Source organism: Ranitomeya imitator, chromosome 8 (assembly GCF_032444005.1).
Source record: "Ranitomeya imitator isolate aRanImi1 chromosome 8, aRanImi1.pri, whole genome shotgun sequence".
Lineage (NCBI taxonomy): Eukaryota > Metazoa > Chordata > Amphibia > Anura > Dendrobatidae > Ranitomeya > Ranitomeya imitator.
Window position 1 is genome coordinate 14642937 of NC_091289.1, and position 72089 is coordinate 14715025.

The following is a 72089-nucleotide window of genomic DNA, read 5'->3' on the forward strand; positions in this document are numbered from 1 at the left end:
GCAGGGAATAGAGCTGGAGTGACACAGGCTTCAGATCCACTAATCACTCTTCAGCTTCATTTGCTTATCAATTCAAATGCAGATTTCTCAGTAAAGGAGAAGCGGACCGGCCGTGTAAAGGAAAGGGCCAATAGTGCACGTTTAGATAGTTTGGAGGTTAAAATATTGGGGACATAATTCCCTTTAAGTGTATGGCTAGCTTTATAACCCCCTCCACAATACCAAAAAGTGCAGCCCTGAGAATAAAACACATGGCTCGGTTGCATGTTAAAAAGACATGCTTCTCATTCTTAATAAAACAAAGAAGATTAGGAACAAATGAGAAATCTGGATATATCTGGAGCAGATACACAATATTATATTACAAGAAATGTACAGGAGGCTCATATGCCAGCAGTTTAAGGCCAAGATACCTGGGCCAGAGGAGAAGAAGTCGATATATGTAGGCTTATGTGGATTTTTTTTTGTATACATTACACAATATAAAATTGTTAAACATTTTGCTTTTCTTCCGAATACAAGTCCTTATAGGCAACAAAATAGCCGACTGCTTCCACAAAAGTCCATCATGTAAACCCTTGTAAAGCAGGAAGACAAAAATGTATCTGTCTACAAGTTTGTGTGTCACCTCCATTCGTCTAGAATTTGGTACTCGTAGATTTAACAATTGTGTATAGTTTGCTACAGTGCAGGGGGTTTCTTATACTTTATTTTAAACATGAGAAGCCTAAAAGGGCTTCATTACTACACCAATAGAAAAAAAAGTAGGCATTGTCTTTAGTGTAAAAGTCTGTACATTTTATTTCACCATCACATTCCCTCCGCGGCTGGAACCAGTTGTTGTTTAGTGCATGTTGGTGGCGCCAGCGACCACAATGGCTTCCTGGATTTCACGGACAATAAGGATTCGGGTCAACATCTGCTCCATCTGCTCTCGACTGATCGGCTGGGTGGAGTACCAGATTGGACTGTTTGGAGCCACCACCGGCTCTGGCGTCAAGTAAAACGTGTCATTTCGACCTTTCACGCTCTGTGGGCTGGAAATGAAATAAGATTGAGTATTAGAGAGGATGCTGGATGAGATTTAGGGTACGTCCCAGCATAGGAAATTAAGGTACTTGGTGCACAAACTGGCTGCATGAAGCCATCACGCTCAGGTGGGGAGAGTCGCTGTCCAGTCCATGCATTGTGGTCTGATTTATACATCCGTCTGACTGCGCTCTAATGCAGTCTTTAATTGATGCTGGATAATACCGGCCTTTTAAACTTGTAGGCTTTTAACCTGGGAGAGGCATGTCTGACATATTAGGTTTAGGGTGCCATCAGAAAGAGGTCGCCTTATCCTGGCTGGTGGGCTCCCATGCATTGGCCAATTTGTGCATCAAGAACCTTCATTTTCAAAATCTATAGGAGTTAGAGCGAAGACATAAAGCGGAGTACGGATTTAACAGAAAGACCATGCTTTTCATCAAATCTGTACTCAGCTTGTTGTGGTCGCTCAGGTATGAGCTGTACGATCTCGTGCCTTTAGCTGCACGCCACTTAGTGTTGTGTGGGGGTCTCAGGACGCACATCCCCACTAATCTGCCAACATTTATTCCCAATGAACACTGCCAATATCAAACATGTATAGGAGATATATATATATATATATATATTTTTTTTTTTTTTTTTTTTAAGTGGTTACATTTTTTTTTTTAACATTTGTGGGGAAAAAAATTAGTTTTGGGTCACAATTTTTCGAAATGCGCTACTTTATTTTTCAGTTTATAGATCTTCGAGATGGTTTGTTTTTTCAAGTTGAGCTGACATTCTGATTGATAGCTTGGGGCACATACAATTGATTATTTTTCATCACATATTCTTGGGAAAATGGCAACTGAAAATTGTCAACTCTGGAGTTTCAATTTTTGGGGGAAATCCACAATACGGGATAAATATTTTATTAACTCAGGCAATAACACATGCAGCAATACCAAATATTTATTTTTTATTTTGCACATTTCACCATTTACAATTTAAACTTTTATATGTTTCTAAAGCTCCAAAAAGGGGGAAAAAATATTGGGCAGCCAAATATATGGAAATGAGTCCTTAATCTCTCAATTTCTATTTAGAAGGAAAATAGACAAACTGCAACTAAATTTCTTTGTTTCCCTTTGCATTTTATTGTAGTTGGTTTCTCCACAATTAAACCCCCAAATTGAGAATCCAATTATGTTTTCCATACCATTTGAAGAGGTAGAAATCATAAAGTTTAATGGGGCATCGCAGAGGATTTTCAGGATTTTCTATTTGCTCGGCGTACATGTCATCTGAAACTGGAAAACCTGAAACGAGAGCGAGTCCTGTATAATCGATAATGGACGTAAGACACAGACAACTCGTAGTCACAAGCTAAGAGATTTACCCTTCTGTTGCCCTGTCTGGTGGATTCCAAAGGCCTTAAGGTATCGGATGCTGGTGCTTTTATCTTTTGGGTTTGATGGATTCTTTTTAGTTTGTCTCAGGACCTTGGAGAAAGCCAATCTCATGTGCTGGTCAACAGTTTTCAACAAAAAATACCTGATAAGGGAGAGAAAACAAATTAATAGTAGCATAAATTATACCAGAAATGTAATCTAGTCCAGGACACAGGCAGCTGGAAGATGCAGCAAAATTTATTGAGACATGCACACATTAAGTCTTGATAAATTTCCCCCTCAGTGGACAGGTCTCCACCAATCCATTAACTAGATCAACTGCCAACGTCCTAAATCAAAGGTCCTCTTCAGTCATGCCAGTTTGTCTTGACAGCAGTGATGAAAGGGTTAAAGGGAACCAGTTGGCTGATTCATACTGTCCAAGCCATATACAGCATGAATAAGATACTGACTTCATTACTGCAGACATGTATGCTTTACTTTTATATGCTGTCACAGCTCAGAGAAAAAAAAGACTTCAAAGCGACGGTCGGGACTGAGGTGACTAGTATGAGGAATCACAGATGTTGCCATTAGCTTCTCCCTGTCCCAATCACTGAAATGTACAGTTCCCTCCATATTTGTGTGTAATGTTCCAGTTCCAGCTGTTAGAGCAGGGGCTAATCGGTCACACAGCTGGACACTGGCCAGTGAGTAATACCCATGTAAAAGCATGGCGTTGTAGAAAGGGACCCTAAAGAGCAGTGACTAAGGGTAAATGTCAGAGCTTCCCACAGACCAATGGCCTTGTAGTAGTCTCACTGCCCAGACATCTGCTGTGTGTTGTATGGACACCTCTACTAGATAGTAGAATATACAGCAGGCATCTACTGATGCCACATTACAGTGCTGTGAATACCGGTCTCCCACAACGGCGCCACCCTTATACGCATACGTGGCACTCCCTGTATGGATTACTTACTTTGTATTAAAAAACATAAGTGTAGTTAGTAATGTAGAAGGAGAGTGGGCACCCAGCTGCTTGCACTCCCACAGCATTTCCTCTGTCACATGGCTGGGAATGACGAAACCTAGAATAAAGAGAAATAAAATTAAGAATTAGTCAAAATTAAATCACACAAAATAAATATGCAAAAATAATGAACTAATGCAGAGATTAAAGAAGTCACAAATTCTTCACTGACATTTTACAAAATACAGGCAAGACATCCAGATGATCAAGATAATTTAACACAGCAGACAACGTCACACCAATACACACACGCACCTTACCACTTGACCATTTGCAGTTTTCCATTTTCCCTCCCCCTCCTTTATTTATTTTGATAACATAAGGTCTTTTTTTTTGGAGGACGAATTATAGTTTTGAATGACAATTAACTTTACCATACTACCATTCAATGTACCTACTCACAAAAAAATTCCAAGTAAGGTAAAAAAAAAAAAATATATATATAAGAGCAGTGTGAGGACTTATTTTGCAAGTGACGAGCTAATGTTTTTACTGATCAGCTAATGTTTTTACTGATCATTTTGGGGTACATACACTGAAACTGCATTTGATCATGTACATTTTAAAATGATGTATAAATATTGGTGCCCCTCGGATGTGACAGAAAAGACAGATGACAATATGGGTGAAAATGTCCAAGTTTTCATAAGTTCATCTGACCCCTGTTTTACGGACACTAACAGCAATTTTTTTTTATTTTTCAACTTAAAAAAGGGGTGGGGGTGGGAAAGAGGGGCAAATTAAGCTTTAAAAACATTTTTATTTTTTCCTTCATCTTCACTTTTTTAGTCTTTTCAACTTGCAATTGTTTGATAGCTTGTACAATATGCTGTGATACTGCAGAATAAAATTACAACCTCCTATGAAGCTCAGCCTGTGGCTGGGCTTCATGGAAATACAATACAAAGACAGTGGTTATGGGGGACGGGTGTCTTCAGTTCTATGGCTGCATAGAGTTTTATGAAAAGATTAAGCAGTCATAAAAGATGTGACACTTCAAAAGGATCTGGGAAGAGCAATGTCAATCAGGGAGAAGAGGGCGGCGGGTACATGATGCTGGAGTGGCCCCACAAGTAAGCAGCTGTGGTTCTAGATTCATGCACAAAATCCTATGTGGAATACTAACCAATTACAGAATATGGAATAGCTTACCAAGGGTTGTAATTCTTGGCTGAAATGTTTTCAGAACTTGGTGAAGCCATTCTGTAAACTTTATATAGTAAGGATCTGAAAATATATCATCTACTCTTCCATTTTCACAAAGGTACTGGAAAGAAAGATTACAAACATGTTAAAAAACACACACACACACAACAAGGTACTGAATTTGCACCATACTCCCCTTAGGTTGTGCCACAAAACAGACCGTAACCAACAAGTAAGATTTTACCCACCTTCTGAATACAAAGGAAAATATAGTAGAGCACGTCAGGGTCATAGGGTTCATCTTCGCCGTTGCGAGATTCCTTTGTCATGAGACATAATCCATAATTCAGCTCTGCAACTGCTGAAGATATGAGATCCTCCTGAAACCTCAAGAGCTGGCGTCCTGGAAGGAGACATATAATGAGACCATTGTATTGTCGTACCTGGTCAGGCAGCGAGACCAGAACTCGTCTTACTACTTGGCACTATTTCATTACATCGGAGCTTGTCTGATCTTGTAATTCCTGGGGGGGGGGGGGGTCACTCATGATTTTGGCTACTGCACCTAATCCTTCCCCTCTCCCAAACATATGGTCTGTAATTACACATGTCCACACCACTTACACTTAGCTAGCCCTAGAATACATAAAGGAAACTGAAGCAAAAAACATGCATTCTGTAACATGCTGAGATATTTTCCACAAAGTCACATTTTATGGCCACAGTCTGATTTTAAAGGTCTATGCTGCGAGTTGTAAGCCCAAGATGAATGGAACATAATATTTCACCTAACCATATTTCTTATTTCAAGGCAAAACTAGGGTTTAAGGACAATTTGTACATACGTCCTATGGGTGCCAGTCTGTTTTGGGAGTCTTTTTCCAGTTCGGCGTTCTTTGTCTGAGCCCAGTTCCTCCATACTTCTAATCCTTCTTCTGGTTTCAGTATATTTGGCAGCATCATTTCAGGGGAGGGCTGTGGGGGTGGCTCAACCTCCGCGACTTGAATTGTTTGGGACTGAGGGGAAAAAAAAAATACACACAATTACATTTGTGTAATACACAGCAAGCATCTGCCCATTAACAGCAGCGATTAGAGTATAATACACAGCAATCATCTGCTCGTAACAGCAGCTATCAGAGTATTACACAACCAGCATCTGCCCGAAACAGCAGCGATTAGAGCATAATACACAGCCAGTGTCTGCACGTAAGAAAAAAAATTGAAGAGAAATACACAACCAGCATCTGCCCAAAACAGCAGCGATCGACACAGACCACAATCGTACTCAGACCACCATACTGTTTAACTATTTGTATGCTCATGTCAATCTAACAGCAGCTTTAAAATATTGAAATAAACGATATCACGCTCCCTAGCAATGTGACTAATGGGATACCATTCAGCTCAAAAAATAAATAAAAAATAAAACCCATAGGACAGAAAAACAAAATAAAATTACCCAGTCCCAAAGAGGTCACCAGTACAACTATATGGGATCCTGTTTTTTTGCAGGACATGTTGTAGTTTCTACATGTCACAGTTTGGGTGCTATTTCAGTGAATACTTTTTTGTCACACAAAAGAAGCCTGATACCAAATACATTGGTGGTGTTAGGTTACTGGATATCAGTCTTTTTCAAGTGCGTTTTGTTTGAGGCCAAGTGCACACGTTGCAGAATTTCCGCGGCAATTCCACAACTTCTGCCGCGGGTATATCGCATGCGGAATTGGCATGCGTATTCCCACTAAACACTAGCATTTTACAAGCGTAATTAGCTTGCAGAATGCTTAGCGTTTTCCAAGCGATCGGTAGCATCGCTTGGAAAACTGATTGACAGGTTGGTCACACTTGTCAAACATAGTGTTTGACAAGTGTGACCAACTTTTTACTATTGATGCTGCCTATGCAGCATCAATAGTAAAAAGATCTAATATTAAAAATAATAAAAAAAATGGTTATTCTCACCTTCCGACGGCCCCCGATCTCCTCAGCGGTGCACACGGTGGCTGGGATGCTGTGTGCGAAGGACCTGGGATGACATCACGGTCACATGACTGTGACATCATCCCAGGTCCTTCGCACACAGCATCCCTGGGAACGGAAGCCGCCGCATGCACAGCTGAGAGGCGGGAGGACTCTGGGGGCCATCAGAAGGTGAGTATATCACTATTTTTTATTTTAATTAACAATTATATGGTTCCCAGGGCCTGGAGGAGAGTCTCCTCTCCTCCACCCTGGGTACCATCCGCACACGATCCATTTACTTCCCGCATGGTGGGCATAGCCCCATGCGGGAAGTAAGCGGATCAATGCATTCTTATGTGTGCGGAATCTCTGCGATTTTGCAAATAAATGAACATACTACGTTTTTTTCTGGAATGTGTTTCCGCTCAGGAAAAAAATGCAGCATGTGCATACAAAATGCGGATTGCATTCTTTTAACCCCTTCATGACCCAGCCTATTTTGACCTTAAAGACCTTGCCATTTTTTGCAATTCTGACCAGTGTCCCTTTATGAGGTAATAACTCAGGAACGCTTCAACGGATCCTAGCGGTTCTGAGATTGTTTTTTCGTGACATATTGGGCTTCATGTTAGTGGTAAATTTAGGTCAATAAATTCTGCGTTTATTTGTGATAAAAACGGAAATTTGGCGAAAATTTTGAAAATTTCGCAATTTTCACATTTTGAATTTTTATTCTGTTAAACCAGAGAGATATGTGACACAAAATAGTTAATAAATAACATTTCCCACATGTTTACTTTACATCAGCACAATTTTGGAAACAAAATTTTTTTTTGTTAGGACGTTATAAGGGTTAAAATTTGACCAGCGATTTCTCATTTTTACAACGAAATTTACAAAACCATTTTTTTTAGGGACCACCTCACATTTAAAGTCAGTTTGAGGGGTCTATATGGCTGAAAATACCCAAAAGTGACACCATTCTAAAAACTGCACCCCTCAAGGTACTCAAAACCACATTCAAGAAGTTTATTAACCCTTCAGGTGCTTCACAGCAGCAGAAGCAACATGGAAGGAAAAAATGAACATTTAACTTTTTAGTCACAAAAATTATCTTTTAGCAACAATTTTTTTTATTTTCCCAATGGTAAAAGGAGAAACTGAACCACGAAAGTTGTTGTCCAATTTGTCCTGAGTACGCTGATACCTCATATGTGGGGGTAAACCACTGTTTGGGCGCACGGCAGGGCTTGGAAGGGAAGGAGCGCCATTTGACTTTTTGAATCAAAAATTGGCTCCACTCTTTAGCGGACACCATGTCACGTTTGGAGAGCCCCCGTGTGCCTAAAAATTGGAGCTCCCCCACAAGTGACCCCATTTTGGAAACTAGACGCCCCAAGGAACTTATCTAGATGCATAGTGAGCACTTTGAACCCCCAGGTGCTTCACAAATTGATCCGTAAAAATGAAAAAGTACTTTTTTTTCACAAAAAAGTTCTTTAGCCTCAATTTTTTCATTTTCACATGGGCAACAGGATAAAATGGATCCTAAAATTTGTTGGGCAATTTCTCCCGAGTACGTCGACACCTCATATGTGGGGGTAAACCACTGTTTGGGCACTCGGCAGGGCTCGGAAGGGAAGGCGCGCCATTTGACTTTTTGAATGGAAAATTAGCTCCAATTGTTAGCGGACACCATGTCACGTTTGGAGAGCCCCTGTGTGCCTAAACATTGGAGATCCCCCAGACATGACCCCATTTTGGAAACTAGACCCCCAAAGGAACTTATCTAGATGCATATTGAGCACTTTAAACCCCCAGGTGCTTCACAGAAGTTTATAACGCAGAGCCATGAAAATAAAAAATAATTTTTCTTTCCTCAAAAATGATTTTTTAGCCTGGAATTTCCTATTTTGCCAAGGATAATAGGAGAAATTAGACCCCAAATATTGTTGTCCAGTTTGTCCCGAGTACGCTGATACCCCATATGTGGGGGTAAACCACTGTTTGGGCGCACGGCAGGGCTCGGAAGGGATGGCACGCCATTTGGCTTTTTAAATGGAAAATTAGCTCCAATCATTAGCGGACACCATGTCACGTTTGGAGAGCCCCTGTGTGCCTAAACATTGGAGATCCCCCAGAAATGACACCATTTTGGAAACTAGACCCCCAAAGGAACTAATCTAGATGTGTGGTGAGGACTTTGAACCCCCAAGTGCTTCACAGAAGTTTATAACGCAGAGCCATGAAAATAAAAATAAAAAATTATTTTCTCAAAAATGATCTTTTAGCCTGCAATTTATTTTCCCAAGGGTAACAGGAGAAATTTGACCCCAATATTTGTTGTCCAGTTTCTCCTGAGTACGGTGATACCCCATATGTGGGGGTAAACTACTGTTTGGGCACATGCCGGGGCTTGGAATTGAAGTAGTGACGTTTTGAAATGCAGACTTTGATGGAATGCTCTGCAGGCGTCACGTTGCATTTGCAGAGCCCCTGATGTGCCTAAACAGTAGAAACACCCCACAAGTGACCCCATTTTGGAAACTAGACCCCGAAAGGAACTTATCTAGATGTGTGGTGAGCACTTTGAACCCCCAAGTGCTTCATAGAAGTTTATAATGCAGAGCCGTGAAAATAAATATGTTTTCTTTCCTCAAAAATAATTATTTAGCCCAGAATTTTTTATTTTCCCAAGGGTTACAGGAGAAATTGGACCCCAAAAGTTGTTGTCCAGTTTCTCCTGAGTACGCGGATACCCCATGAGTGGGGGTAAACCACTGTTTGGGCACACGTCGGGGCTCAGAAGGGAAGTAGTGACTTTTGAAATGCAGACTTTGATGGAATGGTCTGCGGGTGTCACGTTGCGTTTGCAGAGCCCCTGGTGTGCCTAAACAGTAGAAACCCCCCACAAGTGACCCCATTTTAGAAACTAGACCCCCCAAGGAACTTATCTAGATATGTGGTGAGCACTTTGAACCCCCAAGTGCTTCACAGACGTTTACAACGCAGAGCCGTGAAAATAAAAAATAATTTTTCTTTCCTCAAAAATTATTTTTTAGCAAGCATTTTTTTAGATTCACAAGGGTAACAGGAGAAATTGGACCCCAGTAATTGTTGCGCAGTTTGTCCTGAGTATGCTGGTACCCCATATGTGGGGGTAAACCACTGTTTGGGCACACGTCAGGGCTCGGAAGTGAGGGAGCACCATTTGACTTTTTGAATACGAGATTGGCTGGAATCAATGGTGGCGCCATGTTGCGTTTGGAGACCCCTGATGTGCCTAAACAGTGGTAACCCCTCAATTCTAACTCCAACACTAACCCCAACACACCCCTAACCCTAATCCCAACTGTAGCCATAACCCTAATCACAACCCTAACCACAACCCTAATTCCAACCCTAACCCTAATCCCAACTGTAGCCATAACCCTAATCACAAGTGGTAACCCCTCAATTCTAACTCCAACACTAACCCCAACACACCCCTAACCCTAATCCCAACTGTAGCCATAACCCTAATCACAACCCTAACCACAACCCTAATTCCAACCCTAACCCTAATCCCAACTGTAGCCATAACCCTAATCACAACCCTAACCACAACCCTAATTCCAACCCTAACCCTATGTGCCCACGTTGCGGATTCGTGTGAGATTTTTCAGCACCATTTTTGAAAAATCCGCGGGTAAAAGGCACTGCGTTTTACCTGCGGATTTTCCGCGGATTTCCAGTGTTTTTTGTGCGGATTTCACCTGCGGATTCCTATTGAGGAGCAGGTGTAAAACGCTGCGGAATCCGCACAAAGAATTGACATGCTGCGGAAAATACAACGCAGCGTTTCCGCGCGGTATTTTCCGCACCATGGGCACAGCGGATTTGGTTTTTCATGTTTACATGGTACTGTAAACCTGATGGAATACTGCTGCGAATCCGCAGCGGCCAATCCGCAGCCAAATCCGCACAGTGTGCACATAGCCTAATTCTAAAGGTATGTGCACACGCTGCGGAAAACGCTGCGGATCCGCAACAGTTTCCCATGAGTTTACAGTTCAATGTAAACCTACGGGAAACAAAAATCGCTGTACACATGCTGCAGAAAAACTGCACGGAAACGCAGCGGTTTACATTCCGCAGCATGTCACTTCTTTGTGCGGATTCTGCAGCGGTTTTACAACTGCTCCAATAGAAAATCGCAGTTGTAAAACCGCAGTGAACTGTGCAGAAAAAAACGCGGTAAATCCGCCATAAATCCGCAGCGGTTTAGCACTGCGGATTTATCAAATCCGCAGCGGAAAAATCCGCAGAGGACTAGAATACGTGTGCACATACCGAAACCCTAACCCTAGCCCTAAGCCTAACCCTACCCCTACCCCTATTCTAATATTAGTGGGGAAAAAAAATTTCTTTATTTTTTTATTGTCCCTACCTATGGGGGTGACAAAGGGGGGGGGGGTCATTTATTATTTTTTTTATTTTGATCACTGAGATATAATCTCTCTCAGTGATCAAAATGCACTTTGGAACGAATCCGCCGGCCGGCAGATTCGGCGGGCGCACTGCGCATGCGCCCACCATTTTGGAAGATGGCGGCACCCGGGGAGAAGACGGACGGGACCCCGGCTGGATCGGTAAGTATGATGGGGTGGGGGGGGGACCACGGGGGGGGGGAAATCGGAGCACGGGGTGGGGGGGGGGGGAAATCGGAGCGCGGGTGGGGTGGAGCGGAGCACGGGGGGCTGGAATGGAGCAAGGGGGGGGGGGGGGGGGGTGGAACGGAGCACCGGGGGGGGAGTGTGGATCGGAGTGCAGGGGGGGGTGATTGGAGCACGGGGGGGGGGGGGGGGGGGTGATTGGAGCACGGGGGGAGCGGACAAGAGCACGGGGGGGGGGGGGAGCGGAGCACTGGACGGAGGGGAGCCGGAGCAGTGTACCGGCCAGATCGGGGGGTTGGGGGGGCGATCGGTGGGGTGGGGGCACATTAGTATTTCCAGCCATGGCCGATGATATTTCAGCATCGGCCATGGCTGGATTGTAATATTTCACCAGTTATAATAGGTGAAATATTACAAATCGCTCTGGCTGTTGAAAGTGAAACTGCCAATCAGAGCGATCGTAGCCACGAGGGGGTGAAGCCACCCCCCTGGGCTAAACTACCACTCCCCCTGTCCCTGCAGATCGGGTGAAATGGGAGTTAACCCTTTCACCCGATCTGCAGGGACGCGATCTTTCCATGACGCCACATAGGCGTCATGGGTCGGATTGGCACCGACTTTCATGACGCCTACGTGGCGTCATGGGTCGGGAAGGGGTTAATAGGATGCTTAATGTGAGCGGGTTTTTTTTTTTTGGCGGTGAAAAAACACGAAAAATCCGGAATGTGTGCACACAACCTTAGGGTTGCATTTTAGTCTTTTTTTTTTTTAAATCACAAAAAAGGGGCTCATTTACCAGGACAGTGCTGGGCACATTCATCTCATCACAGACTGTCTGCAGCGTGACCACAGCCAGCACATTTCCCCCATTCTGTCACCTTGCAAACGGTCATATTAGTGAGCCTTCATCCAGATACTATTTGCTTTGCACATGGAAAAGGTACTTAAATGGCCACCGAACGAGTTATTGTAGTGTCAATCGTTGCAACTTCTTGGCCCGTACAGATCCAGTTCAATATTTAATCACGGTGCAGGAAGGGGTTTAAATTTCAGCCTTTCCACATTTCACTTTTGGAAGCATTAAAAAGTGTTCAAAACTGTCAAATCAAGGCATTACGACAGGGGTGGATAAATCACCATAGATAAAGGCCAAATGGATGCTTTGTATAGCTCTGCAATAGCACTTTTTATGACTCTGCCTAGGCTGGAAAGGAAATGATGTGCCATACATATCAGATCAGGACATGCAATATTACTAGAGAAATGGGATAAGCGGAGGCCTCGCACACACACACATAAGGCCGATCACCTTTTCAGAACACCATTAATTCCAGTGTGTTGTACCCTTGTTTCCCCGGCACAGATCTGTATGAACTCACACCAGCATACATTTATGGAGATTTATTTCATTACTGGATTTCCAGGGCCTGGCGTCAGTCATGTCCTCTACAGTAATTGTGTGGGTGCGCTAGTGCGATCAGAACAGTCAAAAAATGATTCATAGATCATAATTAGACATTGCACACACCATCCCTTAAGGCAAGGCTTTCTGCGAATGATTGTATTATACAGATATCATTATGGGAATATTACACGATTGCTGGGTTGGCCCAGCAGACACCTGTAACATATTTACTCACAAACTTCCATGTGATCATTTTCTATTCGACTCCATCTATATAAATTTAGTTATTAAATTAAATTTTTTTTTTTTTTTTTGGCCCTGTTTGTATTTGAGTTTCACATCCCTGTTTTAGATGATTAAACCGCTGTGACATCACTAGGGGCATGTATTGACAAAAATATACATTACATGCGGAAACGATCAAACATTTTAATCATTGAAATCGAGATTTTCATTCAGTCCGCTGACCCTGTTGTATAACATCTGCCCCCCGCTGTGTCGTCTGCCTTTATTAACATGTGACAGAACGGCCGGTGGTGCAGAACTCAGACACCAGCGCGGTCCTGTAATAGGAGCCATCGGCGTAACAAGTCAGATTATGACATTTCTTCCTAAATATTCCCACCACCTTTGAGTGATATTATTGAGAACAGGGTTGCCAACTTGACTTTTTTTTTCTGGACAGCTTATAAAAAAAAAAAATTAAAAAAATTTGCAGACAAAATATTTTTTAGACACATTGGAAAACCTATCACAAATCATTATTATAAGTGATACATGTCCATAGCCCATAACTCGAATATGAAGAGATCATCTGCGTTCACTGCAAACTGTATAATGTTAATTACAGTAAAAAATAATTGTGTAAGTTTCTTCAGCTTCAAAAATTTACAGACAGGGCAAAATACTGACCTGTTTTTATGGACGGTCTTTGAATTTCTGGATGGCTGACAACTCTTATTGAGAACTGGAAGGAATCGCAGCAACTCAGCCATGAAGTGGAGACCCCATAACATTTCAGAGTGGGGGGCCGAGTGCGGAGGAGCAGAGGGCAGAAAATTTACCCTCTCTCTGCTGACCCCATAACTGCAGAGTCCAGACCTCCTCTGGTATCAGCACAAACACTGCGTCCCCTCCGGGAGCTCCATGACCGAGCAGCTGCATGCAGCCGTACATCACCAAGCACAATGCCGAGCATCGGGTGGAGTGGTGTAAAGCTGCCACCACTGGACTCCGGAGGGGACGTGTTCTGTGCAGTGATGGATTGCACTTTTCTAACTGGCGTCTGATGGAGGAGTCTGGGTTTGGTGACTCTAGGAAAACGTTACCCGCCTGACTGCATTGTGCCCGCTGTATAGATGGTGGAGGAGGGATAATGCCATAGGGTTGTTGTTGTTTAGGGTAGGTGCACACAGTCAAGAATTGGCAGCACTTTAGACACAGCGCATGTCCACCGTGTCCAAAGCGCTGCTGGCTATTGGACACAGGTGGATTCACCGAGTCCAATACACTGTACGGGTGATATGCATTTTGTGGCGGCTCGTGTCTCCGCAAAATAAATAGCCATGCTGCAGTCTGGAGAAACGCCGCTGCATGTCCGTCTCTGCAGGTGAGACATGGGAGTCTCTGGACTCATAGTGGGCATGGGAATTTTAGAAATCCCATCCACTATGCTTTAACATCTGGACGCTGCAGGTTGGACTCTGCACAAGTACGCAGCATCCAAACCTCAGCGTTTATTGATCGTATGCACATACCCTCAAGCCTCTGGTTAAAAAAAAAAAAAATAAGTAAATAAATGAAGAGGGAGGAATTTCACAATTCGACACTAAACATACTCCCAAATGAACAAACGAATGGCTTCGCCAGACGATACAAGTTTTGGAATGGTCCAGCCGGATCCCAGACCTGAATCCAAGTGAAAATCTGTGGGTGACCTTAAGAGGAGATGGCTCCCACAATTTTACGGATGCAACAAAGAGTGGGCAAAGATCGCCAATTTTAGATGTGCAATGCTGAAACTTCAACCCAACAAGATTGAGTGCTGTTATAAATTCAACGGGAACTTCAACAAAGTTTTAGTGTAAGCATGTGCACATTTATGCACCATTATTTTAAATTTTTCTTTTTTCACCCGAAAACACTTGTTTTTGAATGGTACGGATAATTATGGGCGACATTAAGGTGAAAAAAAGTTGGGAAATAATTATTCTTGGTACGATTTTTACATTTACAAAAACTGGTAATCAGAGGTGTGTAGACTTCTTATAACTACTGTGTATCTCTCGACCAGCATGATGAATATTTATGTAGTCATAGGTGGTAATTGGCCCTTTCACAGATATGAAGGTTAATCATGGCTCGTCAAGACAAATCCCATCATCATATGATTCTCGTCAAGTTCATTACATTTTTTCTCTTTACACAAAGAATTTAAGTCTGGGAGAAACAAAGATTGACTCTAAAATATCTACGTCAGTCCTGGGTAAAGAGGGAACGTGTTTCTTAGTCGTCCCATAATTTTCGCTCAGTGCGGCTAAAAATAAAACTAAACTTGACCAACCAAACCTTGCATGTGCAAACACTTGTGAATTGTGTAGAAAGGAGACAGTCAGAGGAGATTAAAAGCCGTATGTAAACAGAAACCAGAAAGCGGCCAGGACATTACACAGTAAACGTATGCACAAGTAATGTGTAGGAGGTCGTTTTAAGGCTTTTTTCTCCCTTGCCATTATGCATTAAAAAAAAAACTACAAAAACTAAAATCAACCATAGTAACAGATTTTAGAGGGGTGGGAGACGGGACACAACACGACATGTTAAACAATGAAGACATGAATTACAGCCATGCTACACCAGCACGCTCCGGCGCAGGCGTACTTTGTCCTGTTGAGGGCAGAGAAAAGTACTGCAGTGCGCAGGCGCTGGGCCTCTCTGACCTTTCCTGGCACCTGCGCACTGCAGTACTTTGCTCTGCCCTCAACAGGACAGACAAAGTACGCCTGTGCCGGAGCGTGAAAACAAGAAGAGGACGTCATCGTAAGATGGGAGGCCCCGGACCGCAGCGGGACCGCCCCTGGGTGAGTATAATATAACCTCTTTTTCTCATCTTTTAGGATACATCGGGGGCTTATCTACAGCATTACAGAATGCTGTAGATAAGCCCATGATGCCGGTGGGCTCAGCTCACCTTCGATTTTGGGGGTGACAAGTTCCCTTTAAAGTGTGTGAGCCCATCTGGCAGCGATAAGGCAACCTATTTAGCTGGGACCCTGTACTGAACAGACTTCCCTCCTTGTGCATAGACCCAAATGAACTTGGGGAAAAAGCAGGATCTAGATATTATTTTTAGTTAAAATAGAGAATAGCTAGATCCTAATTTTCCCATAGGTCATAAGGCTAAGGGTGCATTCACACTATTACTACCCTATGTGTTGGGGCTGCAGGTATACCACCTCAACCAACAGCCTCAAAGGAATATATGGATCAGGCGGAGGGGGACTGTGGCCATAACAGACTAAAATATGGTATTTGACGGCTCCCTTTCCCAGAGAGAGGCGAGTCTGTTTAGCATAGGGACCCATCTAAAAGAGGTCGTCTTGATGGGCTCATATGCTTTGATCAAAATGTGCAGAAAAAAACAAAAAAAAATATTTGTGTGCGGCAAATGTAACATGTAATTAATGTCTGCAGAGTGCTGACGCATTTTTGTGTGTATTGCCACAGTGCTACATCTAAGGGTGCATTCATGTAACTAGAGTGGCCATCTTTTATGTTATGTGTTACAACAGCATTTTCTTGCTCGAGTATGGTCCTCCTGATCTGAACTAGCAACCTCAGACATATAAGGGGCTGTCAGTTCAGGAGACATATGGTTGCTGTGTTTTCACATGGTCAATCTGCGCTATAATCCACTGCGGGTTTTGGCTCCGATGATTTCACAAGTCAATCCAGAACATTAGTTTGCTCAGTCTCTATCACCCTAAGGCCTAATTAATACCACATTTATGGCTTTATAAATAAGGTTTCTTTACTCTCCTTATAGAACATGCATATGTAAATTCCGGTGACTTTCAACCTATACGTTATTATAACAAGTGTAAACAATAAGGTTCCCAGACTTTGTCCTCCACCCCGCTCCGTACGTTACCTGTAGCTGATGCTGCTGCACTTGCTCATGCAGCGCCGTCTGCTGCTGGGGGTCCCATATGTGGACAGTCTGTGCCGTATTCTGATAAGCCCCTGCCACTGCCTGGACAGCAACCGGAATGTGGATGTTCCCATTCATAAACTGGGCCGGAAAAAGGGAGTTTGCCAGAGTCTGCACTACTTCCTCATGATTTTTTACCATTTTGTCCTTGTCATCCTCTAGTTTTACAGCAGTCATGGCGGTGGGAGAGCCTGTGACATGGACGGTATTATAGGCCTCTTGAGGGATGGCAATGTGGGTTATGTTTTGCTGCTGCAAATCGCTGCGAGTATTTGCTGAATACACCGGGATCGTCCAAGTCTCTCCTGTGGGGCTTGTAATCGTGCCTGTGGCTCCATATAAGTGAGCACTGTCCACTGTCAACAAATCTGGCCTCAGGGAAACGTAACTTTGCTGCTGGCCTTGTGGAATTGCAAGTACAGCTGCAACTGGCTGGCCTGAAATTGCATATGACAAAGTAATGGGCATGTCCACCTTACGTTTCTTTACAGGCTGGAGGACACTTGAAGTGCTAGATCGCCGTTCTCCCTCTCTTGGAGAGCCCTGCTGTGAGGGAGGAGGTGAAAGCGCCCCAGCTGTTTGTATCTGAATCCCACTGCCCACCGACTGTCCTGCAACCATATGTGCCTGTATCTGTTGGTGTTGTATATGGTCATCCTGGAGGTCCGTGGGTTGCATCTGCTGGCCAGGTTGAACATGCTGCACCTGGATCTGAGCCACCTGTAACTGGGAGTTTGTGAGCTGCTGTGCAGCATTGGCGGACTGAAGGGACTGAGTCTGTATCGTCTGTACATTTTGTGCCGTTTGAGACTGAGCCGATCCCTGGATCTGGACTTGTACTTGGATTGGATGCTCATTAGACTGATGGACACTGAGCTGTGGCGAGAGCTGCTGGGCAGTCACCTGCTGGGGAGATTGCTGCACCTGGAAAACAAGTGAATATCGATTAATAATGCAGACAAAAAACATAGCAAATAAATGCTCTCAATCAGCATGACATGACATCAGCAGTGACGCCTAGTTGACAGATCACAGTGGAAGAGAAGTAGCTGCTCTGTCTATGTGATGTCACCTGAAGCAGGAGAATGGCGACAGGAACGGTGCATGACCTCCCTGAGCTGGAACAGATCATCATAGGGCAAAAACAGGCAGGCAAAAAAATAAGCTCTAAAGTCCCACATAAACCCTTTAAGACTGTTTAATAGTAGATCTGCACAAGACTTGCCCTTTTGTGTACAATTTTTGTAAATACAATTATGCAGCAGTGTTAACGTGACCGCAGAAAAAATGGCGTAAGCCCCTTCCCAATATATATATATATATATATATATATATATATATATATATATATATATACATATATATATATACATATATACTCACACATATACACACATCCTGTTCCATCCAGATCCCAGAATTCCAAGTGGGGGAAGTTCACAGACCCCCATATTGGGACACCCAGTCTCAATATGGAAACTGCTGGTGGTACCAGCCTTTTGTGCGGTACCATCAGAGGAACACTGTCGCACCACACACATGTACACACCACACACACTGTATACGCTGTACGCAGCCTCTTGCGCGGTACCAACAGCGGAGCACCATCGCGAATACCGCCAAGATCAGTCGAATGATTCACTGACTACCGCCCTCTTTGTACAGGAGGAGCGCATGCGCAGTTTTAATCTGACTGCTGCTATCGGTCTGCACAAAAATGGCAGAGGCCTGATTTATTGGGCCTGCGCAAATTCCGCGCAGGCGCACTAAATCATTCGGCTGATCCCGGCGGCAGATGCGCGACGTGTCTACAGGCAGAGGAAACTGGTCACATTAAAGGGGTTTTCCCACGAACGAAAGTTCATTTTAAAAATTGTCTGTGTCTGACCGTGTACAGAGCATACCGCGTTTCCTGGGCAGGGGAGGAAGCAAAAGACAATACTGGCATTACAGCAGGGGATCAGAGAGGATTTCTTTTGTCAGGTAAAATATTTCACTGACTGTTTTTACGTCACAAAATGTATCCTCTGCGATCTCCTGCTGTAATGTCAGTATTGTCTATGCTGTGCGCGTGTATGTATGTATGTATGTATGTATGTATGTATGTATGTATGTATGTATGTATGTATGTATAGATATATATATATATATATATATATATATATGAGATATATAGATAGATAGATATATATAGATAGATATCTATATATATATATCGATAGATATATCTATATCTATATATATATATCTATAGATATAGATATATAGATATATATATAGATATAGATATACACATATATATACACACACACACACACACACACACATATATATATACACAGCTCTAAAAAAAATGGAACACTTAAAGGACACGGTGTAACTCCAAGTCAATCACACTTCTGTGAAATCATCCTGTCCAGTTATAAAGATTGTGAATCGATTTATCCTGCTGTTGTGCAAATGGAACTGACAACAGGTAGAAATGATAGGCAATTAGGAAGACAACCCTTATAAAAGGAGTGGTTCTGCAGGGGGTGACCACAGACCATTTCTCTGTTATCCTTTTTGGCTGTTTTGGTCACTTTCGCATTTTGTCATTGCTCTCACCCCTAGAGATACTGTACAGTAGCATAAGGTGGTCTCTACAACCCACAGAAGTTGCTAAGATTGATGTGCCATCCTGGATGAGCTGCACTATGAGAGCTGTGTCAAAAAGGGTAGCGTTGTCTGTCAGCAGTTTCCAGAGTATGGAGCAGATACCAGGAGACTGGCCAGAACACCAGGAGATATGAAGGGGCAGTAGGACCATTACCTCCTTTGTGCAAGGAGGAACAGGAGCAGCAGTGCCAGAGCCCTGCAAAATTACCTCCAGCAGGCCACTAACACATGGTACATTTGTCTGCTCAACTTATGAGAAAGACTCCATGAGGGTGGTATAAGGGCCCGACATTCACAAGTGTTTGTAGTGCTTACAGCCCAACACTATGCAGGGTGATCAGCATTTGCCAGAGAACACCAACATTCAACATTTGTGCCGTGCTTTTCACGGATGAGAGCAGTTTCAAACAGAGCACATGGGCCACAGTCTGGAGACGCCGTGGACAACATTCTGCTGCATGCAACATCTTCCAGCATGACCGGTTTGGCATTGGGTCAGTAATCGTGTGGGAAGGAATTACTTTTTGAGGGCCGCACAGCCCTCTAAGTGCTCGCCAGAGGTAGCCTGACTGCCAATAGATACCGGAATGAGATCCTCAGACCCCTTGTGAGACCATATGCTGATGCAGTTGGCCGTGGGTTCCTTCTGATGCATAACAATGCCAGACTTCATGTGGCTGAAGTGTGTCAGCAGTTCCTGCATGATGAAGGCATTAATGCTATGGACTGGCCTGCCCATTCCCCAAACCTGAATCTGATAGAGCACATATCGGACATCATGTTTCGTTTCATCCAAACGCCACGTTGCACCAGACTATCCAGGAGTTGACTGATGCTTTAATGTCTGTGAGGAGATCCCTCAGGAGACCATTCACTGCTTCATCAAGAGCATGCCCAGGCATTGTAGGGAGGTCATACAGGCACGTGGAGGCCACACACACTACTGAGCCTCATTTCCTTGTCTTGAGGCATTTCCACTAAAGTTGGATCAACCTGTAATTTGATTTTCCACTTTGATTTCGAGTATCATTCCAAATCCAGGCCTCTATTGGATATTAATTTTGATTGACATTATTATGTATTATTATACATTATGTAAGTATTCAGACCCCTTTACATTTTTCACTCTTTGTTTCATTGCAGCCATTTGGTAAATTCAAAAAAGTTCATTTTTTCACAATATTGTAAACTCTGCACCCCATCTTAACTGAAAAATAAACAAATGTAGAAATTTTTGCAAATTTCATAAAAAAGAAAAACTGAAATATCACATGGTCATAAGTATTCAGACCCTTTGCTCAGACACTTATATTTAAGTCACATTCTGTCCATTTCCTTGTGATCCTCCTTGAGATGGTTCTACTCCTTCATTGGAGTCCAGCTGTTTTTAATTAAACTGATAGGACTTGATTTGGAAAGGTGCACACCTGTCTATATAAGACCTCACAGCTCACAGTGCATGTCAGAGCAAATGAGAATCATGAGGCCAAAGCAACTGGCCAAGGAGCTCAGAGACAGAATTGTGGCAAGGCACAGATCTGGCCAAGGAGCTCAGAGACAATTGTGGCCAAGGTTACAACAGAATTTCTGCAGAACACAAGGTTCCTAAGGGCACAGTGGCCTCCATATTCCTTAAATGGAAGAAGCTTGGGACCACCAGAAGTCTTCCTAGTCCAGGTTGTCCAGCCAAACGGAGCAATGGGAGAAGAGCCTTAGTGAGAGAGATAAAGAAGAACCCCAAGATCACTGTGGCTGAGCTCCAGAGATGCAGTAAAGAGATGGGAGAAAGTTCCACAAAGTCAACTGTCACCGCCCTCCACCAGTCTGGCAGAGTGGTCCAACGGAAGCCTCTCCTCGGTGCAAGGCACATGAAAGCCTGCATAGAGTTTGCTATGAGAAATAAGATTATCTGGTCTGATGAGACAAAGATAAACCTTTTTGGTGATAATTCTCAGCAGTATATGTGGTGAAAACCAGGCACTGCTAATCACCTGCCCAATACAATCCTGACAGTGAAACATGGTGGTGGCAGCATCATGATAAGGGGGCGTTTTTCAGCTGCAGGGACAGGACAACTGGTTGTCATTGAAGTAACCATGAATCCGGCCAAGTACAGAGATATCCTGGATGAAAACCTCTTCCAGAGTGCTCTACTTCAGAATTGGCCAAAGGTTCACCTTCCAACAAGACAATAACCCTAAGCACACAGCTAAAATAACAAAGGAGCGGCTTCAGAACAACTCTTTGACCATTTTTGACCGGCCCAGCTAGAGCCCTGACCTAAACCCAAATGAGCATTTCTGGAGAGACCTGAAAATGGCCGTCCACCAACGTTCACCATCCAACCTGACGGAACTGGAGAGGATCTGCAAGGAAGAATGGCCGAGGATCCCCAAATCCAGGGGGGGAAAACTTGTTGCATCATTCTCAAGAAGACTCATGGCTGTACTAGCTCAAAAGGTGCTGCTACTCAATACTGAGCAAAGGGGCTGAATACTTATGACCATGTGATATTTCAGTTTTTCTTCTTTAATAAATTTGCAAAAATGTTTACATTTCTGTTTTTTCAGTCAAGATGGGTGCAGAGTGTACGTTAATGTGAAAAAAATGAACTTTTTTGAATTTACCAAATGGCTGCAATGAAACAAAGTGAAAAATGTAAAGGGGTCTGAATACTTTCCGTACCCATTGTGTGTGTATATAATATATAAATACAGTTTTACAAACAGTTGCCGTAGTATTGGCATTAGACATATCAGGAGAGCTGGACGGTCCAGTTGTTTAAAAGTTACAAGTTTTAAAAACCAAACAAACGTATAAATAGAACTACAGGTGAGAAAAACAAGACATCAAAAAACAGATTAAATGACTGCACAGAAAAACAAAGCACCAATGAGAAATATACCACCAGGGACGGAAATGACCAGCGTGAGCCAACATGAAACTGGATCCATCTGCACATAATTATTATATTGCTCTCCTTAGGTGCCTGAAAAAAGATTTGGAGATGCCCTGAGACAACGAGGTGTGAGGATTATAATTGTGCCGATAATAAAATGCAAAACCTCCAGGAGGAAACGGGTCGTCTCTCTTTTAGGGCTCACGTGTACAGCTCTATTTTATTAAATGGTTCTTTCACAAGGTGTATTCCTGACTTGATATTTCCTGTCGTCATATCATAAGGTATAAAAACTTACGATACATAAAAAAGCAACAAAAGGATGTGCATGTAATAAGCCAAAAAACTACATTTTCACTATACTTTAACAGTCCCGTTTTTATCAGGACTTTTCTGTTCCGTGTTATGGCTGCAATTCCCGGCATCATTGTTGGTCTCCTGACCAGAACGAACAGCATCTTATACTCCTACAAAGCTGTTCGTTCAGGTCGGAAGACAGCACAAATACGGCTGGGAATTACAGTCATAAAACGGATCGGAGAAGATGGCTGATGTACGGTCATGTGATTAAGCCAATACACAAATACATGACCTAATCTTTTCCTGTCTATTGAAAACAGTTACCATGTTAACCGCTATTCTCATGGTATCAACTTACTGGAGCCATAAAGTCATAGAAATATTAAGCCTGTCACCTCCAGCGTAGAGGGAAAAGAAAAATCATATACATGCTTTCTAGCAATATTGTTACTGATGCATCAAGGAAAAAAAAAAGTCTTTATGCAAGAGCTGCATAAAGCACAAGATTATAAGTAACGGAACTGTTACTTTCTTCCGGATGAGGACAATTTATCCTTGAACTGAAAACTAATCTGAACTTGGAAACTTTGTCCCAAATTTTAGGAGGAGAATATGTAGTTGCAGATTTATATATATATGTAAATAGCCTGGGAGTTTGGGAAACTGACCAACAAATCTTCTGAAATACCAGAGTCCTGCGACCCCTCGGGAGAGAGGTTGATTCGATTCAGTTGAGGGGCAGGGTAGTGGATCCAAGGTCTGATGAGCACGTCGGGAATCTGAAATCAACAATGGAAACTCAGCCACCAACATCGTGAGCTAAAGAAAAAAAGGCTTCAGACATCTCAAATCTCCGGGCATGTGAAAATAGTGACCCTTTCATTTAGGAGATCAGGCTTCCTCATTGTAAAACATCTCTTAATTTTCAACTAGTGTGATGGAAGCAAAATGGAAGTTCAAACGAAAGTTATTAAAGGGGTTCTACAGCCGTATATAATGAGTGTTGTTAAAAGTATATACCATCTATACAAGCGGCAACTTACATAAAGCAAATTTTATTATCTATGGGTATATATTTACCTTTCATGCTTACCCAAATAGTCAATAATCCCATTATTAAAACTGTAGAACCCTTTTAAGCAACCTCAATGCATCCAAACTAAAACCATGCGAGGATATTGTGCAATAATTACCGAAAAATAAAAGAATGATCAGTCACCTGCACTTGATGGGGTTGCACTTGGATTTGCTGTTCTTGCTGGGCCTGTTGCTGAACACTCGCGGTCACAGGGCAAGCCAGATCCAGCAGCGATCCGGCCACTTCTGTGCTGTCTGTGTAAATACAGTTGGCCCCTTGCTGATACACCATGGTGCTGGTGGGGGGCTGATGAAACTCCTGCATGGAATCGGGCCCTTTCGAAGACAATGAATCCAGAAACTCCTTCATCCTGTGTTGCGGGACGGTCCGAGCTTTCAAGCGGACATACTCTTCAAACGAAATGTTTTCCAGAGAGTTATTCATAGCGCACACTCAAATCCTGCAATTAGGAGTCAATAATTAGGCAAAGGCTAAAATTGCTAATCAATTTAAAATTGAGAGAAAACTTAAATATTGAACACATACAAACTGCCCTTAAATTAGGGTATTGTTATATAGGCTAACAGAACAGACAGCTATTTACTAGCATAAATAATTGTATTGGCTAATATTGCCCATAGGCATGAAGATTATCCCCTTTAAGGATGTTGAATGAACAAACTACAACATCACGATGCATTTCCAGTGCAAAACTTTACATTATCGCAAAAATTATCTACTTGCATTGTAATTAATGATCAAGAAAACAGAGCGAGTGCGATGATGTCTATGATCAATATAAACAGATCATTAATTGCAATTGTTCAGTCCATGCCCACCTTAGCTGTCTGGCACCCCATGAAACCAATAAACAGATAATTACTGCAGTCATGGAGGGGTTAATGTCACACTCAGTAGTGACCCAGGGACGAAGTGGCCTTCTGCTGAACCCAGGCCTCTGTTCACCCTCCCTTCTGGTCTCTGTCAGGGAATTCCCTTCCTACAAAAGCGTCTGTTGCGGCTGTGAACGTGCCCGCGTGATACAGGACTCTGCCACTACAATGGAGGCTCATGCACAAAGACAGAGGGGAGGGGGAGGAAGCACAAGGATCCAGGGACATGTGGAAAGAGCTCAGGCCCAGCATGGCACATCCTCCTTTCTGTTCTTGTATGGATCGTTAAAGCAAACAGCCTCCATTACAATAGTATAAAGTATATTATACCGGCCAGGCAGGAACATCCCCCAAGATCTGTGAGCCGTTACTTCTATATTTACTGTATGCTCCAGTATTAATATATCTGTGTAAACTCACCGACCCACTAAGTTAACACAATTACGGTATTAAAGACACGTGACAACTATTCTATACATGATATGTGTAAATATAAAACCAGAACTAGCTCCGAGGCTCGTATCGCAAGTGTGTATCACGGTCTGAGTATGGACTACGAAGTCTGGACTGGGTAGCAGGGCTGTGGAGTCGGAGTCATGGAAATTGAGGCGTCGGAGGTTTGGCTTATCGACTCCACAGCCCTGCTGGGTAGGCAACAGTCCATAGATTTAACCAGTAGCTTTTTTCTGCAATCCTTAGTGGATCAGCCGTGGATGTCATTTATCCCTATGAGGCTGGAGAGTCAGGAGACCTAGGCCCTATCCAGACATCACTGCCGGACGGACGGTGAATATGGGACTTGAAAAAATGGCAAGAACAAGAAAACAGCCCCCATGCTTTGGAGGAAGAAATCCAAAAATTTGTTGTTTTTTAAGCATGCTTATCACATGCTGCTGGGACTTCTGGTTCTCCATTTACAATGACTTCTGCAGTTGCAATGCACTAATGTATATAACTGGCCAAGGTGCAGCAACAAGTTTTCTAGCAAACAGAAATGGACATCAGGAAAACCATGACAGTTTCTGGTAAGCAAGACTTGTCCTCTCCTGCCACGACCTTGTCTCTAAAACGTCTCCAGAGCTGCACCCATACAGGAACATTACGCCTCCGACACCACCCCACTATGGCCAAGTTGGCACACCAGATTTTTGCCCAAATGTATTTAAGAGAACTTTAAAGAAAATCTAAAGTCCAGTAATGTTAAGCAGGGGGTGCAGGAAATACAGGATTATGGTGATGAATAAATGAATTGGATCCATCTGACTTGATGCCACTCTTGTGATTCTGGACCATCTTAGGCTACGTTCACATTTGCGTTGTGCGCTGCTGCGTCGGCGACGCAACGCACAACGCAAACAAGAACGCATGCAAAATGCATAGTTTTGCGACGCACGCGTCCTTTTTTTTTTTGCCGGATTTTGGACGCAAAAAAAATGCATCTTGCTGCGTCCTCTGCGCCCTAACGCTCGCGGCAAAAAAGACGCATGCATCGCAAAATACATGCAAACGCATGTCCATGTGCCCCCATGCGCATGCGTCGCCACAGCTGCGCCCGACGCAGCCCGGCAGAACGCAAATGTGAACGTAGCCTCAGTACTCGCATCCTTAGGTGGGCACATCACTGGTTACCTTACACTTTTCCACAAGCCGAGCTCATCAGTGGCACAAGTGTCTAGCATACTCTGGTTACATCTTATGAAGCGACAGCAGATCGCTGGCACCTGTTATTTTATGATTAGTGAGGCTCCAACATCTGGGAATGTGAGGATTCCCTTTTCCATGCACAGTGGTGTCCTGGTTGACCGCTGCTGGCTCCATTGCCTAAAAGATTATAAACAGGACTCGGCACTAAATCGTCACCATGTCTCCTGCACACCTTGGGCTGGGGAGACAGGTTTGGACACAAATAACATGTGACATTATTTGTGCTGTGTGCCTCAATGCGGTCTACTATTCCCGGCTATCAGTCAACTGTAGAATGTAAGCCCGCAAGGGCAGGGTCCTCGCCCCTCTGTATCAGTCCGTCATTGTTAGTTTGTTTACTGTATGTGATATTTGTAACTTGTATGTAACCCCTTCTCATGTACAGCACCATGGAATCAATGGTGCTATATAAATAATAATAATAATTGGCTGAAAAACTTCCATATTCATGGCTTTAACTCACATCACCATGGAGCTGTATGAAGTGTTACAGTAAATCTGGAGTGGGGGGATGGATCTGAGGTAATTGTAGCAGATGAGCAGCGCGCGGAACAATGGAAATAAACCATTCTGCTCACGAGCCCTCACTAATGTGAACAAAATATATATATATATATATATATATATATATATATATATATATATATATATCATCTCATCCACTTTCTGTACGGAGGTGACGGCGCACGATGCAGACACGGAGCTGCACAGGGGGCAGTGATGGGCATTAATGTGTTCGGCTGATTCCACCCAATGATGATCTGGGGTCTGGAGACCACCGGCCCGGATATCGTAGTCCGCAGCCGTGAATGTGTGAAGCCTTCGTCATCATTTGCAAATCCAACGCATATTGAGCGGGTTTTGGTGGCGATCACCTCAGAATAACCACAATGGAGGCCAGAACAGTGCGGCCGCGGATGGACGACGCGCCCGGTACAGTACAGGCCTATAATCCGGGGCGCGGGCCACTCTTTTACACCGTGTACATCACACTGCTCCGCGGGGGACTGCCCACCGTCTGGTACAGGACCCAATAGCTCGGGTCACTGAGTAAGCCTGGCTTAGCCACTGTCCTCCGCACGTGGTGACCCGCCAGACCGGCGGCAGCGGTACTGCACCGTTTCTGCGCTGCGTCCCGTCAGCTGCCGTCTGTTCTCGTCGTCGCTGCCATTGCTCCTTTCTCCCTGGCCCCGCCCTCTCGGATTACAGGGGATGCGCATGCGCGTATAGAGGAAGACGCGGCGGTGGAGGCGCGTCCTCGCCAGTGTGCACAGTCGCGGTAACGCGCACCGCGCTCTCCTTCTGGAGACTGACGACAAATATAATAACGGCTCCCAGTGAGGTTCAGCAGCGCCGTGTGATGGAGGAGCCGCGGGTGGAGGCACGGGGCTGGTGTTTCTCCGCTGCTACTTAGTTCTGACTGAAAGGAAAGAGGAGGCAGCGGAGGGATATCGTCAGGCAGCGCTGTGCGCTGTGCTGAGATGAAGGGGGAAATCCCGCGCTTTTTTTCCCCCTGTGAGAGCGCCGGCGGGGGCGCGCACGGGCTGTGACAGACATCGGGAGCGCGCAGCGTACACGGCGCTGAGGTAAGAGGAGACGATCCTCGCTCCGGGGCACGCTCTTCCAGTCACACGGGGAGTGACGCCGCTTTTATTCGGGCGCTGAGGCCCTGCGGTCCCGCCCGTATCACTCACCTCCCCCGCTGCTCGTTGTCCGGAGGCAGCCCGTCCCCTCCTCCTCCCCCGGCGCGGCCTTGGCTTCTCCTTCTTTTCTCTCCGCCGCCACCACGTCACTCCCAGCGGCTCCGCTCTCGGAACCTCTCCTCCGTCCTGACGGTTTCCCTTTTTCTTTTTTTTTTCCTTAGATAGATTATTTTCGCCTCACAGCTCCCTGGGCGCCATCTTACATTCAGAAGCCGTCAGCCAATCGTGGCCCCGCGGCTCGTGCTCGCGAGAGTTGTCAACCAAATCCCGCGATGTTTGGGGGCGGTGCCTGGCTCCACTTAAAGGGGCCTCACAGCTATGAGCTAGTGCCTCCATGCCCCCCCCCCAAGTCTCACCCCACACAATCAATGTGACCGGCACAATGGAGCCGACCTCCAATGCATAAAGCACTACAACTCCCAGCATGTCCCGACTGACTTCTCTCATTATAGAGCTGTGATCTGACCTTTCCAGACATGCTGGGAATTGGTTTGCAAATCAGAGAGGAAAAGATTAGTGAGAAATGTGATGGCGCTCTGTGATTAGTGACATGTACACCGCTACTGCTGATGCGCCCGAAACTCCGACCCCAGGATAGCAAATACATAAAATGAACGTGAGGAGAATGCTGCAAATAACGGAAAAAAAACTGACAAAAAATGGAAAATGCAATAATGAGTCTGCCCATAGAGTTGTCACTTATTCTGGGTGGGCAGATGGAGCAGGACTCACAGGCTTTATAAGAAAGCAGAGGGAGCAGGACTCACAGGCTTTATAAGAAAGCAGATGGAGCAGGACTCACAGGCTTTATAAGAAAGCAGAGGGAGCAGGACTCACAGGCTTTATAAGAAAGCTGAGGGAGCAGGACTCACAGGCTTTATAAGAAAGCTGAGAGAGCAGGATTCACAGGCTTTATAAGAAAGCTGAGGGAGCAGGACTCACAGGCTTTATAAGAAAGCTGAGAGAGCAGGATTCACAGGCTTTATAAGAAAGCGGAAGGCTCAGGACTCACAGGCTTTATAAGAAAGAGGAGGGAGCAGGACTCACAGGCTTTATAAGAAAGCGGAAGGCTCAGGACTCACAGGCTTTATAAGAAAGAGGAGGGAGCAGGACTCACAGGCTTTAAAAGAAAGAGGAGGGAGCAGGACTCACAGGCTTTATAAGAAAGCGGAGGGAGCAGGACTCACAGGCTTTATAAGAAAGCTGAGAGAGCAGGATTCACAGGCTTTATAAGAAAGCGGAAGGCTCAGGACTCACAGGCTTTATAAGAAAGAGGAGGGAGCAGGACTCACAGGCTTTATAAGAAAGAGGAGGGAGCAGGACTCACAGGCTTTATAAGAAAGCGGAGGGAGCAGGACTCACAGGCCTTATAAGAAAGCGGAGAGAGCAGGATTCACAGGCTTTATAAGAAAGCTGAGGGAGCAGGACTCACAGGCCTTATAAGAAAGCGGAGAGAGCAGGACTCACAGGCCTTATAAGAAAGCGGAGGGAGCAGGACTCACAGGCTTTATAAGTGTAGGGAGCAGGACTCACAGGCTTTATAAGAAAGCGGAGGGAGCAGGACTCACAGGCTTTATAAGTGTAGGGAGCAGGACTCAGGCTTTATAAGAAAGCGGAGGGAGCAGGACTCACAGGCTTTATAAAAAAGCTGAGGGAGCAGGACTCACAGGCTTTATAGGAAAGCAGAGGGAGCAGGACTCACAGGCTTTATAAGAAAACGGAGGGAGCAGGACTCACAGGCTTTATAAGAAAGCTGAGGGAGCAGGACTCACAGGCCTTATAAGAAAGCGGAGAGAGCAGGACTCACAGGCTTTATAAGTGTAGGGAGCAGGACTCACAGGCCTTATAAGAAAGCGGAGAGAGCAGGACTCACAGGCCTTATAAGAAAGCGGAGGGAGCAGGACTCACAGGCTTTATAAGTGTAGGGAGCAGGACTCACAGGCTTTATAAGAAAGCGGAGGGAGCAGGACTCACAGGCTTTATAAGTGTAGGGAGCAGGACTCACAGGCTTTATAAGAAAGCGGAGGGAGCAGGACTCACAGGCTTTATAAGAAAGCGGAGGGAGCAGGACTCACAGGCTTTATAAAAAAGCTGAGGGAGCAGGACTCACAGGCCTTATAAGAAAGCGGAGGGAGCAGGACTCACAGGCTTTATAAGTGTAGGGAGCAGGACTCACAGGCCTTATAAGAAAGCGGAGAGAGCAGGACTCACAGGCTTCATAAGAAAGCGGAGGGAGCAGGACTCACAGGCTTTATAAGAAAGCGGAAGGAGCAGGACTCACAGGCTTTATAAGAAAGCGGAGGGAGCAGGACTCACAGACTTTATAAGAAAGCGGAGAGAGCAGGACTCACAGGCTTTATAAGAAAGCGGAGAGAGCAGGACTCACAGGCTTTATAAGAAAGCGGAGAGAGCAGGACTCACAGGCTTTATAAGAAAGCGGAGAGAGCAGGACTCACAGGCTTTATAAGAAAGCGGAGAGAGCAGGACTCACAGGCTTTATAAGAAAGCGGAGGAAGCAGGACTCACAGGCTTTATAAGAAAGCGGAGAGAGCAGGACTGACAGGTTTTATAAGTGTAGGGAGCAGGACTCACAGGCTTTATAAGAAAGCGGAGGGAGCAGGACTCACAGGCTTTATAAATAAGCCGAGGGAGCAGGGCTTGGAGGCTTTATAAATAAGCGGAGGGAGCAGGACTTGGAGGCATTATCTAGAAGTAGGTAAAAGGATCATGTATATGTTGGGGCAAATTATTATTTCTATAGCTCCATTGATTCCATGGTGCTGTACATGAGAAGGGGTTACATACAAGTTACAGATATCACTTACAGTAAGCTAACAATGACAGACTGATACAGAGGGGCGAGGACCCTGCCCTTGCGGGCTCACATTCTACAGGATGGTGGGGAAGGAGACAGTAGGTTGGGGATTGCAGTAGCTCCGGTAGTGATGAGGAGGCAGCGGGGTCATTGCACGCTGTAAGCTTTCCTTAAGGGTATGTTCACACGTTCCTGATTTCCCTGCGGATATTTCCGCAGCTGTTTTTGAAAATCCGCAGTGCAAAATCAATGCGGTTTTCACTGCGGATTTTCATGCGGTTTCTTCTGCGGATTCCTCTGCGGGTTTTTAACTGCACTTTCCTATTGGTGCAGGCTGAAAACCGCTGCGGAATCCGCAGAAAGAATTGACACGGTACTTCTTTTTTTCCACAGCGTTTCCGCGCGTTTTTTTAAGGGAAATTCAGGATCATGTGCACAGCGGGTTTTGTTTTCCATAGGGTTACATTGTACTGTACACCACATGGAAAACTGATGCGGATCCGCAGCGTCAAATCCGCTGCGGATCCGCAGCAAAAACCGCACCGTGTGAACATGGCCTAAGAGGTGGGTTTTCAGGCTCCATCTGATTGCAGGCAAACCAAAGTTTAGAGTATGTAGACCGGTGCTTCATCCTGTACAAACAAATTTGCATCATCTTTCTGCAGCGGAGACAGCTTAGGCTATGTGCACACGTATTCTGGTCCTTTGGATTTTTCCGCAGCGGATTTGATAAATCCGCAGTGCAAAACCGCTGCGGATTTACTGCGTTTTTTCTGCGGATTTCACTGCGGTTTTACAACTGCGGTTTTCTATTGGAGCAGCTGTAAAACCGCTGCGGAATCCAGAGAAACAAGTGACATGCTGCGGCACGTAAACCACTGCGTTTCCGCTCGTTTTTTTCCACAGTATGTGCACAGCGTTTTTTGTTTCCCATAGGTTTACATTGAACTGTAAACTCATGGGAAACTGCTGCGGATTCGCAGCGTTTTCCGCAGCGTGTGCACATACCCTAAATGCTCAAGCGCTGCTATCGGCAACAGCAAAATTATCCCTCCCCTGAGTCACATGATCCCATACTCGATATAATCCAAAATTGGGGAAGGAATAGTGTTTTGATCGTAGTTTCAAGTTTAATAAGATAGTTACTAGAAGAAATCGGACAGATCCGACGCTTTCCAACTGTCCATGCCCTGGCTGTCAGGTCATGCTGGGAGTTGTGGTTTTTGGACAGCTGGAGACTTACAGGTTAATAGCAGTAGCTATCGGGTTTGCTAAGTACTAAGTAAAGGATTCACTTGCAGAGCATGCTGAGGGTTGTAGTACAATAGATTACCCTTGCTGGACATGTTCTACAGATAATAATAATACCCCAGTTGTCCATCAGGCTTCCCAGTCCCCTGTGTTGGAGGCTGAGGAACTCTGGGAATTGTAGTTCTAAAAAGTGGATTTTAAAACAGTCCGGATTCCGTGCATCCCACTTAACTCTTGTGTGCCAGGCAGGAGCTGCTCTGCTCTATGCCAGCACCCTGGGCTCGCTGTAGAGACAGGGGAGCTTTAACATCTCCATGTGCTGCTCTATAACCTCCCACTCTACACAGCAACACTTCAGCTTAAGGAGGCGCCGGAGCACTCACTGCTCTGTGCACTGGGGAAGCTCAGGTTCCACCTTAACTAGTAGATGGGCATGCAGAGTGCGTGCTCCTTAAGGTGTGCTGGACCCGAGGAGGCATCTGTCCCCTGGCAGTGTAGGCTTTGCGTGGCAGCTGCACAATCCCATCCGCTCCACCTTAAAGAAACACTTGAGTAGCAGTGATTAGTTACTGTGTTTGTATACAAGGGGAAATGTGGCAAACGTTAAAGCTACAGTGTCGGGAATGAGAGGTGACCACAATGCAGAGATCCTGAAATCTATTGTAGCCAGCAGAGTGTATGAACAGATCTGAAGAGTCGGATGTTATAGTCACACATCGGACTGTATTTTATATGGATTATTTAGATGATTTTTGACTTAATTTCATGTATATACAGTCACAATAAAAAAGTGTTCACCTCCCATTGCAAATTAATTTTATTGTCAAGTTTTACAAACTTTCTGCTGTTTTCAATAAACCAAGGAAACCAGAACAATGTAAATATCTGAACACTACTAATAGGACACGTAGTTTGTCCAAAACCAGCCAAGATGCCACTTTTACTGACTACCGCAGTCTCAGCCTCGGACTATTCAGCCCTCTTTCCATGCGATTACACCTCTGTGGGTGTTCTAACAATCTGTATTAGTGTCTCTGAAGCCAGATGTACACTTGCCATCTTCAGAGACGCGCACTGCGCATGTCCAGAAGTCATCTTCTGAACTTCTGTACATGTACAGTGTGCGTATCTGAAGTCGGGAAGTGTACATCTGGCTTCAGAGACGCAGCGGCGCTCGTACGCAGATTTTCATAAGCGGGGATGGCGCCACTTGTGCAAATTATGTCATCACTCTCACAGAGGCCCGATCGCATGGAAAGAGGGCTGAATAGAATAGTCTGAGAAACTAACGCCCCTAAAGGGAAGCTTCTGAGGTGTAAGAAGGAAAAATATAGGAAATCGTTTGTGCCAACTGCCATGGGAATGTACAATAATAACATTAGGGTTAAACCACCAAGGTGAAAGTCTACTTATTTCTCTACATTTCAGTTCACTCGTTGTGTATGTCCTATTCTAATGTATAATGTTCTTCTGTCAACAAACTGTCATGTCAACTATGTAATTCCTTTATGTTTTTTATGATTTAAGTTGTGCTGCTGTGATACCATAATTTCCCACGGGATCAATAAAGTGTATCGTATCGTATCGTGTCAGGTGCCCCATGCCTTCAAATCCAGCAGCATTCGGCTATGGGTGATTATACTCCCTCCCTACCCATCTCTGTATAACATAGAGTTAAAATAAATGCTTTAAGGTACCTTCACACTAAACAACTTCACAACGATATCGCTAGCGATCCGTGACGTTGCAGCGTCCTGGCTAGCGATATCGTTGTGTTTGACACGCAGCAGCGATCAGGATCCTGCTGTGATGTCGTTGGTCGCTGCAGAAAGTCCAGAACTTTATTTCGTTGCTGGACTCCCTGCAGACATCTCTGAATCGGCATCACACACGCCGATTCAGCAATGTCTTCACTGGTAACCAGGGTAAACATCGGGTTACTAAGCGCAGGGCCGCGCTTAGTAACCCGATGTTTACCCTGGTTACCATCGTAAAAGTAAAAAAAACAAACACTACATACTTACCTTCTGCTGTCTGTCCCCGGCGCTCTGCTTCTCTGCACTCCTCCTGCATCCTGTGTCAGCGTCGGCCAGCTGAAAGCAGAGCGGTGACGTCACCACTCTGCTTTCCGGCCGCTGTGCTCAGTCAGTGCAGGAAAGCAGAGCGCCGGGGACAGACAGCGGAAGGTAAGTATGTAGTGTTTGTTTTTTTTACTTTTACGATGGTAACCATGGTAAACATCGGGTTACTAAGCGCGGCCCTGCGCTTAGTAACCCGATGTTTACCCTGGTTACCGGCATCGTTGGTCGCTGGAGAGCGGTCTGTGTGACAGCTCTCCAGCGACGCTGCAGCGATAGACATCGTTGTCGGTATCGCAGCGTCGCTTAGTGTGAAGGTACCTTTAAAAAAGCATTTATAAACTCCGCTTTTCCTATTCTAATGAGGGCTTTGACTAGTTGATGGGGAGTTAGTTTCTCAGACTAGTGAGCGCTCTTTCCATGTGATCATGCCTCTGTGGGTGTGATAACAATTTGCATGAGTGGCGCCATCGCCATTTATAAAAAATCTGCATGCGCGCGCTGCTGCGTCTTTGAAGCCAGATGTACACTTACCAACTTCAGAGACGCGCACTGTACATGCACAGAAGATGAATTGTGGTAATGCGCAGTGCGCGTCTCTGATGCCAACAAGCGTACATCCGGCTTCACAGACGCAGTGGCGTGCATGCACCAATTTGCATAAGCTGCGATGACGCCGCTAGTGCAGATTATGTCATATCACCCACAGAGGTGTAATCGCATGGAAAGAGGGCTGAATAGTCTGAGAAACTAACACCCCATTGACTAGTCAAAGCCCTCATTAGCATAGGTAAAGCAGAGGTTATAAATGATTTTTTAAAGCATTTATTTAACTCAATAATGTTATACAGGGATGGTTAGGGACGGAGTTCAATCCAGCAGCATTTAGCTATATGTGATAAGAGAGGTATGGGGCACCTGACAGCTTTCCTTTAAGAGAGAGGTACAAAAAGTTTAGAGAGCAGATCGATTGGTACAAGCCAATAGATACAAAGGCAGTGGATGTTCCCAGAGATACAGCTGGATGCAGAGCTCACAAAGAACCACTACTTACACTACCAGGATGTGGGAGAAAGAGGAAGGTGTCACTGACTGCGACCAGACCCATACAGTTCAACCGGAATCAGCGTAGGGTTTAATACAATAATTACCAAATTGCAGAATGGCAAATAGACCCCAACTAAAGATCCTTAAGCAATAAAATATAACTTTTAAGGATTAATTATAATAATAATGAAAAAATTGTGTACATTAACCCCTTCATGACCCAGCCTATTTTGACCTTAAAGACCTTGCCGTTTTTTGCAATTCTGACCAGTGTCCCTTTATGAGGTAATAACTCAGGAACGCTTCAATGGATCCTAGCGGTTCTGAGATTGTTTTTTCGTGACATATTGGGCTTCATGTTAGTGGTAAATTTAGGTCAATAAATTCTGTGTTTATTTGTGATAAAAACGGAAATTTGGCGAAAATGTTGTAAATTTCGCAATTTTCACATTTTGAATTTTTATTCTGTTAAACCAGAGAGTTATGTGACACAAAATAGTTAATAAATAACATTTCCCACATGTCTACTTTACATCAGCACAATTTTGGAAACAAAATTTTTTTTTGCTAGGAAGTTATAAGGGTTAAAATTTGACCAGCGATTTCTCATTTTTACAACGAAATTTACAAAACCATTTTTTTTAGGGACCACCTCACATTTGAAGTCAGTTTGAGGGGTCTATATGGCTGAAAATACCCAAAAGTGACACCATTCTAAAAACTGCACCCCTCAAGGTGCACAAAACCACATTCAAGAAGTTTATTAACCCTTCAGGTGCTTCACAGCAGCAGAAGCAAAATGGAAGGAAAAAATGAACATTTAACTTTTTAGTCACAAAAATGATTTTTCAGCAACAATTTTTTTATTTTCCCAATGGTAAAAGGAGAAACTGAACCACGAAAGTTGTTGTCCAATTTGTCCTGAGTACGCTGATACCTCATATGTGGGGGTAAACCACTGTTTGGGCGCACGGCAGGGCTTGGAAGGGAAGGAGCGCCATTTGACTTTTTGAATCAAAAATTGGCTGCACTCTTTAGCGGACACCATGTCACGTTTGGAGAGCCCCCGTGTGCCTAAAAATTGGAGCTCCCCCACAAGTGACCCCATTTTGGAAACTAGACACCCCAAGGAACTTATCTACATGCATAGTGAGCCCTTTAAAGGGAACTTGTCACCTGAATTTGGCGGGACTGGTTTTGGGTCATATGGGCGGAGTTTTCTGGTGTTTGATTCACCCTTTCCTTACCCACTGGCTGCATGCTGGCTGCAATATTGGATTGAAGTTCATTCTCTGTCCTCCGTAGTACACACCTGCACAAGGCAAGATTGTTTTGCGCAGGCGTGTACTATGGAGGACAGAGAATGAACTTCAATCCAATATTGCACCCAGCATGCAGCCAGCGGGTAAGGAAAGGGTGAATCAAACACCAGAAAACTCCGCCCATATGACCCAAAACCAGTCCCGCCAAATTCAGGTGACAGAGTCCCTTTAAACCCCCAGGTGCTTCACAAATTGATCCGTAAAAATGAAAAAGTACTTTTTTTTCACAAAAAAATTCTTTTACCCTCAATTTTTTCATTTTCACATGGACAACAGGATAAAATGGATCCTAAAATTTGTTGGGCAATTTCTCCTGAGTACATTGATACCTCACATGTGGAGGTAAACCACTGTTTGGGCACATGGTAAGGCTCGGAAGGGAAGGAGCGCCATTTGACTTTTTGAATGAAAAATTATCTCCATCGTTAGCGGACACCATGTCGCATTTGGAGAGACCCTGTGTGCCTAAACATTGGAGCTCCCCCACAAGTGACCCCATTTTGGAAACTGGACCCCCCAAGGAACTTATCTAGATGCCTAGTGAGCACTTTAAACCCTCAGGTGCTTCACAAATTGATCCGTAAAAATGAAAAAGTACTTTTTTTTCACAAAAAAATTATTTTCGCCTCAATTTTTTCATTTTCACATGGGCAATAGGATAAAATGAATCCTAAAATTTGTTGAGCAATTTCTCCCGAGTACGCCAATACCTCATATGTGGGGGTAAACCACTGTTTGGGCACACGGCAGGGCTCGGAAGGGAAGGCGCGCCTTTTGACTTTTTGAATGGAAAATTAGCTCCAATTGTTAGCGGACACCATGTCGCGTTTGGAGAGCCCCTGTGTGCCTATGCATTGGAGCTCCCCCACAAGTGACCCCATTTTGGAAACTAGACCCCCCAAGGAACTTATCTAGATGCATACTGAGCACTTTAAACCCCCAGGTGCTTCACAGAAGTTTATAATGCAGAGCCATGAAAATAAAAAATAATTTTTCTTTTCTCAAAAATGATTTTTTAGCCTGGAATTTCCTATTTTGCCAATGGTAATTGGAGAAATTGGACCACAAATGTTGTTGTCCAGTTTGTCCTGAGTATGCAGATACCCCATATGTGGGGGTAAACCACTGTTTGGGCGCACGGCAGGGCTCAGAAGGGAAGGCACGCCATTTGGCTTTTTAAATGGAAAATTAGCTCCAATCATTAGCGGACACCATGTCGCGTTTGGAGAGCCCCTGTGTGCCTAAACATTGGAGATCCCCCACAAATGACCCCATTTTGGAAACTAGACCCCCAAAGGAACTAATCTAGATGTGTGGTGAGCACTTTGAACCCTCAAGTGCTTCACAGAAGTTTATAACGCAGAGCCATGAAAATTAAAAAAAAAAATTCTTTTCTCAAAAATGATTTTTTAGCCCGCTATTTTTTATTTTCCCAAGGGTAACAAGAGAAATTTGACCCCAAAAGTTGTTGTCCAGTTTCTCCTGAGTACGCTGATACCCCATATGTGGGGGTAAACCACTGTTTAGGCACATGCTGGGGCTCGGAAGTGAAGTAGTGACGTTTTGAAATGCAGACTTTGATGGAATGCTCTGCTGGCGTCACGTTGCGTTTGCAGAGCCCCTGATGTGGCTAAACAGTAGAAACCCCCCACAAGTGACCCCATTTTGGAAACTAGACCCCGAAAGGAACTTATCTAGATGTGAGGTGAGAACTTTGAACCCCCAAGTGCTTCACAGAAGTTCATAACACGGAGCAGTGAAAATAATAAATACGTTTTCTTTCCTCAAAAATAATTATTTAGCCCAGAATTTTTTATTTTCCCAAGGGTTACAGGAGAAATTGGACCACAAAAGTTGTTGTCCAGTTTGTCCTGAGTACGCCGATACCCCATATGTGGGGGTAAACCACTGTTTGGGCACACGTCGGGGCTCCGAAGGGAAGTCGTGACTTTTGAAATGCAGACTTTGATGGAATGGTCTGCGGGCGTCACGTTGCGTTTGCAGAGCCCCTGGTGTGCCTAAACAGTAGAAACCCCCCACAAATGACCCCATTTTGGAAACTAGATCCCCAAATGAACTTATCTAGATATGTGGTGAGCACTTTCAACCCCCAAGTGCTTTACAGAAGTTTATAACACAGAGCCGTGAAAATAAAAAATACGTTTTCTTTCCTCAAAAATAATTTTTTAGCCCAGAATTTTTTATTTTCCCAAGGGTTACAGGAGAAATTGGACCACAAAAGTTGTTGTCCAGTTTGTCCTGAGTACGCTGATACCCCATGTGTGGGGGTAAACCACTGTTTGGGCACACGTCGGGGCTCCGAAGGGAAGTAGTGACTTTTGAAATGCAGACTTTGATGGAATGGTCTGCGGACGTCACGTTGCGTTTGCAGAGCCCCTGATGTGCCTAAACAGTAGAAACCCCCCACAAGTGACCCCATTTTAGAAACTAGACCCCGCAAGGAACTTATCTAGATATGTGGTGAGCACTTTGAACTCCCAAGTGTTTCACAGACGTTTACAACGCAGAGCCGTGAAAATAAAAAATAATTTTTCTTTCCTCAAAAATTATGTTTTAGCAAGCATTTTTTTATTTTCACAAGGGTAACAGGAGAAATTGGACCCCAGTAATTGTTGCGCAGTTTGTCCTGAGTATGCTGGTACCCCATATGGTGGGGTAAACCACTGTTTGGGCGCACGTCGGGGCTCGGAATTGAGGGAGCACCATTTGACTTTTTGAATACAAGATTGGCTGGAATCAATGGTGGCGCCATGTTGCGTTTGGAGACCCCTGATGTGCCTAAACAGTGGAAACCCCTCAATTCTAACTCCAACACTAACCCCAACACACCCCTAACCCTAATCCCAACTGTAGCCATAACCCTAATCACACCCCTAACCACAACCCTAATTCCAACCCTAACCCTAAGGCTATGTGCCCACGTTGCGGATTCGTGTGAGATTTTTCAGCATCATTTTTGAAAAATCCGCGGGTAAAGGGCACTGCGTTTTACCTGCGGATTTTCCGCGGATTTCCAGTGTTTTTTGTGCAGATTTCACCTGTGGATTCCTATTGAGGAACAGGTGTAAAACGCTGCGGAATCCGCACAAAGAATTGACATGCTGCGGAAAATACAACGCAGCATTTCCGCGTGGTATTTTCCACACCATGGGCACAGCGGATTTGGTTTTCCATATGTTTACATGGAACTGCAAACCTGATGGAATACTGCTGCGGATCCGCAGCCAAATCCGCACCGTGTGCACATAGCCTAATTCTAAAGGTATGTGCACACGCTGCGGAAAACGCTGCAGATCCGCAGCAGTTTCCCATGAGTTTACAGTTCAATGTAAACCTATGGGAAACAAAAATCGCTGTACACATGTTGCGGAAAAACTGCACGGAAACGCAGCGGTTTACATTCCACAGCATGTCACTTCTTTCTGCGGATTCCGCAGCGGTTTTACAACTGCTCCAATAGAAAATCGCAGTTGTAAAACCGCAGTGAAATGCGCAGAAAAACCGCGGTAAATCCACAGCGGTTTAGCACTGCGGATTTATCAAATCCGCAGCGGAAAAATCCGCAGAGGAACAGAATACGTGTGCACATACCGAAACCCTAGCCCTACCCCTACCCCTAACCCTACCCCTATTCTAACCTTATAGTGTAAAAAAAAAAAATTCTTTATTTTTTTATTGTCCCTACCTATGGGGGTGACAAAAGGGAGGAGGTCATATACTATTTTTTTTTATTTTGATCACTGAGATATAACCTACCTCAGTGATCAAAACTCACTTTGGAACGAATCTGCCAGCCGGCAGATTCGGCGGGCGCACTGTACATGTGCCCGCCATTTTGGAAGATGGCGGCGCCCAGGAAAGAAGACGGACGGATCCCGGGAGGTAAGTATAAGGGGGGGGGGGGGGGGAGCGTGGATCGGAGCATGGGGGGGTGGATCGGAACACGGGGGGGTGGATTGGAGCACGGGGTGGGGGATCGCTGTGCAGGGGGGTGGATCGGAGCACGGGGGGGGATCGCTGTGCGGGGGGGTGATCGGAGTGCGGGGGGGTGTGATTGGAGCACGGGGGGAGCGGACAGGAGGACGGGGGAGCGGAGCACAGGACGGAGGGGAGCGGACCACAGATCGGGGGCGGGGGGGGGGGCGATCGGTGGGGTGGGGGCACATCAGTGTTTCCAGCCATGGCCGATGATATTGCAGCATCGGCCATGGCTGGATTGTAATATTTGACCAGTTTTTTAGGTGAAATATTACAAATCGCTCTGATTGGCAGTTTCACTTTCAACAGCCAATCAGAGCGATCGTAGCCACGGGGGGGGGGGGGCTCCCCCTGTCCCTGCAGATCGGGTGAAATTGGAGTTAACCCTTTCACCTGGCCTGCAGGGACGCGATCTTTCTGTGACACAGCATATGCGTCACAGGTCGGATTGGCACCGACTTTCATGACGCATACGCTGTGTCACAGGTCGGGAAGGGGTTAAAAAATACAGAGTCCACAATAGTTATTGATGTCCTGATTTGATGTATTGCTGGTAGACATCAACATACCGTAATACAGCCTCAAGCAGTGTGATTATAAACTGATGGGGGCTATTATTACTACAGTAGTAGATATTGGGAAGTATTTCCCTATTAGTGTATAGATCTAATAATGATAGATGGTCTCACTTGAGGGTAGATATTGTGCAGTTCCTCCCTTTATGCGAGTTATATCAATTTAGCTGGCTATTAGCCTTTGCAGGGTACATATTTTTAGTACTTCCCCCATGTGAAACCTATCATTAACGGTGGCGCAGTGGTTAGCATTGTAGCCTTGCAGCGCTGGGGTTCTGGGTTCTAATCCCACCCAGGACAACATCTGCAAAGAGTTTGTATGTTCTCTCCGTGTTTGCGTGGGTTTCCTCCGGGCACTCTAGTTTCCTCCCACATTCCAAAGACATACTGATAGGGATTCTAGATTGTGAGCCCCATCGGGGACAGTGATGATAATGTTTGCAAAGCGGTGCGGAATATGTTAGCGCTATATAAAAATAAAAGATTATTATTATTAGCTTTCAGGACAGCAATTATTATATTTTAGCCTTGGTGGCCACGGACTACTCATGTCGTTTTGCAATGGTGTGGACTATCTGATCTAAAAACAATCATTAAAGGTTATATTTTATTGTCTAAGGATCTTTAGTTAGGCTCTATTTGCCAGCAATTTGGTAATGACTGCTACCAGATTTCTGAGCAGGCCAGTGGTCAAAAACCATGGAGTGACTGCAGAAGACCTGCAGCAAGATTTGGTGGCAGCAGGCACAGAAGTTTCAGTTTACACAATAAAGACCATACTAAACAATGAAGGTCACTATGACCGAACTCCAAGATGTCACCTCTACTGACTCAAAAAAAAAGTCACTCCAATATGCTCATACAATATAATCCACAGAAGTTCGATGGTTCTGTTTTGGAAAGCGAAGACACAAAAATGGGTATTGGACCTACCAGTAATTCGGTTTCCAGGAGTCCATCCTGACAGCACCCTGGAGGACGTCCTCCTCCTTGCAGGGACAGGAAAAAACACGAGAGGTTAAAAGGTCCCACTCCGCCCCCTTTCTTTCAGTGTTTTGACAAGTACCACACCATGGATACATGCAAATTTGAATTCTTTTAATTGACCAAATCATATTACAGTGTATGAAAATAGTATACATAGGGGGGGACAGTAATGGTGCTGTCAGGATGGACTCCTGGAAACCGAATTACCGGTAGGTCTATTACCCATTTTCCAGGACGTCCCCCTGACAGCACCCCAGAGAATACCAAAGAAAACTCCTCTAGGGTGGGACTACTGCTTGGAAAACTTTTCTCCCAAATGACGTTTGCTGGGCTGCTAACACGTCAAGTTTATAATGTTTACAAAATGTATTCACCCTGGCCCAGGTTGCGGCCTTACATATTTGTTCTAAGGACCCTCGTTAAGCCCATGATGCTGAAATAGCCCTAGTACAATGAGCTTTTATTGCCACTGGACAGTTTACCCATTCTGATGAATAGGCTTTAGCAATTACAGTTGTGATCCATCTAGCTATAGAAGTTTTGGAAACTTTTTTTACCCCTATTTTTTCCCCCAAACAGGATAAATAGGTTAGGGTCCCTTCTCCAGGTACTAGGACTAGGACTAGATAGTCTAACACTGCTTGTCTGACATCCAGGGAATGTAAAGATTGCTCTTTTGCATTGGAGGCGTTTTTGCAAAAGGAGAGTAAAATTATTTCTTGGTTCCAGTTTTGAACTGATGCAATTTTTGGGATAAACAATGGGTCTAATTTTAAAATTATGTGATCATCGCGAATCTAAAGATAGGGATCCCTAATAGATAAAGCCTGAATCTCTCCCACTCTTTTAGCTGTCGTAATTACTACTAGAAAGGCTGTTTTCCATGTACGAATTGAGATAGGCATGTTTTCACTTAGGGCATAAGGTTCTTTACATAGAGCTCATAGGACCAAGTTTAAGTTCCAAGAGGGGGTTAACTGCCTTAAAGTGGGAAGCAATCTCTGGATGGCTTTAACAAACCTAATTATCCATGGGTGGGAGGCCAAAGGATAATCTAAAAGTGCTGAGGGCCGAAATCTGTACCTTCAGGCTATGTGCACATGTTCAGGATTTCTCGCAGAAAATTCCTGAGAAAAAACGGACATTTTCTACAAGAAATCCGCAAGAAAACCGCATGCGTTTTTGCCGCGGTTTTTTTCCGGACACTTCCCAATGCATTTTGTAGTGGGAAATCCGCAAAAATACCGCAAAATGAATGAACATGCTGCGTTTTTTACCGCGATGCGTTTTTTTCGCGGAAAAAAACGCATCATGTGCACAAAACATGCGGAATTCATTCTAAATGATGGGATGCTTATTGTATGCGGTTTTTTTTGCGGTTTTATAGCATTTTTATCGGGAAAAACCGCGAAAAAAACGCAACGTGTGCACACAGCCTAAGGGTACTAGGCCTAAGACCCATGTTGAACCCAGACTGAAGAAAATCCAGAACTCTGGGGTCTCTGGCAACACAGCCGACCTGCCACCCTCCATACAGAATTTCTTCCAGATCTTGTAGTGGATCGCCAAAGTTACTGGTTTTTTACTAGCTTGAATGGTTGAAATGACTTCATCTGATAAACCCGAGCTTTCAAGATGTCCCTTTCAGGATCCATGCTGACAGATGTAATCTTCCCGCGTTTTGGTGCAAGACCGGACCCTGATAGATGAGGTCTTTCCATAGAGGAAGCTTGATTGGGTTCTCTGCAGTCATGGACCCCAGCAATGGGAATCAGCTTCTCTTTGGCCAGGATGGTACAATCAACAGCACTGTTGCCTGGTCTTCCTGGATTTTCCTGAGAACCACTGGAATGAGTGCCAACGGAAGAAACGCATAGGAGAGTGGTTCGTCCCAAGTCTGTCTTAAGGCGTCGACTGCTTCTGGCATGTCAGAAGGATTCAGAGAATAGAATCTGGGCACCTCCGAATTTTTTCTTGTGGCAAATAAATCTATTCTGGGAGTTCCCCAACGGTGGCACAATATTTGGAAAATTTCTTGATTTAGTTCCCACTCTGTTGGACAAACCTTTCTCCTGCTTAGATAGTCGGCCAGGATATTTTGCGTCCCTTCTAAGTGCACAGCTGTAATTGAAAGAACTGTGTTCTCTGCCCAGACAAATATCTTTTGCGCTAGATCTTGTAGTGCTTTGTGCTTGGAACCTCCTTGGTGTCTCAAGCATGACACTGCTGTCATGTTGTCCGTTAAAATCTTCACATGCTTGTTCTTCAGCCGAGAACCGTTACTTCTTTGGGTCTCCCAAACTGCATTAAGTTCTCTGAAGTTTGAGGACTTGTGGCTGATGTCTTCGGGCCCCTTCCCTGAAAAAAACCTTCCTTCTAGGTGTGCTCCCCATCCCCACTGACTGGCGTCCGTGGTGATTACTACGCAAGGGGTCGGGGTCCATGGAACTCCTGTCCTTAGGTTGCCGGGTTGTATCCACCATCGTAATGATCTTTTCACTGCTGTTGATAGATGTATTGGTCTGTCTAGAGACATCCAGCACTGATCCCATACCGAGAGAACCTGTCTTTGTAATAGTCTTGAGTGGGCTTGGACCCACCTGACAGGTGATACAGGCTGTCATTTTTCCTAAGATCTTCATGGCTGATCTTATGGTAACCCGATTTATCAGGAATTCTGTGATCATTTTTCTTATCGATTCCTGCTTTTCTCTTGGTAGAAAGGACTGTCTGCAGGTAGAGTCCAGAAGCACTCCGATGAATACTTTCTGAGATTCGGGCTTCAGGTGTGACTTTTTTCGATTTACGACCCAGCCAAGATATGCAACTACCTCTGCGATCAACTTCGTAAATATTCTTGGAGCTGAGGCCAAGCCGAACGGGAGGCATTGAAATTGGAGGTGGCAGGTTTGGTCCGGCAGACTTACCGAGAACCTCAGAAGTTCCTGAGAGGTTGGATGGACTGGGACATGATAATACGCACTCTTCAGGTCGAGAGTGCACATTAATGAATTTTTGTCTATGAGGTGGATGATTGACCTTATGGATTCCATCCTAAACCTTTCGTATTTGACCCAAAAGTTTTACAGTTTTAAATTTAGGATTGTGCGTGTTTCTCCTGACTGTTTCGGGAGTGAGAATAGGGAAGAGTAGTGACCTCTGCCTATTTCTGATGAGGGGACCTGAACTATGACCTTGGAGCTGAAAAGTTCCTGAAGGTCTGAGAACATTGGAGAATCGGCTGCACGGTTGTCGGTGAGAAACACCTTTGGGGCAGGGTAGATATAAGCTCTATTCTGTAGCCCTCTGATATTATATTTAGTACATATTTATTTTTTGTTATCTGACTCCAGTTGTTTAGAAAAAGACCGAGCCTGCCCCCTATTCCTATGGCATCATTGTCTTCTAGAGCTTGATCGGAAAAGGGAATTTCTTCCCCTTCTTTTCTGAGAATAGGAACCTTTATAGGTACCTCTGTTGGATCTCCACTGCTCTCTATAGTCAGGCTGTTGGCGAGGTGGTGGCCTTTTACGAATGGGCTGAAATTTCTTAGGTTTATCCTCAGGAAAACCTTTTTTTTACTATCAGACGCAAACTCTAAGATGTCACCTAACGCCTGTCCAAACACCCTAGATCCTGCAAAGGGAATGGCACATAATTTATTTTTAGAGGCGTTATCACCCGACCAGGATTTAAGCCATATAGCTCTACGGGTTGCATTAGACAAGGAACAACTTCTAGCCACAAATCTCACTGTTTCAGCTGAAGTATCAGCCAAGAATGCCGTGGCGGATTTTATAATGGGAAGGGAAGAAATTATTTCAGCCCGCGGGGTCTTATTAACTAAATGTTCTTCTAATTGCCCCATCCAAAAGAACATGGATCTGGCCACCGAAGTAGCCGCTATATTAGTCCATTAGCTATATCAGGGCTGCTGACGTTTCCCAAGCTCGACGTAGAATATCTGTCTTGCTATCCGTGGCGTCTCTGAGGCTTGAAGAGTCCTCAAAAGGAATGGATGTCTTTTTTGTAACTTTGGCCACATGTACGTCAACTTTAGGGATTTCTTCCCATGTCTTGATATCATCTGGGTCAAATGGTAGAAGACCCTTAAATTCCTGGGACATCACTAGTCTACGTTCTGCTTCTTTCCATTCTTGCAATATCATCAGCCGGATATGTTCGCTTACAGGGAACACCGTCTGTCTCTGAGATGTAAGACCTCCAAACATTAGATCCTGTCTGGACTTTGCCCTCATTCATCTGCATAGTATTTCTCACCGCCTGTACTAGATCTTCCTTATCTTCCACTGGGAAGAGATATTTCCTTCCTTGATCCTGCTCTTCTAGTGTGAGCTATCCTTCTTCCTGGTCTGAGCTTTTAAGGTCTGATTCTTCATTTGAAGATATATCAAGATCTCTCAGTTCTGGGTCCCATCTGGGTCTCTTACGGCTCGGACCTGGACTGGAATGATGCTGTTGTGATATGGTAGCCAAGGACGCTTGCACTTCTCCCGGATTAAACTCCTCATCTCAGACAAGAATGTTGGTTGTTCTTCCCTTACAACCTTGGAAATACATGAGCTGCAGAGTGATTTTTGTACGCCTCTGGAAGCTTTAAGTGACATATGGAGCAACAGTTACTCTTTGCCAAGGCCTTGCCTGGCTTTTTAGCTGTTGGGAGGGGTGTCTGTGGAATATCCTTATCCTAATAATACAAGAATAGGTATAATAGGGCTGGTATTAGTGTCTAAATGTGTGCATGAGCCTCTGCGCTATGCGCATTTACCCTGGCATCCTCACTCCTGAATTCCATATCCTCTTTCATCTCCGGTATTTATACACTTGTTCCAATACACACACACTGTGCCAACCAGCGACGCTGAACGTTAGTCCTGATCACATGCGGACCCTCGGAATCCTGAACACAGACCTAATGAAATCTGCCGCTCGCTTTTTACCCCTTACCATGTCCGCATACCACGCTGTGGAACGTCAGACAGGATACGCCGCTGACATCACCGGATGTGACGCTCGGTTATTGTACACTTACTACCGCGTTCCACGATGTGGAACGCAAGCTGGGCCCCGCTGACGTCACCGGAAAGGACGCTCGATCCCGGGAGTGGCTGCTGACCACCGACTCCTCCGTGTATCTATATGGAACACAGTTCCGGGCACCTCTTCCCCTGCCTGGCGCCAGAGCCGAGAGCCCCCCACCGGGAGGAAGCTGCTCTACCCAGGAGCCCGTCCGCTCGACTGGTCTCTGGGGCCAGGAAGTTTCTGCCCTGGGCCAATTGACAGGTGGAAGGATATTGGACCAGCCGCACGATCTCCCTGAACTCTCCGGTTTCCGGTAAGCCTTCGCACGCTGCACAACTCTCGAGTGTCCCTCCATGCAGGGACAGGAAAAACACTGAAGGAAAAGTGGCGGAGTGGGATCTTTTAACCTCTCGTGTGTTTTTTCCTGTCGCTGCAAGGAGGAGGAGGATGTCCTCAAGGGTGCTGTCAGGTTGACGTCCTGGAAACTGGAATTCTTCAGGCCTCTGAGGCTCAGCAGTATCACTGGAGGAGGAAACGAAGCATATTCTGGAAAGAACACCCTGCCTACAGTGAAGCATGGCGGTAGCTCGGTGATGCACTATAGCTCCTTTGCTTCCTCTGGCACTGGAAACATACAGTATGTGAAGAGGAACAGAGTCAATCAGGTAATCCTTGGGGAAAACATTATGCCTTTTGTGAGGAGGCAGGAGCTCGGGTTTCCTTGGACCTTTCAACAGGAAAAAGATCCTAAGCATATGTTCATATCTTATCCCACCATAAGAATACACGCTCAAAGAGGCTGAATGTGCATGTTTATTACAAGGGGTTAACCAGGGGGTACATAATAAATGCCAACGTTTCCAGAGCTAATTACCTAGTGGTCGATGGTGGTTTGGGTATGACTGTATGCTGCACAGCCCTGCACTTGCTACTGTTCAGAAAGAAATGACAAGCTCTGGTCCCTACAACCACCAATGACCACCCTTTTATAGAGAAGTTTGAGGGAAAGCTCTATATTTTAAGAGCAAGACAAAGTTTGCAAATTTTGTGCAATTATAGAGAACGCAAATATCTGTGCATTTGATATAAAATCCTTGGCCTTCCCAGATGACATGTCAAGAAGATAGCTACACTTCTTCCTTGGGGTTAATTCATATACAGCAGCTTTGTTTCTCATCCATATTATGGCCACATATCTGTATCCAAGATGATAAAATACTGCCATTGTACGGTCATGCGGATCTCACCTCCAGGTTAACTGTTGGAATGATCTGCTCATATTACGTGCAATGATGGCATATTGTCCTTTGGAGCAGTGCGGTTGGGTTATATTTTGACCATGATCCATTTCCAGGGGGCCACCATTCTGTTTGTGGCTTATAACAATTCCAGCTACAGAAAACCATATTGAGGGTCATCTCATCTGACACTAGCAGCCCCGTGAATTTCACTTCTGGTGTTTTACAACAGCTAAAGTGCCAGAAATTGCCAATTCCTTCTGCTATAGTAAAACTACAACTCCTCACATGCCTCATCAGGAAATGCTTGGTGTTGTAGTTTTACCATGATGGCCATCGAAACCTTGCCGAGCTCTGGAGTAGAGGCAGAGATCCTGGCAGTGCAGTAGTAGGGTACCAGCACGGATCAAAACAGCAGAATGCATTCTTTGCCTGCCTCTGGTATCAGTTTTGCTTTTCTTGACATTGTGTCTGTTCCTCCACTTATTCCAGGACTTGATAACCCTTGTTGGCTGGAGAATAGAGCTATGAACATCCATCGCCTGGCCAGTAGGATTCCGGCAAGCCTCGGCTATCTGGCATTTCTGTGTTCCTCACTCTATAGAGCTGCTGTCATGGTCTTTTTAGGGTATGTTGGAAACCCTGGTGACAGACACTGGGGACGGGGTCAAGTGTCACACGTCAATGCTCAACGGCTGTTCCTGTATTGGAAGGCTTGGAAAACATCCTATAAGACTGTTACACATGGTGCACCAACACAGTGACTCACAATAGGACACCATGTGCATATATGTCAAGACTATAGTGGCCAATCATCACTGAACCATATCCACATACACAAAAAAAAAGATGATACTGGGTCACTAGTATACAAAAAGTAACACTTTTATTAATAATCCTACAAACACTCCCTAAGAGGAGTGGCGTGGTATTATCAATTCTAATATTGCTGCTAATAACTTTGGAGCTGCGCGCTTGCACGTCACATATGTGGCAGTGATGTTCTGCATATTTATTCCCTTGCACCTGTGTTTGTAGGATTATGAATAAAAATTTGTTGTATACTATTGACCCAGTATCATCTTTTTTTGTGTATGTGGATATTGGAAAGTCGTGGCACATGGACTAGGAAATATCATTACTCTATGATCGATGAGGTTTGACATCTGAGACCCCCACAATCCTGAGCATAAACCAGCACCGCATGTATGTTTAAAAGGTGTGTCACCAGGTTTTCTCCATCGCTTTATTGGGGGACACATCGGACCATTGGTTTTTGCTGCTGCCACTATGCAAAAAAATAGTTGGCTCCTCAGCAGTATACATCAACTAACTGACATGACGCTAATCAGTTTTAGCCAAGTGTCAGTAGGAGGCAGACATGGGCAGAGCACAGAATCCCGGCAATATGTGCAGAACAAAAACCATGTCGCCAACTTCCTCAGTCGCGTGGGTCTGGTCTCTTCACCAGATCTGACTTTGGTGGGGCTCCCCGGCTGTCAATCCGATAGCATCCAAATTGAGCAACAAAGTCCCAGGTCCCATGACTCGCTTACGATTGCCAGTGCATCAGAACCAATCTCCTGGGCCCTGTTCACCCTTCTGTATCCTCACCCAGGACACCCCTATAGAAATCTACATGCAATCAAGACCCAGCAGCTTCTGCACAATATAGTCATGCTTAGCTCCCCATCTCAATACATTGCAGAATGTCCTGAATGAAGCAGCACAAGCTAAAGGACCTGAGACAGCGGCAACCCTGGTACATGCCGCAAACACATAGTAACATAGTAAGGCCGAAAAAAGACATTTGTCCATCCAGTTCAGCCTATATTCCATCATAATAAATCCCCAGATCTACGTCCTTCTACAGAACCTAATTGTATGATACAATATTGTTCTGCTCCAGGAAGACATCGAGGCCTCTCTTGAACCCCTCGACTGAGTTCGCCATCACCACCTCCTCAGGCAAGCAATCTTCTCCAGCGCTGCTCTAGGTGTGCAGAGCGTCTGTGGAGAAAATCACTGTCAGGAGAAAACTTCATCCACTATAAGTTCATCCTCAAAACCTATAACTTTTCTCTCCATCTGGCCAAACAAGACTATTTCACCACTCTCATCACATCACTAGCCAACAATCCAAAACGACTCTTTGAAACCATCCACTCCCTCCTAAAGTACAGGCCCCAGTCACCAACCTCAGGACTGACAATCTGGCCACTTATTGCATGCAAAAAAAAATCAACCACATCCGTCAGGACATTCTTTTTTTTTTGTTTAAATAGTTTTTTATTGAAAGCAAATGTGAACAATACAATTTATGCATTTTCCAGTATTTTGCAAAATTTTAACATTTTCCAAGCCCCCAACAATCCCAACAAAACCCAACCCCCCCCCTCCCCTGACAGCTCATACCCAGTTATACTTTTGTTACCAGTATTGATGGTTCTTTGAGCCATTTGACTCACTTATGTCCGCTTGTTCCTCTAGCACTCTCTTCCTTTCAGAGGCCCTCATCCTCCCATTTCCCATAACTACTCATCCCAGCTCGAGCCACGGAGACCACATTTTGTCAAATGTTTCTATTTTCCCACGTCTTTTATAGACCCCCTTTTCCAAATTGAGACCATATTTAACATAATTCAGGAATTCACCCCTTGTAGGCGGTTCCTCCTTGATCCAGCTCCTTGCTATTACCTTCCTTGCCATATATAATAGCCTAGCTATTGCTATCTTCCAGATGTTATCCACTCTAATTTCCTCTACATGTCCTAGTATACACACTATCGGATCTCTCGGCACTCTGCATTTATACGCCCCTTCCACACGGCTCATTACCACCAACCAGAAAGCAACCAGTCTTGGACATGTCCACATCATGTGGTATATTCCTGCATTCTCAGTCCCACATCTCGGGCATTCGGAGTCAGCACGCAACCCCGCTCTGTGCAACACTTCCGGTGATTTATAGACTCTGTGTAAGATGTACAGCTGCGATAGTCTGTACGGCTCACTCAGTGACACTCGTGGAACCCACTCCAACACCGACTCCCAGGTTTCATCCTCCATTGGGCCTAAATCTCTTTCCCATTTCGCTCTCGCTTTTAAAGGGAAGTCTAGCAGATGTGCATGTAGAAGGTCCTTATAAAGGGTGGTAATGACTCCCCTTGTGGACCCTTCCCCACACACGTATTCCAGAACTATGTCCTCCTGGATCTCAATACCACCACCCTTGTTCTGAGCTTTAAAAGCATGTTTCATCTGAGCATATTGATATTCCCCAGTCGGTCTCAGTCCAAACTCCCCTTGCAGCTGCGAAAAGGACTTTAATCCTTGTTGTTGAATTATCTGAGCCACCAAGTGGATTCCTTTGGCCTGCCACTCCGCCAGCACTCCAAGGGCCGCAAACTCAACCAAATTATTATTAAACCATATCGGTGTAAATTTAGTCAGCCCCGTGACCCCCCGAATCTGTCGCAGTCTAGTCCATAATTTATATATCAAAAACATAGTTGGGTATAATTTCCCCAATGCATCCAAGGAACCATCCTCCAGACACTGCGCTACCGGTCGTCGGTCCGTCATCCCCTCCATCAAGTGCTGTACCGCACTGGAAGACGCCTCCCGCGCCCAGCCCTTCAAATGTTGGCTCTGGGCTGCAAGAAAATATAACTCAGGATTAGGTAAAGCCAATCCTCCATCTTCCTTGGGTCGCTGAAGCGTCTCCAGGCGAATACGTGGGCACCGCCTCCCCCATATCAGACTTCTAAATAGAGCATTAATCTGCCGGAATTTCCCACGTGGAATCCAAACTGGCGCATTATGTAGGACGTAGAGTAATTTGGGCATCACAACCATTTTAATGAGATTAACCCTACCTACCACCGATAAGTGTAATTTATTCCACGCATCCACTTTTGCTTTAAGAGCGCCCATGAGAGGTGTCAAATTCCTATATAAAAACTCTGTAACTGGCATCGAGATCCATATTCCCAGGTATTTGAAAAGGGATACTACCTTAAGCCGCCCCTCTCCCAATGGCTCACTTCTACTCTCCTCCACCTCATCCACCTCAAAGAGGACCGATTTATCCCAGTTTATCCTCAATCCCGATAAGTCTCCAAATTTCCCAACGATCTCGATAGCCCCCTTCAAGGCTTCATCCGGGTCCGCCAGGAACAGTAAGATGTCATCTGCATATAATGCAATCTTCTCCTCCACACTCCCATATCTGAACCCAGGGACCTCATCCGATTGCCGGATCTTGGCGGCCAGTGGCTCCACAGCTAAGGCAAACAGAAGGGGCGACAGTGGGCAACCCTGCCTCGTACCTCTGGCCAGCTTTATAGGCTGAGAAAGCTCCCCATTCACTCTAATTCTAGCTGTTGGTAGTGAGTATAACAGTTGAGTCCACGCCACAAATTGCGGGCCAATACCCATACATTTCAACACCCGCCAGAGATATCCCCACTCCACACTGTCAAACGCCTTATGGGCATCCAAGGATGCAATAACCCTTCGGCCACAATTGTCAGACTTCAGCTGCAGGTTCATATGCAGCCTCCGCAGATTAACCGCTGTAGATCTGTCAGGCATAAAACCAGATTGATCCGGATGTACAAGGTTAGCAATGACGCTGGACAAACGGGTAGCTAACACCTTGGCCAAGAGCTTGACATCGATGGTTAACAGAGAGATTGGCCGATATGACTCAGGCTTCCCCAGATCCTTATCCTCCTTCGGAATAACCACTATAATAGCCTCCCTCATAGATGCTGGGAGATACCCTTGGCATCCAGCCTCCTCCAGTACTAACTTTAATCTAGGAATCAGCACTTCCTCCAAACTTTTATAGATTTCGGCTGGTAACCCATCAACCCCAGGTGCCTTCCCATTGGCCATAGACTTCAGCGCCCGACTCAGTTCCTCCTCGGTGATAGGGGCATCGAGGCTCACCCTATCCTCCTCACTCAATTTCGGAAGACCCAGACTCTCAAGGAAAGTCTCCGTTTCTCCGGCTGACTCATTGACCTTGGAGGAATATAAGTCCGCGTAAAAGTCCGCAAAGACCTTTATAATATCCGGTGTTTCAGATACCCTGCTCCCCCCATCCGAAACCAACGAGTGTACATACGAAGTACTACGCTGAGCCGCGGCTACCACCGATAGCATGTGTCCAACTGTCTCTCCCTCCTGAAAATAAGCCACCCTCTGAAACTCCCGCTTCCTTTCAGCTTTCCCCAGCAGAATCTTTTCCATACAATTTTGCGCTGTTCTCAATCTTTTCTCTGCCTCGGAAGTCCCCAGCACAACCATCTCGTCCTCCGCGGCTTTCAGCTCCTCCAACGCCACTCTCTCCGCTTCCCTCGTCTTCCTCTTACACCTACTAATGTCTCTAAATAGTAACCCTCTCAGGTACGCTTTCATTGCATCCCAAACGGTTAGAGCATCTGTACTCCCATCATTTAACGCAAAGAATTCCGTCACCTCCTTCCCTATACCGTCCAAGTCAATGCTCTGTAACCAGTTAGGATGGATCTTCCATTCTCTCCCGCTTGCGGTCCGTGTCCCCAACAACCTAACCTCTACCTCAATTGGACTATGATCCGAAAGGGCCCTCGGCAGATAACGCACCTCCCCCACCATTGTGTCCAACAGGCGATTACCCAGTGCCATATCAATTCTGGATAGCGTAGCATGAGCCGGTGAATAGCACGAGTATCCTCTCTCCCCAACATGTCTGACTCTCCATAGATCAATCATGCCTAATTCACGCACATAGGTTCCAAATGTTGTAGTGTGCCCCTCCGACCTATTCTGGGTGTTCTTATTTTTATCCCAAAAGTCATCACATATATTGTTCAAATCCCCAATAATTAAGATTGGCAGTGGTTCCCATCGTCCCACCCTCTCCAATACCTCCCTGATCTTCTTACTTGAATATGGAGGTGGAATATACATTGCCGCAACACACAATCTCACTCCATACAATATACATTGTATCACCACATACTGACCCTCAGCATCCACGCATACTTTCACCTCTTCATATTGCACTCCCACCGGCACCAACACTGACACACCTCTTGAGTACGTCGAAAAGGTAGAATGATACCCCTTCTGTATCCAACGTCTATTCAGTACGTCCACTTTCTCCTGTATCAAGTGCGTCTCTAGCAAGCATATCATAGAAGCCCGTTGATCTTTCGCATACTGCAAGCTCGCAGCTCTCCTAGACTTATCCGCCAGGCCTCTCACATTCCAGCTCAATATCTTAAAGCGGTCCCCTATTATGTGACTCATCATCTTTAGTTATGTCTTTACTCCCGGTTCTGAGCTGTCTAACTTCCCTTCCCACCCTCACCCCACTCCCCCCTCCCCCACACCCCCCAATACTATACATTCTGCCTCTTATCAAGAGTGGGGCACCATCACCCATTGCGAACACTCTTGTTAACGTAACCTTCTCCTTCCGCCTCCCGCTACCGTTTATAACAGAATTCGGCGCAATTCTTAGAAGAACAATATAATTGAACCTGTATTGTATTACAACTGCAAGAAACTAAATAAACTTTTAGTACGCTGCACACCCTTCCTCCCTCGTACTTCTCCGCCGCATCAGCACTCCCAGTGCTTTCCCTGAGTAATATCCAACTCCACCCTCCAACCTTCACATTTCAATTACCAGTGTACTGTCAATCAATCTCTTTTTTTCCCCCCTTTTTGAAAGATTTAAGATATCTCCCGACCAACCCGCCTCACATTTTCAATCTCCTTTCCCTTTAAGTTTTTTAGCGTTAAGATCTATCCACTGGGTAGCGTCCTCCGGCGTCTGGAAAAAATGAATCTTATCCAACGCTACCACTCTCAGTCGTGCCGGAAACATCATGGAGTATTGCACTCCCAGTTCTCTCAGCCGTCTCTTGATACCCGTGAACATCATCCGTTGTTTCTGTACCAGGGCGGAATAGTCAGGGTAAATAGCAATTCTTTGACCTCCAATTGTCAGATCCGTCATGTCTCTAGCCTTCCTCAGGATAATGTCTCTGTCTCTGTAGTTTAGGATTTTGGCAAGCATGGTACGGGGACTTGCTCCAGGGACAGGTGGTTTCGGTGGGACCCTGTGGGCTCTCTCTACCGCAAATACTTTTGTCAGTGCTGCATCACCAAAGGTCTCAAGGAGCCAGCTTTCAATATACTCCGTGGGATTCCTCCCCTCAGTTTTTTCAGGGACACCCACTATACGAATGTTATTTCTTCTGGACCTATTCTCCAGATCCTCATTTTCCGTCAGGACATTCTTGCACAATCCCCCCAGAGCCTGGATCCTCTTCCCCCCACACCTAAAAAGTTAATTTTCCATCTTCGAGTCTGTCACCGAAGAAGTGACCAGGTTCCTCGCTTCTTCTTGCCCTACAACCTGCACCAGTGACCCTATTCCCTCATATCTCCTCCAGTCCTGCTCTACAGTGGTTGCTACCCATCTAAAATATCTAAACTCTTTTCTTCCTGTATCTTTCCCTCTTCATTCAAACATGCTTTCATATCCCCATTTACTTAAACAAACGAAATTCAATATATAGAGGCAAAGCCTTTTCTGTCTTATCCTGGGTGTAGGGCTCCACCTAGGGGAAGAAGTGTGAATAGCAGCACAGCTAGCTGAAGAAAGAATTACATAAGTGCATGTTTATTATTTTTCCAATTGCAATCTGTAATAAAAACCAATTGGACTTTGGATAAAGCCTCCTCCCCCATCCCAGTTAAGGCAAGCGGTTCTTCTGGATTGTTGTGCAGCGAGAGCCTTCTTCATTATCCAGCTTTGTACAGAGATGCTTCACACCTTCCCAGGATCTTCCTTCAGTGTAACGGTCCTATTAAATACAATCTGAAAAAAAGAGGAGAAACCAGAACAAGTTAGTTCGGACTATATGTGGGCACATTAATATGTAGCAGTCTGGAGCTACACAAAGTATTTATGACAACACTGGACATGTCTCAGTAGTGCAGCCTCGGACCGATTTAATTTTCTGTGCGAGAGGTGAAATAGCGAGGAGACACAGTATCCCCCCCACTTTGGAGTTCTCACTGGCGTATAGTCTAGCATCACATCTTGTCCCGGCATGTACCAATACTATGCAGGGGGGTTGTAGCGATGCACAGAGAAAATGAACTTGGCAGTGAGGAAACTGACCTTGTCTTCAGTGGTGTCTGGATCCACAGAGAAATAGCCCAATCTTTCAAACTGGAACTTGTCTAGAGACTTGCAGTTCTTTACAGACTGGTCTACGAGGGCATCTGGGATGACAGTCAAAGAGTCCTGTGATAGGAAGGGGACATGGTCACATCACTGCAAAACTCTGCTAGTAAGGGGAGCACAATGGGGTGTAAAGGAGTGTGCATGTGGAAAGCCTTCCCTCTTCTACAGCTTTCATATCATGTATGGAAGTATTAGCCAAGTGCACATGATGCAGAATTGTTCCACTATGATAAGTTGCTGCACAATCCTCAGTTTTTGCATTCAGCTTTAGGGACATGCTGAATTAATGGAGATTGTACCCAGGTCTAAGACTGAATGTTGCTGGCCGTGATATCAGTTATTCTATCTACCACAGTACCTATATATGACCCGGTCACTCCGCGTGCCCCAACCAGTGCTTTTTAGGCCCCCTACACAACTTCCAGCTGCAAGACATTGTAACCAGTGTCATCTTATTACTGAACATTGGCATCAGGGTAGGAGCCGTCTGTCTAAGGCTAGGTTCACATTGCGTTAGTGCAATCCGTTTAGCGCATACGCTAACGGAATGCGCTAACGCAATGTCCAAAAAGGGATCGCGTTTGGCCATCCCACTAGATGGACTAGAACGGACCCTGATCGCTGCAAGCAGCGTTCGAGGTCCGTCCGAAAATAACGGGACATCGCTGACGCATGCCAAAAACGGCATACGTTAGCGATGCGTTAGCGACCCGTTAGCACATTGCGGTCAATGGGTGCGCTAACGGATCCGTTACATAGCGTTAATTGTGACAATTGCGCCATGTAACGGATTCCGTTAGCGGACACCCACTAACGCAATGTGAACCCAGCCTTAGTCATATCTACAAATCATTTCCCTTTTTGTGTTTTCTGTGGCTCAATATTACATCATGTGAGTTCTGATAGAGGTTCACAAGCTAATGTTGTGGGACACGGCTCCAAAAAGGACAATAAACCTATGGTCCATGTGCTATATGGGCGACTGCAATCGAGTGTTCCCTGTGGCCACTGCAGGCCGGGGACAGGCTAAACAATAGCTGCCCGAATAGCTGTCTCTCCCGACTCCCCCATACACATGAATGTTCGTCGTCCTCAAGTGGCCATGTTTAGTCACAGCCAAACAGCTCTGGCAGCGGCTTATTCCCTGAATACCAAAAGGGTCGTGGGTATCAGTGGGTTCGTCCAACTTTAATGGCAGTCTAAGATGAAGCCCACACAACTCCTTGCCCCTTTCCCCCCCTAATCAGTATCCTAATATTCTCCCCAGATCTACAGGTGACTGGTAGGTGCTTGTCCTATAGAGCAGCTGAACTGTGATTCCTGGTTCACATTCCTGCACTGCGACGGTATTATTTTATATGAGATTGCAATATTCAGATCTTTTACTTCTCGGGAACTTACAGGATTTATGTCACTTAAGAATCCACCAGGAACTTCAGACGGATCTTCAGGACTCTTGTGCTGGAATCTGAAACAATACCAGATACAATGTGACAATTCATCCTTCAGACGTTTCTCCTCCGCAGATCTACTTGCTGCATTATCCTGGGTGGACGCCGACGTCAAGAGTCCAGCAATGAAAACATTTACATTCAGGGGCAAAAAAAAAAAAGAAACCTTGAAAAATATGTAAAGACTGAATTATATTTTGTTTCAACTGTATCCAGTGTAGATAAAATGCAGCACAAATGCTGCAACGTATCAGAGCGGGGTCCAGACAGGTCACCGCACAGATCGTCTAGTCTGGGCCCTGTAACGTCTGCCTTTATCTGCTCATTTCATGGGTTTGTGTGAGAGGTGAAATAGCAGGGGGACACAGTATGCCCCCCACTTTGGAGATCTCACTGGTGTACACTATAGCATGACTTTTGTCCCGGCACGTACCATCACTCTGCCGAGGGGTTGAGTAATGCATGATAAATAGGAAATGAACCTCAGAACCAGGAGGCTGCGGACACTTACAGGCGGTCGTAGAGACGAACTTCACACACCAGCGGGTCGGACACCCAGTGGATAAAAGCTTTGGGCTTCTCGGCTACGTCAGACTTTGTGCAGGTGACCTCCAGCTCCAACACTTTACCATTTCCATCCTGTTGGAAGAAACAAAGAACAAAAGCATCCAGGACATTTAGATGGCCATGCCAGCCGGAGTTTGGCTATAACTTAAGCCGAGCTCCCGACGGTGATGTGCTCCTGTGCCCGCATGATCGCCATGATGCAAGTTTACGTAATTTTGCAAACCATGACGTAAACTTTCGTCATATGTCATAAAGAGGTTAATTAGAGTTTGTGTGATCATTTTCTGAAGCCCGTAACATTTTTATTTTTCTGCTGATGGAGCAGAGTAAGGACTTGTTTGTAACGTGGTGTGAGGATGTATTTAATTTATAGAAATTTGTGTATTGATCATTTTATCACCTATACTATATACTGCAATAAGGCAGTATATAATGAAAAGCATGAACTCAGCCTGTGGTTGAGCTTAATGGGAATACCAAGATGGCAGAGACTAAGGTCTTCAGTATATCCTGGGTGTCATATTAACCCGTCGGTCCCGAGGTGGCCGATGGGCCTGACCAGATAAACAGCAATGGTCATCTAATCTAGCCAGATCAGCCGCATGTGCAGAGAGACGAGCCCCCTCCACATATGCAGACTCCTTCTCGGTATTAATTCACGTCCAAATGTGGGAAGCAGTTAAATGATAGCATATAAATAGCTTAAAAATGCAGAAGACCCACGGGCTAGAAAAGTATTTCCTCAATGGGACTCCTTGTACTTAATGTGTGAGAAGTGAAATAGTCGAAAACCCGCAAGTCTCCACTATGGAAATCTCACTTTACTAAAGCATTTATTCTTAAGTCACGGAATGGACAAATGTAAAGTAATGATCAGCGCTCACCTTTATGACGTTCTGTACAGAGACGACGTACCCAGCGTGTCTGAGGCCGACCGGCTGCTCTGGGGTCAGTCGCTTATATCCCTTCTCCATCACCTATGAAAGTAACAGAAAAATACTAAGTTCTTCCATTATGGATATGAATTACACGTCTGCTATACCGTTAGGTGATGGGGGCGAGAAGAGGACTTTATACCACACCGCTAGGATGGGGGCGCAGGGATCTCTGCTGTTTTCAGAGTCATCTTCTGGTAAAGTCGTATGGGGATTTCGCCATGGATGACAGATGCCTGATGATCTGCCCCTAGCCATCACTGCAGACATAAAGATCGGCATAATCACTTACCTCCCTGAAATCTGACTGCTCGATATAGATGGTGGAGGAGAACGGCACTGTGTGGAAACCTCTAGACTCATCTGCTGGGAAGTTTGGCACTTTGACATCTAATAGCTGTGATTATACAATGGAGGGCACATTACTGGAAGACTACCCCACATCCCCCCTCAAAAAAGAAAAAAAACAAAAAACCAACAGGTCACAGGAGCACCAGTCACTTACTTGGTCTCCAGGGAAGTTGGCGATTCTAATTTTCAGGGGTTCCAGCACGGCCATGATTCGGGGGGCTGTATCATTCAGGACCTCTCGGACGCAGGATTCCAGCAGGTGAGGCTCCATTGTAGTCTGAGCAACTGTTACACCGACCTGTACACAGAAAAGTAAGAATCTAGGGAATCCATTCTGATCTGCCGCGAATATACATGTATTATTATAGTACAGCACACAGATGTATGGGGCAGGCGCTCGGACCATGAATAGAGACCTGGTGCACATGCTGCCAAGTTATTCCCCATCCTATTGATGAGGATGCGTGACAAATTTGGTACAAACCCCTTAATTATATAGGTGGCAGAATATGTTATATACATAAATAATAAACCGGATAATGTGCGAGAGGTGAAATAAAGCAGAGACAAGGAAAAGTCTCTGACTTTTGGAAATCTCATTTTCTGTAGCATCTCTTCTTGTCCTGCAGTCTACAGGAGACAGAAGGGGGTTTCAGAGATGCAGAAACATCATCCCGGGCACCAATGTGGCTCAGTGGTTAGCACTGTACTATACATAGGGCAGCACGGTGGCTCAGTGGTTAGCACTGTACTATACATAGGGCAGCATGGTGGCTCAGTGGTCAGCACTACTATACATAGGGCAGCATGGTGGCTCAGTGGTCAGCACTACTATACATAGGGCAGCACGGTGGCTCAGTGGTCAGCACTGTACTATACATAGGGCAGCACTGTGGCTCAGTGGTCAGCACTGTACTATACATAGGGCACCAATGTGGCTCAGTGGTTAGCACTGTACCATACATAGGGCAGCACGGTGGCTCAGTGGTTAGCACTGTACTATACATAGGGCAGCATGGTGGCTCAGTGGTCAGCACTACTATACATAGGGCAACACGGTGGCTCAGTGGTCAGCACTACTATACATAGGGCAGCATAGTGGCTCAGTGGTCAGCACTACTATACATAGGGCAGCACGGTGGCTCAGTGGTCAGCACTACTATACATAGGGCAGCACTGTGGCTCAGTGGTCAGCACTGTACTATACATAGGGCAGCACTGTGGCTCAGTGGTCAGCACTGTACTATACATAGGGCAGCACTGTGGCTCAGTGGTCAGCACTGTACTATACATAGGGCAGCACGGTGGCTCAGTGGTCAGCACTGTACTATACATAGGGCAGCATGGTGGCTCAGTGGTCAGCATTGTACTATACATAGGGCAGCACGGTGGCTCAGTGGTCAGCAGTGTACTATACATAGGGCAGTACGGTGGCTCAGTGGTGAGCATTGTACTATACATAGGGCAGATTGGTGGCTCAGTGGTGAGCATTGTACTATACATGGGCAGCATGGTGGCTCAGTGGTGAGCATTGTACTATACATAGGGCAGATTGGTGGCTCAGTGGTCCGCATTGTACTATACATGGGCAGCATGGTGGCTCAGTGGTCCGCATTGTACTATACATAGGGCAAAACGGTGGCTCAGTGGTGAGCATTGTACTATACATAGGGCAGTACGGTGGCTCAGTGGTGAACATTGTACTATACATAGGGCAGAACGGTGGCTCAGTGGTCAGCATTGTACTATACATAGGGCAGCATGGTGGCCAAGTGGTCCGCACTGTACTATACATAGGGCAGCACGGTGGCTAAGTGGTCCGCACTGTACTATACATAGGGCAGCACGGTGGCTCAGTGGTCAGCATTGTACTATACATAGGGCGGTATGGTGGCTAAGTGATAAGCACTGTAGTCTTTCAGCGCTGGGGTCCTGGATTCAAATCCCACCCAGGACATTTGCAAAGAGTTTGTATGTTCTTCCCTTGTTTGTGTGGGTTTCCTCCCTCACCCCAAAGTGATGGGAAGAAGATTGTGACCCCCCAATAGGAACAGTGGTTAAGTCTGTAAAGTGCGGTGGAATATGATAGCTCTATCTAAGTGTATAAAAAATAAATATTGACCCCTCACACCTGCCCTGAAAGAGTATGGCTTTTTACAGAAAGTATAAGCTGTATGTACATCACTCCCTCCACGGAGAGCTGATCGGACAAGAAGGGGCATATCACTCGGCTGAATACTTCTGACTAGCCATTATAGCCGTCAGTTGGGGTCTCAGCAGCTGGAACCCAAACACCTGACCTGTTACTGATATTTTGATATCAAGTCAGTCCGTACCCTTGCACAGAAATTATTTATTGCTTCGGGTGGGAATCCTCTCCGCCTCAAAGCGGTCAGCGTGAAGAGACGAGGATCATCCCAGTCCCTACAATAAGAGAAGAATTTACAATCCCGACTATAGGAGTCACAGCAACGAAAAGTGTCACCTGCCTTAACACAACGTCCCACTGACCTGACAGCTCCCGTTTCCACCAGTTTAATTATTTTCCTCTTTGACACCACTGTATAGTGAAGGTTCAGCCGTCCGTATTCCCACTGCACCGGGCAGTACACATCCAGCGCGTTACACAGCCAGAAGTATGATGATCGCCTGGAGACGAAATCACAGTAACCCAATGTAATGGCTGTGAGGAGATTAGACTAATTCATAAGCCTAAGCTTTTCTTAAAGTTCCTTTTCCATGATCCCTCGTAGGAATCATCATCATTCCTGATTATTTAGTATAATCAATATCAGTGATCGTTTGCTCGATCATCACTGATCACATAAGTCACTGTCAGCACCGACATGAACTGAATGTGCTGCAGTCAATCATTTGCATGAAAACGTCCCAATAGTTGCAACATATAGAGGTTATAAACAAGTGCCGATCAGCTATACTGTGTCAGAGACCCCATATAATGGCGCTACAGGCTAGTAACACCAGCAGCACGGACATGTGCGAGGAGTGAAATGCGGCAGGAACACAGGCTCTGCCATTTGGATCCCTCGCTGCTTGGCTTTGGCATCACTTCTTGTCCCGATAAGCTATGGATTGCAGACAGCCGGGGGGTTGTAGTGATGCACACAGTCCGTATACTAGAATATTGGGCTCACAACGGACCCCGATCCGCAGGTATATTCCCAATACTCTTACCTGGCCTGGAACTCTTTGGTGCAGAGAGAATGTGTGATATGTTCTATGGAGTCACATAGGCAATGAGTGTAGTCGTATGTGGGATAAATGCACCTGCAAACGGGAAGAAAAACAGATTACTAATCATTACTTACAATGGCTGCATAGATGGATCATGTCATGCAGGGGTCATTCCATGTCAAGCGATCCAAATTTTATTTATTTTTTTTACTCGACATCTTAGGATATTTTCTTTGGCATTTTTTTAAGTGATACTTTAGTGAATTAAAACTACGGTAATAAGTTTTGAATTTTTATCTTCATTAGTTTTAATTTTTTATAGATTTCTAAAGTTTTGAAAAAAAGCCTGAATTTTGGGCTTTTAGACGTAAGAAAGACATGGGAGAGGCATCATTTTGATCAGAATTTTACAGGCATTAATTTGATCACAAGACTGTTGATATTTTGTTTTAGAGGAGTCCAATTTAAAATTTTGATGGTTGATTTCAGGAAAACTTTTTTTTTATGCATATACTATATGTGTTATTGATTACATTTGTTCAGAGATTCAAGTTAGGATCATATTTTGAGGAGCGATTTTCTAAATACAGTCTCACCCTATTCATACATGTTTGATACTAAATTAAAAGAATCATTTTTAATGTTTTTACCAACTTTTTAAAATATACAAGTAACCTTTTTTTATAAACATCACTAGATGTCCTTTTTCAAGTTTTTAGAAAGAATAGTACAGTAGTTAAATCATCACACTATAAAATATGAACTTGTCTTTACACTGAGCTTTTACCATCAATTTGTCCCTTCTACTGGGTGAAATGTAATCTTGTCTGCAATCACTTACTAACAATGGCAGTTTCCTTGTATCAGGATGTCTGGCTGTTATGGGGTTTGCGTCCACCTGAGTTAATATCTGATTTTCGTTTACTTTTATTATATCTGGTTTTCTTCGATACACAAAGGACAGTGATGGACCAGTTGGTGCAGAAAACTCACTTCTAAGTCTTCATTACCATAATCTTTGGAGAGTACATTAGCCACCAGTGCCGATTATAATGAGGTCACAACCAGTTGTCATCCATTGCTTATCTTCCACCTTCAATCAGTTAACGGACTTCACGGTCGTTAAAAAAATCCATGTTTTTTTTTCCGTTTCAGTACATGGGATGGCAGTGTGGTATTCCCGAGTCTCTTTGATGGTTTTTGCTTCTTGTATCCGATGTTTTAACAAACTCTCCTCTTCTTGGTAGTCCTGGTTTGTACAGGACATGAGCTGGTCGTTAGGAATATTTTTCTCACTCCAGTTGAAAAGTTGCATTGGTGTTAAGATTTGGTGTGAACACGGCTTGTGGAGGCCTCCTAATCCTAAAGTGCCATTCAGCTTCCACTCCCAAATCTTTCACATTTAGAAAGTTTCTCCGGTTTTTATTCTGTTCATAAGAGCAATCTGAGAAGTAGTAGACCTCGCTCAAACTTGGGATGTCAGCTTTTTTTATCACTGAAATCATTTTTTTTTTTTTTTTTAATGAACAGCCACTGAATCATGATGTAAGCACTCCGATATCGTAACGACACCTTCGTATTTTATTTCTGACTGAGCTTCTATCTGAAGAACAATGTTGTATTTTCGCTGCGTCCAATCACGCAGTTAAATCTGCATGTGTTCATTGAACCAGGCGCATTTAAAGCATCCAATATATTATATTGTGGAAATTTGACATGCTGCCAAGACCAGCGTATCCGCAACAGAAATTGACATGCTGCGGCTCGTAAACCTGCACCGCGGTCGAGTTTACGCCACGTCAAATAGAAGCACAGTGGGCATGGGATTTATATAAATCTCATCCACTGAGCTTGTATCGTAGAACGCCGTGGTTTGGATGCAGCGCAAGTGACCACTTGGCGGCACTCCTAGCTATTCGGCAATGACAACCACAGGGGTCTCCTGCATCCCCTGGGTCGTCATGCCAAGCCATCGGCGACCCACGGTCAAGTGACACAGGTGCCAATGATCGGGGCTCTTGACGCGCTTCCAGCGTGGCCATGTATAGTGCCGTTGTCAGAGATTGGCAGCGGCATTTAACATGTCAAGAGGATCGGGCGGATTAAATCAGCTGACATGTGCCAGAAAAGTTGTGGGCTCATCGCTGGAGGCTACAGCAAACAGGGGGAGGCCACTTTGGACGTACCTATAAATCCAAGGTCGTAAAGGGGTAAAGCAGTGGAAACGGCAAAATTTAATTCAGATAGGTGGCGACAAGGAACATTAAACGGAACCTATCACCAGGTTTGTCCCATGTGAGATACGCCAGAGTTTTGAGTAGTGAGATGTCCTCTATTGTTTTAGATTTTTCAATGTCCCTAATGTGTCCCTTACTCTGACTTTCAGTTTGCGTGTTGTCAGGCCGATATAGATCAGATTGCAAGGACATGTAGCAGGCATAATAATTTTTCTTTACCATTTACTGTGCCCTCCCCTGATATTTTGGAGGTTTTTTCCATCTTTTCCCTGTCTTTTTAATCTCATGTTTTAACATTTTTTGTATTTAATAAAGAATATTTTAACTTGCCTAGCTCTTCTTTCAGTCACTTTGTACTGCCAAGGCAGATTATGTGTTGATCAAGAATTGAAGTGCAACTAGCCTATTGGAAATAGGATTATGGGTTTATTGTTTCTTGTAATGCAGGTCGGATTGGGGGCAGATACAGAGCAATATAGAATGCTGTATATCAGGGTTGAAAGGTGGTGGTCTTGGGGCGTGGCCTATGCCTTGTACCATGAGGACATAGGAACCGGGTGCTCCAGTGAAACCCACAAAATCTAACTCAATCTGCAACGGTTTTGAACCATCTAAGCTTAAATTCCACCTTATTACCATCCTAAAAAGCTATTGGATCTTTCAAGATCATTTTAGTCTAATTTTGGCACTTTTTGAGGACTTTGCGGCCTATACCTCCTCACAGGCCTGAAGCCAGGCACTAAATTTTTACATGTGGCCTGGATCCTCCTCCTCTCTCTCCTAAGAGTCCTGCAACTACTGGAGACTCAAGATAACAGGGGTCCTCTACATATCCTCCTGCACTTTGAGGGAGTTTCCCTGAGAAGAAAGGAGACGCTGAAGCCCTCGTATAAAGGACAAGGCTGAACTCCTGCACCGCCGCAAGTAAAGGCAAAGATCCAGTCCCTTTGGAGCTGCACTTCAGTTGGGGTAAGCCCTTAGATTCACAGCCACTGTATTACCGATCTCCCCTGACCCTAGCCTCCACAACCCTGCGTACTCCTGCATCACTGGCCGGGAGATTAGGGAGCCTCACCGCAGACAGAGTAAGCAGGACAGAGATCCCTCCCCGCCTCTCCAGCTGCAGCTAAGAGAGAATCAGCCACCAACACCTGCCCTGCAGAAAGGAGCAGTGAAAACGCTCCATCTCTGCAGCTGCTGCCGACGCCAGGAGATCTAATTACAAGGCTGCTCTGTAAGAACAGGCAGACAACGCTGCCATATTACACCGCCCACAGCGAGACAGGGAGCAGTGCTGTAGAATTATCAGTGCTTAAGGCAGGGAGAGGTCTTCCATAAATAAACAGTTGGGGGATAAAGAAGAGGAACAGTAATATATCATTACCATAAACATTACTAGCAGGGAGCCGCTGTGGTTGCATATACTGAGGTCACTGATAGACCCTCATACTCCTCTAGCCCCAAGAAGTGCTTGAATCCGAGGAGGGGGCAGTCACACTGTCTGTGAGAGCAGCCTGGTTGTGCTAATATACAAGTAAGGGTTAATCTCATTCCCTTCAGGATTAAAGGGACAGAGAGCTAAACTGCCACAACAATAAGGGTACTGTCACACAGTGCAATTTTGATCGCTACGACGGCACGATTCGTGACGTTCGAGTGATATAGTTACGAGATCGCAGTGTCTGACACGCTCCTGCGATCAGGGACCCCGCTGAGAATCGTACGTCGTAGCAGATCGTTTGAAACTTTCTTTCGTCGTCTAGTGTCCCGCTGTGGCGGCATGATCGCATGGTGTAACATATATCGTCTACGATGTGCGCATAGTAACCAACGGCTTCTACATCGCACATACGTCATGAAATAATCGCTCCAGCGTCGTAGATTGCAAAGTGTGACAGCAGTCTACGACGCTGGAGCGATATTGTTACGACGCTGGAGCGTCACGGATCGTACCGTCGTAGCGATGAAAATTGCACTGTGTGACGGTACCCTAAGCCCAAAGCTCACAAATCCTATTAGAGAGTCTGGTCTGGGTAACTCTCAGCACCACAGCACCACCTACTGGCTTATATCTTAAAGGTGAAGCTCTTTTTCCCATAATCGCTGTGAAACCTATATCTTCTAAGCCTGCCACCTCTTATTACATATCAACCACTACTATTCAAGTAAAAAGGGGGAAACATTAAAACAAACAAGGGGGGTAAGCCGGACAACGCTTTATACACCTACAAAACCTCTCCTTATCTCCAGAATGAGTACCACTAGAAACAAAGGGTCCTCTCCTACCTCAAAAATCCCCAACCTACCAAAAAGCAACAAAGCTCACCCACAACGCCAAGTAAACAGCGATAGAGCCACCACTACTAATAGAAGCAGATCCCGCTCACCACGCAGGCTTAACACTCCCACAGAGCAATCTTACTACCCCCAACGCACATCCGTAAATACTGGTAAAAACAACCAGATCCTCGCGGAGATGGACACTTCTCAGAGCCTTAAAAGAAATGCTCCAGGAACATGGGGAAAGGTTTATACCTCTTCACACGAACAATCTGGCTCGGACAAGGAGTCAGAGGATATCTCTCCAAATTCCTCCCCCGTGAAATCCAAGGCCAAGAAAAATCCCCCAAGCTATAACTATGAGGAAGAGTTTCCATCTTTAAAGGGATCCAAAGTAGGTCTCGAACCGCCACAGGGAGACGTACTTTCATACTTGGCCAAACTATCTGAAAAAATGTAAAAAATGGGAAGGGATATGGACAAAAACTTCAAAGAACAAAGTAAACAGATTGACCTTAAATTAAATTCAATGTTTGAAAAGCTCTCTGAAAAGATTATCAACCATGAAGAGAGACTACAAAAACTTGAACGAAAATCAGCTAACTCGTCCTTTGACTTAGAGGAACTTTCTGCTGAGGTATACAAACTCAAGCTTAAAATCTCAGATGTGGAAGATAGAAGCCGCCGCAATAATTTAAAGATACGAGGCATCCCGGAAAGCATTCCTCCAGAACGTCTCTCTGATCATATTAAAGACATCTTCAAAACAGCTATACCAAACCTCTCCTCTTCTGACCTTGAGATAGACAGGACTCATAGACTTCCGCGGCCCCCAAAATTAGCAGCCAAAGTCCCAAGGGACACAATCCTGAGGGTACACTTCTTCCAAACGAAAGAAAAAATTCTAAAATACCTAAAGGACCAAAAAACGTTCCCGGACCCGTATAGTGATCTGAAGGTCTTTCCTGACTTGTCAAAATTCACATTAGACGCTAGACGCTCCTTCTCCGGCGTCACCTCTGCCCTCAGGGATAAAGGAATCCCGTACAATTGGGGGTTCCCCCTCAAGCTCCTAATCCGCTACCAGGGCAAAGTTATCCCTGTCTTCACCCCAGAGGAAGGCGCCAACTTCTTAAGTTCCATCTCCAGACCAAGACAAAATACTGGAACATGAGAAATAACTTCACTGCCTACTAGGTTCTCTTTATGCCTACTTTGGGTTTCACTATTACCCGTCCATGTGAAATACCCCGAGTGTCTAGTAGCAGTTCATTAATTAGTGTTCTGCTTATGTTTATTGTTTACTGTTAACAATCTGCCTTTCTCTTTACAGGTTGCTTCTTTTGTTGATATACACCGATTGTATTCAAGTATTGGTTCAGTCTATATCATTGTATCCATCTGTTCCAGGTTCCAAGTTACTTAGCTCTCTACTGATCATCCACGCACCTATTCCAAATTAGACCCATCATGAGTTTCAAACTCACCTCCTACAATGTGAAAGGCCTAAATAGCCCATGGAAGAGGTTCTCCATCTGGAAGGAACTAGAAAGATCACACATAGACATTGCATGCATTCAGGAGTCAAAGTTCATGATTAATAATCACCCACACCTCTATCACAAAAAGTTCCCCCACATTTTTACATCCTGTGGTCCCGAGAAAAAAGCAGGTGTAATCACTATGATAAGTTCTTCAACTCCTTTTGAAATCATAGAAGAACATAAAGATACTAACGGTAGATACCTCATCTTGATCTGCAAAATCAATGACCAAATCTGTACCCTAGTAAACCTTTATGGCCCCAACCGTCACCAGATTCGCTTTCTAAACAAGCTTATGAAAACCATCTCCAAGGTTAGGAAAGGTGAACTAATTCTTGCTGGAGATTTCAACATTACACCGGATAGCACTATAGACTCCTCCTCACACACCCGCAGTCCCTCAGATAACCTAAATCAGTTGATCTTTAAAAACGAACTTTTCGACGTCTTTAGGTGCCTAAACACGTCGTCAAGAGAGTAAACTTTCTTTTCAGACGTTCACCAGTCCGCATCCCGGATTGATCTAATCCTTACGGACGTGTTCACTCTCCCCAGACTCCAGGAGATCTCTATAGGCAAAAAATCTTTCTCGGATCATTCACCAGTACACAGTCTTATTCAATTAGGTCCCCCTCTTAAGAAAACCAATACGTGGAGATGCAACCCAGCATCCTTCACGACACCTTCCACAAGCAAAAAATAGAAAAGGCCATTTCCCAATTCTTCCTAGAGAACAATTCCTCCTCAACCAATCCTTTCAACAATTGGTGTACTCACAAGGCTGTACTCAGAGGTACTTTCATTGACATTTCGTCAAAAATTAAAAAAGAAAATAAAAGGAAAATCTTGGAAGTCCAAACCCAAATCCATAATAAAGAATCCGAAATACTAGCCCATCATTCCCAATCTTCCTCTCTCCAAACTGAACTCTTGACCTTAAGACAAAATCTCAAGTCACTCATCACCACTCCTTATGATGCTGTAGTAAAATCCTCAAAATATAAATATTACTCCTCACTAAATAAACCGACTTCGTTCATGTCAAACAGGGTAAAGAATAAAAGAATTTACAATAGAATCAACAGAATAGTAGCCACCTCCAAAAACGGCATTTTATCCCACCCCCAAGATATAGTTAACGAATTCGCCCACTTCTACCAAAAATTATATAACATCAAATCAACTTTTTCCTCTTCCCAACCCAACTCGTCAGCTATCAATGATTACCTCAACTCAATTAATCTTCCCTCTTTATCAACCGACGACTTGGCCTTTAGGTCTGACCCTTTTTCCCCTATTGAAATAGAAGATACTATTAACAAACTCCCCCTCCACAAATCCCCAGGCCCCGACGGTTTCAATAATTCATATTACAAAACCTTCAGTAAACTTTTATCTCCTCACCTTGCAGAAGTATTCAACTTCGCCGCCGACCGGGGGTTATTTCCAAAGGAAATGCTTGAGGCCTCGATTGTCCTGATCCCAAAACCTAAAGGTGACCCTGAACTATTGACCAATTATCGCCCTATCTCCCTCATCAACACAGACATAAAACTGTTCTCCAAAATATTAGCCAACAGGTTGAGTAATTTTCTCCCGTCTCTTCTGGCCAACGACCAAATGGGATTCACACATGGGAGACAACCCGCAGACGCCACAAGGAGATTGATAAACGCCATCAGGTACGCCAATTCAACAAAAACCCCAACAACTTTAATATCACTAGATGCCGAGAAGGCCTTTGACCGCATAAATTGGGACTTCCTTAGACACACTCTTTTCAAATTTGGATTTAATCAAAAACTAGTGACTACTATTATGGCACTATACTCAAACCCAAGCGCGAAAATAACCTCCAACAACCATATCTCAAACCCCTTTACTATCTCAAATGGCACCAGACAGGGGTGCCCCCTATCACCCCTACTTTTCAACTTGGCTCTTGAACCCCTAGCCGAACACATTCGTAGCAATGCCAAAATTAAAGGTATCCATACCCAACACAAGGAACACAAAATAAGCCTATTCGCAGATGATATTATTTTGACTTTAACTGACCCCCAAAACTCTTCATCTGAGGTTTTTAGTGAGCTGGACAAGTTCTCAGATTTATCCAACTACAAAATCAACCAGTCAAAATCGAACATCCTTCCCCTTAATCTTGACACTAAACAAACGGATGCAATAAAGGATAAAACATCCCTTAACTGGTGCAACAGAGAGATTCCTTACCTAGGTATTACTCTCTGTAACAATCTCCACCTTATGGTGAAGATAAATCTGAGAAATTTGACAGATTCAATAAGCAAAGACTGCTTAATCTTTAAAGAAAAAAATCTCTCTTGGTGGGGGAAAAATTATATCCTTAAAACACATATCCTTCCAAAAATTCTATATGTTCTCCGATGCCTCCCTCTGCCTATCCCGGTCATACTCCTAACAAATATCCAAACCTTGTTCAAAACCTTCTTGTGGGGAGGAAAAAAAGCTAAGACTTCTTCCTCATCATTATACAGGAAGAAAGGGAATGGTGGGATGGGCCTTCCTAACATTATTGCCCATTATCAAACCCTTCTGATTAAACAAAGTGTCCATTGGATTTCCCAACGTGAACCTCCGGCCTGGTTTGACTTGGAATTATTTTTAAATAATGGCAAACAGTTAAGTAATATCATCACTCAAGCAATCTCAAACCATCTTCCTAACTTCAACGCTTGGCGTAAATTCTCCAAACCAAGCAGACGGACACACAAATTCTCCATTCTTAAAAACATACCCCTTACTCTTATCTTTAGTCTCTCTAATATAACCCTCCCTACAATTTGGCCAGAATTTAAAATCACTAAATTGGGAGATATCCACA

The 72089-nt window shown here is 44.8% G+C and overlaps 2 protein-coding genes and 1 non-coding gene across 7 annotated transcripts in view; all 3 read right to left on the bottom strand.

The window, feature by feature from the left end:
• Nucleotides 1-334: 334 nt before the first annotated feature.
• QRICH1 (glutamine rich 1) lies at nucleotides 335-28281 on the bottom strand. 5 transcript variants are annotated; one of them, XM_069736359.1, is made up of 11 exons: nucleotides 28046-28281; nucleotides 23896-24214; nucleotides 23345-23455; nucleotides 16760-17743; nucleotides 5427-5598; nucleotides 4830-4984; nucleotides 4588-4702; nucleotides 3385-3493; nucleotides 2411-2565; nucleotides 2231-2330; nucleotides 335-1037 (listed from the first exon to the last, which is right to left on the bottom strand). In XM_069736359.1, exons 2-11 carry the CDS (start codon nucleotides 24196-24198, stop codon nucleotides 845-847), a joined length of 2397 nt encoding a protein of 798 aa, XP_069592460.1. In that variant the 5' UTR covers nucleotides 24199-24214; nucleotides 28046-28281; the 3' UTR covers nucleotides 335-844. The 5 variants fall into 5 exon arrangements, with proteins under 5 accessions (XP_069592460.1, XP_069592461.1, XP_069592462.1 ...); XM_069736360.1 differs by lacking the exon at nucleotides 28046-28281 and adding an exon at nucleotides 27470-27556; XM_069736361.1 differs by lacking the exon at nucleotides 28046-28281 and adding an exon at nucleotides 27367-27549.
• Nucleotides 28282-56080: 27799 nt separating this feature from the next.
• QARS1 (glutaminyl-tRNA synthetase 1) overlaps nucleotides 56081-72089 on the bottom strand; it is a 56460-nt gene continuing 40451 nt past the window's right edge. The window contains exons 15-24 of the mRNA XM_069736365.1: nucleotides 63166-63258; nucleotides 62482-62619; nucleotides 62307-62394; nucleotides 60125-60268; nucleotides 59912-60016; nucleotides 59569-59661; nucleotides 58629-58756; nucleotides 58068-58134; nucleotides 56601-56726; nucleotides 56081-56294 (exon numbers count right to left, since the gene is read on the bottom strand). Of these exons, the coding sequence (XP_069592466.1) occupies nucleotides 56244-56294; nucleotides 56601-56726; nucleotides 58068-58134; nucleotides 58629-58756; nucleotides 59569-59661; nucleotides 59912-60016; nucleotides 60125-60268; nucleotides 62307-62394; nucleotides 62482-62619; nucleotides 63166-63258 (1033 nt within the window). The 3' untranslated portion in view covers nucleotides 56081-56243. The remainder of the gene's footprint in view (nucleotides 56295-56600; nucleotides 56727-58067; nucleotides 58135-58628; nucleotides 58757-59568; nucleotides 59662-59911; nucleotides 60017-60124; nucleotides 60269-62306; nucleotides 62395-62481; nucleotides 62620-63165; nucleotides 63259-72089) is intronic.
• Nucleotides 60508-60634, bottom strand: LOC138648507 (small nucleolar RNA SNORA14). The gene has a single exon (XR_011315120.1). It is a non-coding gene; the product is annotated as a small nucleolar RNA SNORA14 (small nucleolar RNA).

What these genes read in the sequence shown, in the direction of transcription:
- QRICH1 (XM_069736359.1), bottom strand. Translation starts at nt 24,198, where the DNA reads ATGAATAACTCTCTGGAAAACATTTCGTTTGAAGAGTATGTCCGCTTG. An exon ending in TGCAACCCCATCAAGTGCAG is followed by an intron (nt 23,456 to 23,895) that starts GTGACTGATCAT and finishes TGTTGATTTCAG; the next exon opens with ATTCCCGACGTGCTCATCAG. An exon ending in GTATTTCAGAAGATTTGTTG is followed by an intron (nt 17,744 to 23,344) that starts GTCAGTTTCCCA and finishes CTTGTTTTCCAG; the next exon opens with GTGCAGCAATCTCCCCAGCA.